The sequence below is a fragment of the Strigops habroptila genome, chromosome 8 (assembly GCF_004027225.2).
Source record: "Strigops habroptila isolate Jane chromosome 8, bStrHab1.2.pri, whole genome shotgun sequence".
In the NCBI taxonomy this organism is placed as follows: Eukaryota; Metazoa; Chordata; class Aves; order Psittaciformes; family Psittacidae; genus Strigops; species Strigops habroptila.
Genome location: NC_044284.2, coordinates 34,847,383 through 34,915,726, shown reverse-complemented (window position 1 = coordinate 34,915,726; position 68,344 = coordinate 34,847,383). Strand labels below are relative to the sequence as shown.

The following is a 68,344-nucleotide window of genomic DNA, read 5'->3' as shown; positions in this document are numbered from 1 at the left end:
AAGCCCCGGGGCAGGGTCCTGTCCCCGCTGCCGCCGCCCGGGAAAGGGCTGACCCCCATGGAGTCACCCAGGGAAGGCGTCCTGGGAGGTCCGGCATGGCTGGGGGGGGAGCAGAGCCAGGACCCACCGCAGCCACCCCAGGTGCTGGAGCTGGCGGGGGGGGGGATACAGGGGCATCCCCGCACAGCGCATTCGCACACACAGACACACACATATACACACCTCTATACGCAGCACTGACATCCCACACACTCACAGACACAAACACACACTTCTCCGTGTGCTCAGACACACACAGATGGGCTCGCATGCACGCACATACCTCTGTGTTTGCACACGTGCACATACACGTACATGCATACAGCTATACATGTACACAAACACATGCAGATATGCACATCAGCAGACATGCAAGTGTGCACTCTTACCCTTGAGCACTTGCATACACACATGCAATCCCCTATGAGCACACACACACAAATCCACAGTCACACACATATGTGTACATGCTGCACACTCACCCCTGTGTGTGCACACACACGTGTGGTCCTGTGCACCCCTATCTGTGCACACGCACAGACATGGACTCGGACGCCCAGTCCTGCCCGAGGTGCCGGCGGGTGTTCCCCACTTAGCCGCTGCCCCCCCGGCCGCGCTCCGCAGTTTAGGAGTGAGGAGGAATTTTAAATGCATTGACCCCTGACCCGGCCCTGCCTGCGAGGGGAAGCCAGACCCCGGGCTGCCCCCAGCCCAGCCGGATGGGCCGTGGGGGGCCGCAGGGGATGGTGAGCCCTCGAGGTGGCCAAGGCGAGCACCCTGCTTCACCCCCCTTTTCCTGCACCCCCTGTGCCTGCCGCCTCGGGAAGCACCAACAAGGATCACCCCAGCACCTTGCTGCCTGCTGGGCATTCCGCAGCTGGATGCCCCACACCACGGGGGTTCTGTGGCGACTTGATGCCCCAACCATGCCCTCTGCAAAGGGTCCCGGGCCCCCTACCCTGCTCCTGGCCGGCTCCCGGCATCCCTGCCTCCTGAACGGAGGGGCTGCGGTGATGACGGTGTAATTAAAAACGCAATTAAGCGCTGCCACTTAGCAGAAAAGTCATACAGTTTGGGGATAATTACCTGACAATATAACAAGTTGCCCAACATTAATCAGCCTCTGATCTGCTCCAGCAGCTGCGCTCCCTGCTCCGGCCGCTTCCTTAATGGCATCCTTCAGGCGGCAGCAATCAATCAGGCCCTTGCGGGAGCCCCGGGGGCACCACGCTGTCCCCTGCCTGCTCCCTGCCTGCACTTGGGGGTTTTTTGGGTGCCAAAGCAGCACCCTCCCCACCCAGCCCCGGGTTGTTTCTCTCCTCCTGCGGGTGCCGAGAGCCACCCGGGGCTGTGGGGCTGGTCCCAGGGGTTCAGCCCTCACCCCAACTGGGGGGTGCGGGTGGGGCATCCCTCAAAGGAGACCCGCTGAGGGAGATGCCCCTTCTCTGCCGAGGGGCAGCAGCACCCCCTGGCCTCCCCGGGGATGGGGCTGGCAAAGAGTCCCCAGGTGGCTGGGGGACACAGGGTGAGGTGTGGGCACACCGGCTCTCTAGCCCAATAGTGATGTGGGGAATTAATGGGTACTTATGGTTTGTATTTGCCAGTGTTATAAAGTCTTTGTGCTGGAACAATATTGACTCTGAAGCAGAGGAGGGTCCTCCCGCTGTGTCCCCCCTGCATCGCCCAAGGACCATCCTCATGCCAGGCAGCCCCAGCCATTGCCCTTCTAGTGCTGTGCCCTGGCCTGGATGCTGAAGGGTGCTATGCCAGTGGGACTCCTCGGTGCCACATCTGCCTGGCCTGGAGATGGGCCCTTTTTCCCCCCTTCCCCAGATTAGCCCCATGGCCAATGTGTTGACACAACTTGCTCGGTGCCGGTTCCTTCCATGCTCCTTTTTTGCAGCCCCAGGCTCTGCCCATCCTTGTCCCCTTCCCTGTCCCAGCCTGCCAGTTTCAGAGAGGGGCGGACACAGCCCTGTGCAGCTCCAACTTCTAAGGGCCGGAGATAAAAGCAGAGCTCGTTGCCTTTGTTCTGGCTCCGGCCGGCGTGGGCCGGGTAGGGGGAACCCGCCAGAAAGAAACCAGCAGCTTAACACGTTCACTTCGCCCCTAATTTGCCGGTTCTGCCACAAAATCCCATTACAAAGGGCTTAGCGGCTGCGCCCAGGAAGAGGTCACCGCCGGGGGCCCCGAGGAGATTTACTGGCCACAAAAAGCACGAGAAAAGAGCAACCCCGGTTCCCTCAGGCGCTCCATGGCACAGTGAGGGATAGGCACCGTGCCCTGGGGTCCCACTGTCCCATGCCTGTCCCCTCCACCCTGTACCTGGCAGTGGGGGAGAGCGGTTAAGTTAAGTCACCTTTACAGCTCCAAAAGCAAATAACACGGGGCTTGGCATTGATCTGCAGGTGTTGAGCAGGGCCATAAAACACCGGTGCTAGCCAACAGGCACTGCCTGAGAGCCAGCTGGGCCACATGAGGCTGGGTCCCTGCGATTCCGTGGGAGATGTGGCTGCGGCGGCCTCCCAGAATGCGTCAGAGGGATGGGGTGACCCCATAGCTGGATACACAGGGAGGGTGCTGGGAGCTGTGGGGAGCCCAGAGCCACTTGTGGTGTCCCTGTGCCATGGGGACTGGCTGTGCCAGGCTGGGCAGAACCCCCTGCCAGCCCAGGGCACCCTGCTCAGCTGGGATGGGGGGACTTGGGAGAGCTGGAGGGCAGGGAATGTGCATGGGGGTGCAAAAAAGGGGGGTGCACATGGCTGGAGTTGGCCATGGGTTGGTGTGTGCACATGAGTGGGTGCACCCATGCAGGAAGTGTGTTCTCGGCCACACACCTCTGAGTGTGGCAGCCTCTGCATAAGTCTATGGAGATCCTTGTTGGGCTTCGGAGGGACCAGGACAGACCAGCTCAGCAGCTACCATGTGCGGCAGCGGCACACACAATGGCACGGCATGCCGGCGGTGCAGGTGTGAGCCCGGAATGGGAACTGTGCTGGTCTGGGGCACAGCTGTGTGCTTGGCATCGCTTCCGCCAGGCTCCGGCATGCCGGCGGAGCGAGGAGCGAAGCCTGGCGGCGCTGAAAGGAGCGGGGCGAGCGCCTGGGCAGGATGGAAATGAGCCCCTGGGGGTCCACCAAGCACAAAGGCTCCCGCTGGGGTGGGCTGAGACCTTCCCAGCCCCTCGCCACAATGTTTGCAAATACTGGAGGCCACTTGCGGTGGGGCCGCGGCGGGGAGGGCGAGGGGGGCTCCCAGCATCCCCCTCCGGCCGGGGCTCCCCGAGCACCGCAGCTTGCAGGGAAGCAGCGCTGGGTACAGAGCCCAGTGCTGGGGCTGGCAGTGCCCCACAGATGCCCCATGGTGCCCCAGATGGCAGGGCCGAGGCAGGCAGGGGCTGCCCATCGCCTTTGTCGGCAGCCCCGGCTTGGGAGCCAGGGAAGCAGGGAGCAGTGGGTAGGAATGTCCCTTCTCAATGCCCACCATGCCGGGGCTGACAGCCCTGAAATTGGGCTGTCACATCCCGTCTGGGCAGCCCTTCACCTCCATTTGTGGGGGCCTTGTTCTGCTCCCACTGCATTCAGCCAACACAAACACAGCACTTAACCCTCTGGCTCCCACCGTCCCGGGGTGCAGGGCTGGCTGGCCCCAGGCAATGCACTGGGCACCGGGATGTGCCATACCACCACCATCCTGCTGTAGCATCCACAGGGGTGAGGTGAGATGCCCCATAGTGCCAGGCTCTTTGGAAAGGGTGTTATAGCGTCCCCAGGACCCCCTACCCTCACCCCATGGCAATAATCGATGCCCCGAGCTAGGACCTGCTGCCTGCCCTGGGATGGGGAGCCTCACGCCAACCCCTGTGACACCCTTCCACCACCACCTCCCTCCAGACCCCACGACCACACCGAGACCCCTTCCCACCCCCCCGGGGACACCCACCCCAGCCGTTGATGAAAGCGGGAGCCTTTGCTTTGACACAATTAAGCAGCCCAAGGTCCCAGGGCCTCGCCTCGCCGCAGTGTGTTAAATTAATGTAGCAGAAAAAATCATTATGCGGGGACACAGATGGAAGTGACCAAGCAGAAAATGCGATGTGCAGCGGCAGAGGACCCCTCTTACCCATGTAAACACCACGGGAAGGGCAGGTTTCCCAGCTCCCAGGCGAGGAGGTGACCGCAGCCCACCGCAGGGGCTCCCCCCGACATTGCTGCCAGGGCAGACCCCAGATGGAGCCGGATGCGGGGGTCCGCGGGTGGGAGAGGGGAGCTGATGGTGGGACCCCCCGGGCAGTGGCTAACCCTGGTGCGGTGAGGGCTGGCCTGCGAGCCGGGCAGTGCGTGTGGCCGGGCCTCCGCTCGCAATTACCATGTCATTATGTGCCGGCACAGCCCTGGCTAACCGAGCGGAAAAGCTCAGCACCGCAGGGAATGGGGTGAGGGGGCTCTGGGGAGCCCAGCTACATGTGAGCATGCACCCATACATGCACCCAACACATCCCCTCAGGTGAGCACTTGTTCCCTGAGCACCACCAGTACTGGGGATCTCTCCCTGGGTGCACACCCTGGTCTCTCCTGCCTCTGTGGCCCCAGGGGACCTGCACCCACCCTGGGCACCCCAAGGGAGCTACCCCAGAGAGGGTTTCTTCTCCTCAGGGAGATAAACCCAGAGCAGACAAGGCCCCAGGGCTCCATTCTAAGCCATTCAGCAAACACTGAGGGCTGCAGGGCTGTTCACTGGGACCCTGCACACTGGTAATCCCAAAAGCAGGCTGGAGGGCCCCCACATTGAGGCCTGGCATGGGGCACAACTGGATACAGAGTGGATGGAGGGGTGCTGAGCATGTGGGAAACGTGGGATCTGATGCCACCAAGGCAAACTCCCCCCACTCCCACCAGGTCCTACCTGCTGCTCAGACAGAAGCTGCAGCCACCCAGCTTGAACCCATGGGTGCTTCAGGGGGCTGAGGGCGTGGGCTGGGGCTGCCCTTAGCACAGGAGTGGTGGGGGAAGCTCCCACAATCCACAGGGGGGGGGCCAGGCAGCCCAGCTCCCCTCCTGGCTGGGCTGATCTTATACCCCAATGCCTCCTTCAGGCTGATTTCACCCCAGCTGGCACTCTGTGCCAAATGAGGGCTAATTATACGCTTGCCCTCGTTTGCTGAGAGCTCTCAGATGTTGGCGTTTGGGTGCTTCCTGTGCCACCTCCCGCTTGGGCTCAGGGTGCTGCGACATGTGGATGAATGGGTGGCCAAGGGATGGCTGGAGGCTGCTGTCTGCCCCAGTGCTGGCATGGGTTATCACACTGGGGTGATTGGGATGATAACCAGAGCTCCCTCCTGTCGGCACTGTGGGGTGTGAGAGCGGGATGGGGACAGGGACGGTCCCAAACTCCTGTCCCCTGCCTCGAGGACGCCTTGGGATGGTGGGGTGCCTGCTTCCCGCTGTGTCCCGGCCATCTTTGTTTCCACAGGGCTGTGTTCCCACCCGCCCAATATTCATGTGGGCCCCTTCCCTCCCTGGGGGGCTGCTAATCCCCCCCGAAACGGGCCGGGGGATTGTTGACCGAGCTGCCATATCCCTTGAACAAGCAAACCTGGGCCCCGCAGCTGCCGCCGGATTAAGAGACACTCTTTCGCTGCCATAGCCCCCACGCCCAAGCACCCGGCCCCCCCAGCATGGTGCTCGGGGGGGGGGGCGCCGGCAGGAGGCCAAGGAAATGGTCACTTGGGGCACTCTCGCAGTGAAAGCTGACAGGTTTAGCGTGGCTCCCCCAGCACCCAGATCTGCTGTGTCTGGTGTGTGTTGGTGGTGCCTGGGTTGGGGGGGCCAGGAGCGTTCCATGGTGCAGGGCTGAGCCCAGGGAGGGAATGTCTGCAGGGTGGCACCAGCACCGGCAGCAGTGTCTCCCCGGTCCATCCCCTCTCTGCTGCCACCAGCCATGGCATGGGCAGAGCTGTGCATGGCAATGGCAGAGGGTGAGGAGCAGCTCTCACGCTCCAGAATTGTGGGTCATCGGAATTACATTAATTAGTGTGTGCTAATGGCAGCTAATTAGCACCTGGCCATGCTGATGCAGAGCTTGCTAAGCCGGGCACCTGCCCCTTGCCCTGCTGCCTCAGTTTACCCACCTGCAGCATGGATGAGCCCAGCACCCGGCTCTCCATGATGCCAAGAGACACCAAACCAACAGTGAATACTGTGACAGGGAGAGGGGACCAGCTGCTGTCTCATTATCGGCGCTGGCCCCGCCAAGTGCCCCTGGCCGGGGCAGCCTCCGGCTATCTTGTTATCTCAAGAGCTCGTTCTGGGTCAGGGTGGACATGTCCACACACAGAAGCAGGTGTTGCTGGATGCCCAAGTCACCCTGCCCTGGGCACAGGCATGTCTTGGGGGATGAATAACTAAGGGTGGGAAGGGCAGAGCACTGTGGTTCTGCACTGCTCCTGCTGTGGGGAGGGACAATGGGGAAGCCCTTCATAGGGGGAGGCAAGCACCCATGGGTGCTATTTATACCTGGAGAGGTTACAAAACACCTTTTGGCTCCATTGACAAGCTGCCAAAGCCCCACAGCAGCATTCATCCTGGTTAAGTGGACAGGGCAGATAAAGGGCCCTCAAGAGTCCCCAAGGAGCTGGCTGAGACACTCGCTGTCTCCAGAGTGTGTTTGGGGGGCAAACACCCAGTCCCTCCCTCACAGGGAGCCCCTGAGACCCAGGGCAGCCTCAGCAGTGGGATGTTAAAAGGAAAAGCCCTTTCCCCACACTGTGCCCATCCCAGCTGCCCCTTGAGAGCCTCTGCCTCTAGGTGACAAATGGCTTTTGCTGAGGACACTAGCTCCCAAAGCAGTGGACTCAATGAGTACCATTTGTCAGTGGATGGGCTTGATCCCCTGTGCTGCAAGGCATGTCCTGGGGGCTGCAGCCAGCAGCTGGTCCCAGCTCTATGGGACATGGAGGATTCCCAGTGTTGGCATTTTGGAGCATCTTGGGACATTCTGGGGCCAACCTCATGTGGGCAAGGGGGTGGCACACAGAGAAAGGCTACTTCAGAAATTGCAAACGCCATCACAAGCTGTCCTGCCTTCAGCTCAAGCAGCGAGTGTGAAGTTAAGAGATAAAGAGGGAATTAGGAGATAAAGTCTGCGTAATCCCAGTTGCTCTATGCAATTAAAATGAGCTTCACCCCACTGTAATTGGATGGAAGCTGCCTGCCAGCGTCAGCTCGACCGGGAGCACTGGGCGAGCTGGAGCGGAGGATTCACCGCGCCGAGCACAGAGACTTATCTCCCCACCAGAAGAACCGAGAGGGCAGCGGCACAGAGAGCGGGAGTTAATGAGATGAAAGTGGAAAGCCTGGCACAAAGGATTAGCTCCCGGCTGGCTCTGCTGCTGAAATCCCAATGTTCTCTGTGAAGACTTTCCTTGCACCATGGCTGCATCCTGCCTGGGTCCGCTTGGCGGAGGAGGGATGTACCTGGAGCAGCAAAATTTGGCTCTTCTTCACTGGTGTGACCCCTCAATGGAGACTGGACAGTCCCAGCCACCAGCTCCCCTGCTCCATTCCATCCCTGTCCTGGTGCCTTGTCCCCATCCGGAGGGTCCCTGCACGAGACCATCCCTAACAGCATTTACAGCTGCTGGTATTAAGCAGAAATAAAAAACTCCAAGCACAGATTAAAAGGACACTGATGGAATGTCAGGAGAAGAATTACGGCCCTAATAAACCACTGCCTTCTGCTGGGGGTGGGCGACGGGGGTTTACGAGGCCATTTAAACTTCACTGTCAGAAAGGTGTATTAAAGCCATAAAGGCCCTGTCACCTCTCCTGTCCTATGGATGCCAGAGCACGGCTGTAGTCATAAATCCACCTGCTCGCAGCCCAGGGCGAGGGGCCTGAAGCCCCCTGTCCCTGGGAAAAACCATGCGGAGCAGCGAGGCCTCCTTGGCTGGGGTCTTGGGGGTGACGTCAGCCCTGGCGCGAGATAAATGCCGGCCGTGGGCCGGCGGTGCTGGCAGGGATGGGATTATCTCGGAGCGGAGGCTGGGACATGCCTCGTCCATCACCCACCACCCGCTCACTGGGAGCATGTGAATGGGAGCCCGCGCCTCCGGTGCACCCTGTGCCCTGCCTGCTGCCTGGGCCCAAGGGGACAAGGGGACATGGCTGCCATCACGCTGCCAGGGACAGCCCTGCTCCATACCAGCCCGCAGATGTGCTGTGCTGTGGCTCCATCACCGAGGTCCTTGACCCACAGAGCTGGGGCTGGCAAAGGATGGGCTCTCCCCATCCCTCTGCCTGGCTCTCCACTATCCCTGCGTGGTCCCAGAGGTTGGTTTGCACAGGGCTGACGACACTAGCTCAAACACCTTGGTGCTACTTCCCTGGGCTTGGCTCATCCTCCTGCTCCCCTTCCTGCAAGGCTTGGCTATGGACAGAAACACTCACTACCTCCCTGGAGCTTTTCACCTCCCTCCTCTCTGTCAGTGGCTCCCATGGGGCCTTTCTGTGCTGTGGCATTGCAGGGGTTGGGGATAGTGTTGGAAGGTGCTTTCCAGCACAAAGCACCTGGCACAGCCTGACTCACCACCCGTGGGATGGGTCATGGTTTCAGCTTCATCTTCCTGGGGTGCAGTCCTGGCTCCCTGCCTGGGTGATGATGGGGACAGTGGGATGGGGGAAACCTGTGCTGAGGGAGGTGGCAGATGTTGAGCCACTGCAGGGGGTTGGGGCAGGGGCCACCCTTTTCTTGGGCACCAGCATGGGGTTGATGAGTGGTGGGGATGTGCTGGGGGTCAGTGGGGATGGCTGGGGAGCCCCAAGAGCTGGCAGGACCCAATGAGGGACCAGGGTGGGTGGTGGGTACCTCCCTCCCCCCATATGCTGTGCTAGAAGGAGCTGCTCAGCCCTCTGCTGCCCCAGTTTGGGGGCCCTCGGCCCCTGCTGCTTCCCACACTGGCTCGTTGGGGAGCTCAGAGTGAGTAAACCCGTTAATGGCACAAAATGACTGCAGGCTGCGGGGAGCACGTGGGGAGCTGAGCGCAAACCCTCGTGCGGACCCGGGACTGCTGCTTTTTCCTTTCCCTTTGAACTCCCCCAGCCGCCCGGAGCTGCGGTTCCCCTCAGCGCGGACGGGGGCAGCTGGGGCGGCAGGGCACAGCAGGGTGCAGCACCCGTACATCCCACTGCGCCGAACCCCCCCCGCCTCAGCCCACCCACCCCAGCCCCAGGGCAGCGCCCGGGTTCAGGGCACCACACCGGAGCATCTGGCTCTTGCAGCAGGATGGGTCATCGGAGTTTTGGTTTTGCCGGGCTCCCGGTTATGCCATCCCCAAGGGAAGGGGTGTGGAGGGGATGCTGCCAGCGCCCGGCGAGCACCAGGCCGGAGGGCGAAGCCAGCGTGCGGGGAGGTGGCCCGCATACCCCGCGGTGACTCAGCGCGCCCCGGCGGAGGCAGAGGTGGGGTGGTGATACCGGAGCTAAAAAAAACCTGGCCCAGCGCCGGGGAGAGGAAATTTATCATTAGCCAGAAATGTGAGGCTGAACCTGTCTGACACCCGGGGTGGCCCCCAGCCCCCGGCAGCGATACTGTCCCCTGCTTCCTTCGAGGGAGATCAAAGCAGCATCAGGGCCGAGCGCTGACCCAGGAGAAGCCAGGTTTGGGTGGCAGGAGAGGCTGGGCGGCAGCGGCGTGGGGTGCGGGTGATGCTGCCGTGCAGGACGTGGGCAACGATACCTGCTACAAGGATGGTCCACACCGACCAGCCACCCACGGATGGGCAGCAAAACCTGGGCGAGACAAGCTGGTAGGGACCAGGGCATCTCCACCTATTGCTCCCGGCTGTGCAGCAGCCCCTGTGCTCTGCTCATTTCCAAAGGAGCCAGCGTTTCCAGCTGAAGTGGCCCATTGGGGGAGCGATGCAGCCCCGGCCCTACCAGCAAGGCCACTGCGGCTTTCACTCTGATTTCTCCCTGCAGCCCCAGCCTTTCCCCAACACCAGACCACCACCTTGGTCTTGTTTAATAACCAAAAGCTGCTTTTCTCCTCCTGGTCCGGCATCAGGTCAGATTCTGCTCCTCAATCAAGGCAGGCAGGCGCGGGGTGATTAATTCGGCGGGCGCGTTCACTCACTGGCTGTGTGTTGCCAAAGACGATGTCAGCTCCCAGGCATCCAGGGGAGAGCTGCCTCCTTCTCCCAAGGCAGCCCCCTCAGCCCTAGGATCCCCTTTCTGTGGGCATCCTGGGCTGGCTGGCAGTTCCTGGTGCAGGGATGCTGGGCACCATTTGTGGGGTCTTGTCCCCCATGGCCCCCCTGTGGGGACACTCAGCTCTGCTTGTGGGGGCAAGGACGCAGCCCCGGCAGTGGTGGGCAGGGAGGATGGGCTGCAGTGGCAGCCGAGGCGCTGCACCATGTGCAAGCCCCCCGCTAGCTACCAAAGGAGCCTGGAAGGAAGGAGTGGGAAGAAAATGATTAAAACAATTTCTTTCCCTTTTTTTTTTTTTTTTTTTGTTAATAAAGGAAAAAAAGCCCTGGGAAAAAGCTGTGTAGGGTCCTGGCACGTGAACAGAGTCTGTAAGTGGTCTTAAAAATTACCAATAAATAATCTTAACGGGAAACAGAAGGAGCAGAGCCGGGGCTCTCGTGGGTGTCTCGCAGCTCCCTGTGAGCATGGGAAAACTCGCCGAGTCCCGTCCCTCGGGTTGTGGGGACAGCCCCTTCCCGGGCCGCAGCGTATCCCCTCGGCTCCAGCCATGAGGCAACGGCCCGCCCGGCCGGCATCCGTCCTGCCCCTGGCGGAGCGCGGCGGCGGGACGCGGCCCCGGCACGACCGCGCTGGCGGTTCCCGTGGGCGCAGGGTGGCAGCTGCGGACGAGGCGCGGTGGGGGCGATGGGGGTGCCCGTGCCCCGCTGCCCCGTGCCCCGGGCTGGCCTGCCGGGTCGCGGCCGCGCTGTGCCGAGCCGTGCCGAGCCGTGATCCCTTCCAGCTGCGCCGGCCCCAGGCGGCTGACAGGGCTGCGGGATCCTCTCCCTGCCAAGTCGTCGAGGTGTCAGCCAAGAGTTAGCAGGGAAAACGCCAAGCAGCCGGCGAGCCGGCCAACCCATCATCCACAGCCTTCCTCCTCCTCCTGCTCTGCTGCGGAGAGCCTCCCACCCTCCCGCCGGAGCCCTGAGACCCCAGCCCACCCCAGCGGGGTCCCCCCTTAGCGCCGCTGTGCCTTCGCCCCAGCCGTGCCCCCGGGGGGACCCCCCTTCACTGTTCCCTGGGTGTCTCCACCTGGGGCGCATATCCGCCTCCTCTGGGCCTGTCTGGAAAGGGACGATCCCCCCTCCCCGAACTTTCCAGCTCTCTGCAGAGCGGGAACAATCGTAGCCTTTGTCTTCCCTTAATCTCCTGGTTAGGAATTAAAAGGGGGGAAAAAAACCCAGCAGCACAAAAGGCTCTTTTGCGCGGGCTGGAGGGGGGAAGCGGAGGGTGCAGGCAGTGCATACGCAGGGTGCAGCCTTCCCTCCCATCCCAGCCTGGTCACCATGCTCCCCAAGGGCCACCCCATGCTGTCCCCATCCCCACTGCCCCAGGATCCCTGCAGTGGCACCCGAGGGCTCTCCTCAGCCCCCAGTGGTTGAAAAGGCGGGGGGGGGGGCGGTTTTCACCCTCATGGGGCTAAGTGCCTCCTGCTCGCTGCCACGGAGCTGCTTTTACACACGCAAGTGCACAAACATGCCTGCACCCCCCCCCAGCGCAGGGGTCCCTGCAACCCAGAGTCCCCCAAGAACCACGCAGGCACCGCAGACCTCCATAAAATTCCTTAAATAATTTAATTGAAAAAAAGTCTTTCCATTAAAAAATATTTTTACAAACGCACGCTCGCATTAATTTCCCTTGCTGCTGTTTTTTTGCTGTTGCTTTTCCTTCACCATCGAACACAGCTTTCCCTCTGTAGGTATCTGTGAGGAAAGGGAGGCGGCAGGCACAGCACGTGAGGAGCCGCTGGGTGCAGCCCTGGGTGCAAACCGGGCAGCACGGGCGCCGAGCCTGGGGGAAAACTCGGGGCTGGCTGCAGGGACCCCGAGTCCTGCCCCACAGGAGCAGGGTGTGCATGGAGAAGGCTGGGAGAAGGGGTTTTTGTGGGTTTGATGCTTAAAATGAGCAGACCCCCCTTCTTCCAAAGCAAAGGCAGGCTGGGATGGAGGAGGGTTGAGGTAAGGATGTTTGAGATGCATTGGGGCTAGTGGGACCCCAAACCTTGCAGCAGCAGGGGGTTAGGGGAGCAAGGGCGGCAGGGCCAGCCCCTGAGCCCTGTGGTGCTTCCAGCCAGGGAGGCTGGAGGAAGTTAGCAAGACTGAAATGGGCTCTGACATCTATTTCACCATTTGCCCTTAAAAGCCTCCCAATGCCAGGTTGCTTCGCCTGACCTGGGAGAAGGGCAAAGTCCACCCAATGCTGCCATTTGGGGTCCCACTGTAGCGGGGGCTGGGGAGCAGGAGGATGGGGAGTGACCTGGGGGAGGCAGGGCTAGGAAACCTCAGGGAAACGGATCTGCGGTGTCCCCAGCTGCCAGCATCCCTGGCACATCCCTCAGAGGAGGGATGGTGGGATGCAGGGAGCCCATTCCCTGGCCCATTCCCAGCCACCCTCCTGGCCTTGTTTACTGTTCCCTGGGGAACAGGACGGGGTTAACGAGAAACCCAAGGGCAGGCGAGTTTCAAGGAAAGGGGAAAAATAGCACCTGCCTGGTCAGCCTGGGTAAAGAGGAGGGGTTGGGCAAAGAGGGAGCACAGGGGTGTACCCCTCATTTTGGGGAGCACCCACTTGCTCCTCTGCACCGCCAGCAGAGCAGCCTGTAGCCAGTGAGATGTACATCAGCCAAGAGGTGTTAGGACCTGAAGCCCGCCAGCATGAGCAGCTGGGGGAACCATTAGCTACTAAGGAGCAATTCACCCTGGGCTGAGGGCACAGGAACCCGGGACCCTGCTCTGCCAGGGATGGCAGCCCCGGAGGGAAGGGGTTACCCTGCTGCCCACGGCCGGGCCGGCTGCCTTGGCGTGCTCCTACCTGGCTCAGCAGCTGCCATTTCGTGGACAGGAGGAGCGAGGCTGGTGATTCAGAGGTGCTGGTGGCTGTTGCAACACTCCTGCCCACGGCTGGACTGCCTGGGGAGAGCAGAGGAATGGAAAGGGCTCTGGGGAGAGGCCCGAGGGCTGCAGGGACCCTCCAGCTCTGGGACAGGCAGCAAGCACGGCTGCTCCCTGCTCGTTTTTCACACACTGGGCTTAGTTCCCACAGTTCCAGCTTGACTTGAGGAGGGGACAGTGGGCAAAAACCATAAGCATTGAATGCATAAGATGGAACTTCACCGCCAGCTCTGCCTTGGGACTCACAGCCTGTGTACCTCCATGGGGGAGCACACTGGGTTCCCAGACACCGCAGGGTGGGTTCAGCATCACTGCCAGGCCTGACCCTGTGGGACCACCCATATACATGACAGGAAGAGCAGGGGGGTGCAGAAAGGGGCACAGAGCCTGCCTGAGGCTGGCCAGAAGGAGAAGGATCCTGGTGGGCAGCGAAGCCGCAGGCAGCCAGGCCCATCCAGCAAGGGCGCGATTGAGCAAAGGAAACTCCGGTAAAATTCTTATTGCCTTTATTCTGCCCATTGCCTCACACAGTCCTGCCGGCCAGCACACACGCACGCACGCATGCACACACTCACGCACACTCAGGCACGCTGGGAGTCTCTCCCTCGGCTTGGAGGAACCGGGCTGCAGTGAATCCTCAGGGAAAGGTGAGTGAGTCTTTTGGCAGCAATCACAGCGTGTGTCAGGAGCGGGGCGGCCGCGCTGGCGGCTCCCGCTCCTTCTGCATAAAAGAGGAGGCTGGGGGAGGCCGGGCCTCGGCCCCCGGCGCAGCCCCCGCCCCAGCCCCGCTCTGCGGCCCCTCGGGGGGAGCGCGGCTGCCGTTGGTCGGTCCCGGGGCAGAGGGTCCCTGTGCAAACGTGCTGACGGCCTCGCTCTGGAGTCCAGAGCCGGCCAGGAGAACCAAGAGGGTAAGAGATGCGGAGCTGGGCGCCTGGTCCCCTCCCTCCCCTTTCTGCTCCCTCTTTTTTTTTTTTTTTTAATATATCTCTTTTTTTTTTTTTTTTTTTCTATTTTTTTTGCCTAACTCCCTGCATAGTAAATCGGGTTCGGGTTCTGGCGTGCAAAGCCAAGAAAGGGAGTGAAGCCTTCCCTTTGGACATGTTCCAGTGCAGACCCTCGGGTGGAGGGGCCGCCAGGGCTGGAGGAGAGGAGTGATTGTCTGGGGCAAATTGCCCCGGCCCTGTTTCCGGCTCGGCCTCCCCCAGCTGCTTCCACACGGGGACCAGAGTTAGGGAAGGCTTCGGACGTGTCTGACGGACTCAGCGGACAGGTCAACAGTCTGTGGCCTCAGGGAGGGAAGGGAAGTGAGGACTTGGGGGGGAAAACAGGGTGAAAAGAAATCCAAGAAGCAGAACAACTCTTCAAACTGATGAGCACCGAGACAGGGTGGGAAGCGGCATGTGCCATCTCTGTCCCATAATCCATCTTCAATATGAAGATGCGTTGCTGCCTCGCCGCTCCAGGACACGAGACGAAAAGCTGGGCTCCCTCTCGGCACAAGTGCCTCCGATCCAGGGAAGGACGGCCCGTCCCGTCCTGTCCCAGGCGACCGTCCGAGGCAGAGGAGTGCCATGTGAAGGGGGAAACGGGAAGCCGGGCTGCACCGCAAACTGAACCTGGTTGGCAGGTTCCCTCGGTCCGTTCCAATGCAGAGTCCCCTGTGGTCAAACCTGCACCGGGAGTGTCTGGTTCATCTGCAGCCTCATGTCCTGAATGCTGCTCAGGATCTTCTTCTGGTGCCCTGCTAGTGTCACCCCTATCCTCAGCAGGTCTCTGCAAGGAGAAGGTGAAGACTCAGCTCCTGCCAGCAGCAATACCAGCACGTGGCCCTGCCCCATTTAGCTACTGCCAAGGGATTCCCATCCATCTTCATTACAGCCCTCTGCCAAGCTCCACTGTCCCTCTAAACCACAGGGGACTGCACTCTGAATCCCAGAGCTTCCCTCACTTGGGAAAACTCCATGCACAACTCAGCCCTCCACATGCTCAGGCTGGAGGAGCTGACTGCTGGCGAGGCGAGGGACAAAGCAGCCCCAACCCCAGCCTCCTCCCTCCTCCGCAACCAGGGACTTACTCTGCAGTCATCTGGGCCACCAGGTCGAAGGAGGCAAAGCCAGCGTTGACAAAGTTCTCCTTGTACCGTCCCATTTTGATGGCATCCAGCCAGTCTCCCACAGTGGTGAAGGTGGTGTAATCTGGGACGGTGCGGTCCAGGAGCGGCTGGGAGATGCTAAAGGGCAAGAGAGCCACAGGTCACAGGCAGCAGGAGACAGAGAGGTGTAACTGGGGGGAAGATTTCTTATCCCTGCCTTCCCACATCTCTAGTCTCAACCCCTCCACCTTTCCCCAGGCTTGGGGAAAGTCCTGGCTGGAGGCAGGGACGCCACTGACCCAGACTGGATGCTGGCAATGACTTTCAGGCTGGCAGCATTGCGGATGAGCTTGTCCAGCGTGTTGACAATCTGTGCAAACTTGGGCCGCAGGTTGCGGTCCCGCACCCAGCAGTCCAGCATCAGCTGATGCAGCGCTGTGGGGCAGTCCATGGGGGGTGGCAGGCGGTAATCCTGCTCCACTGCGTTGATCACCTGCGGAGAAACATGCAGAGGCAGGCTGTGAGCTACCTGGGCTCCCATGGGCAGCCCACAGCTCCCTGCTTCCCAGGGAGCACTTACGTCCTGGTTGGACATGTCCCAGTAGGGTCGTTCCCCGTAGGACATCACTTCCCACATGACGATGCCATAGCTCCACACGTCGCTGGCTGAAGTGAATTTGCGGTAGGCAATGGCCTCAGGAGCCGTCCATCTAATTGGGATCTTGCCTCCCTGCATGGATACACAACTCCATTATTTAGCACACACCTGAGGTGTCTCCTCCCACCCCCAGATTGGTGGATCCCCATGAGTGTCCCATACCAGGGAGCTGGTGTAGGTGGGATCAGACGGATCATCCTCCAGGAAGCGAGAGAGCCCAAAGTCGGACACTTTGCAGACCAAGTTGCTGTTGACCAGGATGTTGCGGGCAGCCAGATCCCGGTGCACGTAGTTCATCTCCGAAAGGTACTTCATGCCGGCGGCAATGCCTCGCAGCATTCCCACCAGCTGGATGACTGTGAACTGCCCGTCGTTCAACTGCCATAGGAGAGATCAGAGGGGTTTGCAACACCCCAAATGGACTGGGGAAGGATGCCGATGTGCTACCGTCACCTTCATCCTTCCTAGAGCCCCCCCTATTCCCCATGCCATGATGTCTATGCACAACTCAGCCCTGGGGATGCCAGCATGACAATGCAGAGGGATGGAGAAAGAGGGCTCGGAGCTGCAGCTCCCAGCTGGGGCAGAAGGGCATGGATGCTCACCCGGAGGAAGGAGTCGAGTGCGCAGTTCTCCATGAACTCCGTGATGATCATGACAGGGCGGCTCTTGGTCACCACACCCTCCAGGTGGATGATGTTGGGATGGTCGAACTGCCCCATGATGCTGGCCTCACTCAGGAAGTCCCGCCGCTGCCGCTCCGTGTAGCCCACCTTCAGTGTCTTGATGGCCACAAAGATCTCGCGGCGGCCAGGCAGCTTCAGGCGCCCGCGGCACACCTCGCCGAACTCCCCTGCAGTGGGGAGGGAGAGAAGGGGGTTGCACAGTGAGCCATGTGGCAGGGTGAGGCAGCAGTGTCAGCACTGCTGTGCCCAGCCCCGGGACTTACCTGCTCCAATGACCTCCTCAATTTTGACACAGGAGATGTCAATCTCTTTGGCGAATTCCCGGACGGCTTCATTGGGGTCCTCGTAGGTGAAGGGGTCGATGTAGACCTTCATCCCAGGGGTGACTGCAAGGGCAGAGGAGTCATCACCAGGAGGGACACAACATGGGTGACAGATGCCAAGCCAGCTTGGCTGGCTGTCAGCCCATCCCTCCCAGGCCCTGGCTAGCGAAGCCTGCTCCTTCGCTTGTGCATGGGGCAGGAATTGGGAGGGAGCAGGATTTGGGAGAGGGCAGGCAGAGCCCACTTGCTGGGCTCACACACTCACCGTATTGCTGCAGCTTTTCTGTGTACTCAGGGTCTGTGCTGTTGCGTTGCTTCCTGCCCAAAGGAGACGAGAGGAGGTGTTCAGTAACCATCCCTTTCCTGATGGGGCAAAGACATTCACTACCAGCTTGCAAATCCCAGCACAGACAGCTTATGCCAGAGAGCTTCCCCTCTGACAGCCTGTGAGCAGAGCCATCCCTCCACTTGAGGTGCAATGGGAGAAGATGGCCTAGTTGTGCTGAGTGAGGATGGCAGGAGCTGCTGGGGAAGCAGTGATGCACAATCCTCCCACAGGACCTCAGCTCTGGTACCCACATGCGACAGGTCCAGTCCTTCATTCTCAGCCTGGAGCTGCCAAAGCTCTACCCACAGGCAAGGGGGAAAGCTCTGGGGTAGACATAAGCAACCCCGAAATCCAGCTCTGAACTCCCTCCTCCCTGCAAAGCCGGTACCTGAAGCAGACGATAGCGATGATCACCACAACGATGACGAATAACAGCCCCGCAGTGGCTGAACCCACAATCAGAGGCAGCTCCTGGAAAGTCTTGCTGGTGGAGCCTGACAGAGGGAGAGGCAGGAATCAAAGTCAAGCTGGGGAAGGAGCATGCATAGTAGGGCTGGGGGAGAGAGGCAGCCCAGTCCTGGTACCTACCGTCCTCTGCAGTTGTCTGAAACTCCGTGGGGAGGCTGTAGCGGCCGTATCCAGCCACTGTACGTGCCCGGACCTGCACCATGTACCGAGCATTGGCCTTCAGCCCGTCCAGCCGCACTGAGTTCTTCTGGCTGGTGACTGTGTTGGCAATGCCATCACTCTGGCCTTGCTGTAGGGGAGACATGTGGATGTCACCTCTATGAAGCAATCCCCCTTTTGCTGGCTCCCACATACCCCACGCACTACCTCTGCAGGGACTGCTTTTGCCACAGTGCTGATGGCCAGCCAGAAGGGCTGGAGGAGGGAAAAGGCTGCTCTGTCTCCTGCTTTACCTTCTCTGAGTACTTGATCTCATAGTCAAGAATGATGCCGTTGGGTCTCTCTGGGGGAGTCCACGACAGTGTCATGCTGTTCCCGGTGCTGCTGTGCAGGTGCATCGTAGGCACGGCAGATGGGGCTAGGAAAGAGGGCAGAGGAGGAATGAGCCACCTGTGCTAGGCTACCCGCCTCCACCATCCCACAGTGTCACGGGTGACTCTCTGCCTGGGACCTGCTCAGATAACCTTGGTGGAAAGGCATGGAAAAGCTTTGAGACTGGCCTCCCACAAGTCTCTGTAGAGAGCTGTGATATCAACATCTTGCACACCTAAGGTGATAAGGGACCAAGGGGAGCCTCAGAATTAGCACAGAGGTAACACTTCACCCCACGCCTAGCTGCAAACTGGTCTTGGGAAGCGAGCGCAAACTGGGGCTCCCTCACCTCCTCCACTTGCCAGGAGCTCCACACTCCACCCCACCGACGAGACCCGTGAAATCAGATCAGAGCGCGGCAGCTGGAGATTACCAGCATGCTGGAGCTGGGCCAGAGCGGGAGGAAAGAGGGAACGGCAGAGCACTTGGCTGGCTGCAAAGGTTTGGGCTGGTGCTGAGCCTTCCCAGGCCCACAGGGGAGAAATCTCATTTCCTTCCTCCTCCCTTCGCAGCAGGCACAACATCTCTGGGGTAGGTCTAGGAGATCCAGAGCTCTCCGGAGCATCTGCCAACCCTGCCCTTCTCTGCTTGCATGCATTCTGATTTCATCTCCTCCAGGGACACGCGTTAAACGGAGAGGACAATTTACGCAGGGGATTAGATGCAGGCGCGGAGAGCCAGTAACACGGCAGCACAAAGGACTGCAGCCTCCAAGGCTGTCAGCAAGAAATCCCTGCTCTGCTCTGCGGCAGAGAGCCAGCCCCCACTCTCCAGCAGCAACACTGACCTGCCTGGTTGGTGGTGATGTTGACAGAGGCGAAATGGGGAAGGTAGGGGGTCTTGCTGGAGATGCCATTCACGGCCTGGATCTCGAAGGTGTACTGGGTGTGGGCCATCAGGTTGCTGATGTAGATGCGATGCTCGGTGAGGCCGAGCTGGCGTGGCATGAACTCCACGTTGTCGTCACAGCGGGTGCACAGGTGCCGCTCCACGCTGCACTTCTTGCAGATGACATTGTAGAGCAGGTCATCCCGCCCGCCCGTGTCCTGCGGCTCGCTCCACTCCAGCACCAGCGACGTTTCGTTCACGTTGGAGATGACGTTGCGGGGGGCAGAGGGGACGCCTGTAGGGAGAATGTGGGGGTCAGGAATGGCGCAGCCCTGTGCCCTGCTCGCCTCTGGCGCGAGCACAGCACACTTCCCGCACACCAGCTGTGGACCCCCGTCACCTCCACAGCTGCCCTCGCCTCCCCTCCTCGCCCAGGGCAGGACTCACTGGTGCAGGCGCTGTCTGCGGGGTCTGCGTCTGCCCGGAAAAAGCCGTTTCGACAAGTGCAGACCGTTGCTGCACCGGAGGTGGTCCGGCTGTTGGGAGGGCAGGGAGAGCAGGGACCTTCCCCCTGCTTGGACTTGAAGGTTCCTGGGCCACAGGCTGGAGGAAGGGAAAATAGACTCGAGTTATAAAATGCACCCAGAAAACATTCCTCACCTTCCTTCCCAAGGCTAGGCAGACCCTTCCTCACTGCCCTGCCAAATCTCTGATCAGAGGCTTGAGGTACACAGGCCACCTACAAGCCTTTCCAATGCCATCAGCCATGCCCAGGGATGCAGGGTCCCTGGCTGGGCCAAGTGGGTGAGAGCAGGCTGCTGACACAAGGCAGGGGCACCCACCAGCACAGGCACAGCTCTTCCCTGCAGGTGCTGTGCTCCAACACCAGACCCAGGGCAGTTGGAGATGTGAAGAGCTGGCTGACACCAGCAGTACGGGGGTCAGGGCAGGTCCTGCCAGGAGAGCACATCCTCAGTTTTGTTTCTTCACTGCACTTTCCCTGCTGGTTCCCAGACCCAGCACCCTCCATAGGGTCAGTGATCTGTGGAAATATGGCTGGGAAGGAAAGGACCCCTCAGCCCTGCCTGTAGCAGCCCCTGCGAGAGGCCTCTACGGCCCAAAATGCAGCCACTCAGCCCCAAACTTTCTGCCTCGGGCTCTTCAGCCACTTCTGAGCCCCGAGGCAGTGGCACCTCCTGAGGCCTGCTCAAGTGGAGCACTGAGTGAGATTAAAACATTCCTGCAGGTCCTTGGCTAAAGAGCTGCTTCAGCATCACTGCCACCTCCTACCCCCGCTTCCGATCAGGGTCCTTCAGGAGCCACAAGTCCTGGGATCCGTCCCGGTTGGCACCAGGGGGTGTTTGGTTGTAATGAGGGGCACGTGAAAGGATTAACAGCACTTGAGCCGAGAAGCAGAGTGGGCTCAGGAACCCAATGCATGCCTCGAAACAGCCTGACTTATTGCACTGCTGCCTCTGAAGCGGGTCCTGTGCTCTGAGTTTGCAGTCGGATGAAGCGGCAAGAGACCTGCTGGTGCTGGCTCTGCTTCGGCATCACTCTGTGCCACAGGCGGGGCAGCATCAGCACTGATGGCCCCAAAGGAAGGAGTATCCTCCTCGCTCTGCTGGGGTTAAGGCAGCTCCTCAGGGCGCGTAACCCTCCCGGCAGCCCAATCCCACCTCCCATGCCTGTCCCACATCACCCTGTAAACAGGGAGAGATTTCCTGGTGCTTCACCAGGCTGTGGCAAACGGAAGTTTCCTGCTATGAGGCATCTCCTGACACCCTCTGTGGAAGTTTTCTTGCTGGTTGCAGCCCCACGTGTGGGGTGTGGAGTGCTGCTGAGTCACATGCTGCTGGGCCAGCCCCACAGGGACCTGCACACAGCTCTGGGGTGCCAGGGGACATGTGAGCAGCCCCGTCATGGGGGGAGGCACCCCACTGCTGAGCAGGGGACCTGCGGACCCTGTGCTCTCCAGCTCCCCTGCTTGGATGGGCAGCAGGAGCCGCTTCCAGCTTCCAGGGTGCGAGCCCCCCACCAAGGAGTCTCCGCTTTGTTCAAAACAGGACCAACCACACAGCTCGACTCACTCCGGCTCCTTCACCCGAGTTCACCCAGCCTCTGGGCCTTCCCTTTGGAAATGAAAGCTTAGCCCATCTCAGCTGCGCAGGCTGGAGGGCAAAGGAGTGCACAGACCTGCTCCTCCCGGAGCAATGGAAGCTCCCGACCAGCCCGTCCAGGGCTCCCGTCCCTCAGCCCAGGCTACCCTCACCACCACAAAATGCAAAGATGTGGACAGCAGATGCCCAGAGGTAGCGGAGCAGCCTCAGCACAGGCAGACGCACCCCAGCCGGAGTCCCAGGCGGTTCAAACTGGGTGGATGCAGATTCACACATAAGGAACCAGATTGCTGAGGAATGAGAGATGACTGAAACCTCTTGGACAGGAACGTTCTGGGCTCAGAAAGCTGCCAAACATGCTTCGGTTATGGACAGGAGCCCAGATCCATCAGGGACAAAACCCCCTGAAATAACAGCCTTGTTGGGGGGGGAGAGCGAAGCTGGAGCCACCAGAGCATGTGTGAAGCCAACAGCCCAAGCATGGCATGGCAGCTGGGGACAGCGAGGTGCCCTGCAAACGATGCAGGATGGATGATGGCACTCGGTGCCCAGTGCCAGCTTGTGCCTGGTGGGTTAGGGGCATGGAGGGGACAGTGACCTCCTGTGCAGGGAGGAAGGGACAGGCAGAGCCGTCCTTGGGCAGCTCTTTGCCATCGCACAGGAGTGCCCAGTGCAGACACAAGGAGTGAAGGTCATTTCTTCACACTCTCATGTCACTGTGGCAGGAGGGGGATGACACATGCCTCAGCCCTGTTAAGCAGGAAAAGAGCAGGAGAGGGACCGAGGCCCAAATGCACTCTGGTGTTGAAGTTTCCAACTCCGCTTAATAAATCAGAGCATAAAGACCTTGGTGGCAGCGTGACAGCTATCAGCCGCCACATTTGAAGGCTGTAACCGAGCTGAAAGCTGATCCCAGGTCCCCAGTGGATAAGCCGCTGTGTCATCTCTTCTCTGCAAGAAACTGCCTGTACAACAACCACTGTCTTGGCCAGCATGCCGGGGAATGAGCCTGGGAGCTCCAGAGCGGGAACGTGACTCCATCCAGCAGGAGCCGGGGAGCCAGGCTCCCCTCTCCCTACTGAGAGGTTTGCATAAGCACTTTTCCTGCTGAAGTGTCCTCAAATAAAATAACAACCCTGAATCTCAGCACACAGATCACATCTCCTGGTGCCGGGCTGCAGTCACCTCTGGGGAGAACATGGCAGTCACTGACAGCCACAGGATAACAGGTCAGGGAACCAAAGCGGAGCTCCCTGGCCTGAGGAGGAGCTGCTGGTTTGACAGGAGGGAGATGTAGCCTGGCCTGACAGTGGGGATTGGCTGCGGGGGGGATTTGTGCGGCATGTGGGAGGGAAAGGGACAGTAATGCAGCTCTGGGGCTGCTGCAAAACTGCCCCTACAGCCTCTACAGAGCATCACGCACCCAGCATGGCACGGCACCCACCACTGGCCATCCAGCTGCTTCTGCCTACCTCCAGGGCCTGATCCTGCCTCATAGAACTGCAGCACAGGGCTGGAGGAAGACGAGGGCACTCTTCCCAAAACAGTCTCCACCCCGGTGAATAAAGTCCAAGGGAGGGAGCCGAAAAAACCACCGAAATAAAACCCTCCTGGCAGCAGCAGTGAGCAATGACTCATCCCGCAGGAAGCCTCCATCATTGCATGGGATGCGGGCAAGCAGCAATGAACCCTGCATGCATCCCCAAAATTTCAGACTGCCCTCCCTTGGGAAAGGGAGGAAGCGAGGGATAGCCCACAGCACATGGGGAAATACCGGCCCCAAACTACCCTGTTTCAGGTCTCGGCTGCTTTCCCATCCACATGACGCTATTCCAGCTCAGGCAGCATCCTTCCAGCTATTTCTCTCCTTGTAGGACCGAAGCAGAATGCCTCGCTTGAGCCTAGATAAATTAAACTGATCACATCCCTTTGTCCAGCAACCCTGTAATTTCTTTAAAGGCAGCAATTGAGTTTGCCTGGGACGGTCTGTGCTTTATGAACCTGCATGGCTCGCTCCCTTCCCGCTTTCGTAAGTGGCTGCAGATGGATTAGAGCTGTGGAAGCAACAGCCTGGCTACAACCGAGGTGGTAACTCTGGTTTTAAGTCTCTCTTAAAAGGCACTTGATTTAGAAAAAAAATAAAAATAATAATAATAAAAAAATCACCCTTTGGGTGGAAATATTTCACACTAGCGCAGTCCAAAAGTGAATGGAATAAATCTGAAGGGGAGAGAAGGGAAAGAGCCCCCGGAGGGTTGAACAGTGGCATCCAAAGAACAGGCGGGAAACCACTTTTTTTAAAAAAAAAAAAGGAAAAGAAAAAAAATTCAATAAGCAAAAGCTGCCTCTGGAGCCACAGCAGGTCACAGGCGGGACGGCGGGGGCATATTTCCTCGACTGTGTTACAAGTAACCCATTGTGGAGCTGCCTGGCTGTAAACCGGCAGCTCTCCCCTGCCTGTGCTGCTGAGCTGCCTTTGATCTGGGAGCCGGGGCAATTAATAGCAGGCAGTTTCACTTCCTGGGTTTCATGCAGCAAGCCCGTGTTGCAATGCAAAGCTGCAAACAGTTGGCAAGTGCAATGCTTGCTTGGCACTTTTTTTTTTTTTAATACAGGGTGATGTTTCCATTAGTCACTGATTGCACGGGAAATTTATTTCTGCAAAAATTCAGGTTTTGGCCTCAGCATGACCTGCTATCACCTACTGACAGCACCCAAACACGCAGTGCCTGGTGCCATCAGAAAACGGACGTCAAAAAGGCTGACAAATAAGTCCGAGGAGACAGTCTCAGTCCCCATCCCGAGCGGGGTGTAGGCTCTGGGGGCACGGTGGCCCCTCTACAGAACCCCCCATGGGACTGACTGCCATGCAAGGAGGGGGCTCACTGCTAGCACTGGCATGGAAGCCAGCCAGACCCCAAACCTTTCTGTCTTTGTGTGAAGCCCGCAACATGAGGGGTGCAAACCCTGGAGAACTCGGCATGGGGAGCACATGCCCGGGAGCATTTTCGGGGAGGTGCTGCATACTGAGTTGCTCCGTGTTGGGAGCCCCGCACTACTCAAAGGAAACTCCCACCACCTACCTGTGCAACATAGGGAGCACCTTGACACCAAATCCCCCCAGTGGTTTGGGTGCTTGCAAACCAAAAGGAGGGGAGATTGGGCTGCAGAAAGGCTGAACCCCGGGAGCTACAGGGGGTGAAAGCAGGGCACCCCTGCCTGCGGAGGCATGAGGGAGCCTTCATCCCCCTCCCTGCTCAGCAGCTCCTCTTCGTCCTGCAAGAGCCGCCTCTGCAGCTCTGCGTGGCAGGGAGCCTGTGGGAAGCAGCACAACCCCCAGAAGGGCCGTGTGCTAATTAAATAAAGATAATGAGGCTGAGAATGAGATGCCAAATCAATGCTGTGGCAACTCAGGACTAGAGCGCCAGATACCAGCCCGGCGTATCGCATTACAAAGCATGCCAAAGAAACTGCCTTCAGCCGGGCGGGATGAGCCCTCGGCTCCCGAGGGACCGGGATACAAGCTGCATTGTAACAGGTCTGAATGCAAGGCCTAATCCTGGCTCTGGATGGAGATAAAGAGGAGGAGGAGGAGGAGAAGATCTTCAAAGGCCACTCAAAGTCTTGGGAAAGCGAGAGATTTACAACAAGGCTTATCCCATCTAAGCAGTAACTGGGTATTGTTATTTATTAAAATGCCATCTGGCACTCCAAAGTGCTCCTCGCCTGCGTGGTGAAGCCTTGGCGGGCTCCCTGGCGCAGAGTGCTGAAACCCCAGCTCCACGGGGCTGCATCCGCACTGCTCCCCACGCCGTGGGGGCTGAGCGCCTTCTCGGCGGTGCTGGGCTGCCAACGCGGGGTAAGGGAACTTCCAACCGAGAGAAGAAAAGGGAGCTGCAGCTCCAGCTTCTCCCAGCCCTTCTTCAGCTGTTTCCACTTAAAACACACGATCACATGGCGGAAAATCTGATCCTACAAGCGCAGCGCAACTTTCCCAGGGAAACGTGAGGACACCACCGCTTCTGCCCAGCGAGAAGGCAGGCTGCCGGATGGAGACGTGCCCACAGCTCAGTGTGGCTTCCCTGCACACCGGAGAAGAAGCTGGGGCCTGGCGATATCAAGGATATCAAAGGCGCTGGGAGAGCTGCCATATGGGTGTCTGCTCCTCTGAGGACATGTGGATAGGGGACGTCATTCCGGGCCGCAGCGATGCCCCGAGCCCAACACAAGCTCTCTGTCCTGCCTTGGGATGACCCTGCTCGGCACAGACTGGATGCTCGCTGGAAACTGTGCCACCTTGTGCTCAAACCCTCCCACACCCTGTATGGTCTAAGGTCACCCAGTCCAAGCAAGAAGGATAACAGCTCCCCAGGAGTATAGACCCCAGCACACACTTTTAAGCATGGGCTCTTCACCCAGCGATGAATGCCTGGCACTGGTGTCCATCTGCCCCAGAAAGTGCCAGATAGGCTGCTCACAAGACTGATGCAGGGGGCCAGGGCACTCAACCTGGGGCTGTGCTGGCACTGACGGTGCTGGAGGCTCTGGTCCCTCAGGCTGAGCTCTCCCCAGCCAACCACAACGGCATGGCCGATAGCTACACTGCTCCCAAAGCGAATGGAGAGGCCAGCCTGGCCTGAGACCCACGTCACAGGCCGTCCCAAATTGCATCGCCCCTGCCAAGAGCAAAGGGCTGGCGCCAAGCATCCCGTCATCAGCAAGCACAAGGCATCCAACACTGGGGGCCAAGCCAGCGTCCAGCTCCCTGTGCAATGCCTCCAGCCAAGGGGAGCAGTGACCTTTCTGCCCTAAACCCCAGCCACCCCAGGGCAGGGTCCTGCGTACCAGAGACTGCTTCCAAGGACAGAATCATCCCAAGGGAGAGCAACATCTACATGGGCAGATTTTTCCTTACCAACACACTCAACCTGGGGTGAAACAGCAACACGAAAGCCACCATGGGAGAGCACGGCAGCTGCAGTACCTGCACAGGACTATCCTGCTGCCCAAGATGACTCTACATCCCAAATACCTCCACATGCAGGCTGCTTTTCTCTCCCCTCTGAGCAGGGACAGGGAGCTTTGGCCCCCCTGTCTTTGTGCCACTCACCATCCTCCCCACAGCAAGCCCTCAGTGCTGGCAGGAGAACATGCATCCGCATGGCTTCTCCCGCAGCCAGCGCAGCGGGGCCCTGCTCACCACCGGCATTTCTGAGCGCCTCCGCACAAGCAGCATGAAATCATGCTTGCCAGGAACAATCACTTGCCCCAGCCACGAGCGCCACAGGAAGGAGAGAGGGGAGACACTGGGCACATCAGCAGGGGTGAGAGGGGGCTTTCGGTAATGCTCAGGGGCTGGATCCCTGCTTGGACCACACCTTGAGCCACAACTCCTGGTGAGGAGATACATCCCTCAGAGGACAGCACTGGGGGATGCTAAGCAGTGTGTCACAGCACACACAAAGCCAGTCCAGACCACGAAGGCTTTAAGGCTTCCACATGCTGAGTCAAACTGCAGACCAGTCCTCTGAGATACCACCCCGCTCTCTCCTCAGGGAGCCTGTCCAGCTCCCAAGCCTCTGAAAACAGACTGAGCTCAACACAAAACCGCCTCTTCCGCATCAACATATCCGCAGGGACAAGAGCCATGGTGACTCTGCCACACACATACCTTGGCACTGGGTATCCTTCATGGTCGGCTCATATCCAGCAGCACACGTACACGCTCCCACGGGTACCATCCACTCGCCGTCGCCGTTGCAGTACAGCTTCAGGGGTACAGACACCTCCACCGCGTTGGGGATGCAGGTGCCCGGTGCGATGACCAGAGAAGTGGGCTCGGCTCCCGTTAAAGTCTCCGGGAAGATAGCAAAGCCAGCAATGGTGTTGGAGCATTTCTTGTAGAAAGCCCGGACGGAGATGAGGGACATGCAGGCTCCCAGGTCTTGGAAGGCAAGGTAAAAGCCATTCTTGGAGAGAGGGCCAAAACTGCGCACCTTGGTGTTCACACGGCCAGACTCCAGCTTGGAGAAGCTCTCATCTGGGGCAATTGTATCCACTTTGATATAGGGGTTCTCCATCCAGAAAGGGCTGTTTGCAGATGCAGAATCTGTATCCGATTCATAATAGAAGAGGTTGAAGGTCTCTTTGCAAGAGCCGGGGATGTTGGGGATGCTGTTGCAGTCCCGCACGGTGAACTTTAGCTCCACGTAGACACGCTGGACGTCCTGGCGCTGGATGAACTTGGTGCGAAGCCAGTTGTTCTGGTTGGCCTCCCGCACATTGCAGACCTGGTACGTGCGGATGGGGTTCATGGCCTCGTCGTAACCGCTGACTTCTTCCCACTGCGAGTGAGAGGGGAGTGGGTTAGACCTACAGCTGGGGAGATCAGTGCCATGGACACACTGCAAACGGCGTGGGGGTGGGAGGAACAGGCAACAGGTAGCAGGGAAGAGCGGTGGCTGCACCTCCACCCGTCCCAACCCTCCTGGTCATCAAGGTGACAAAGAGCAACCCGGACCAGGGACCACAGTGCTCCCACTCTGCCAGCACAGAGTCAGAGGAGATGGTTTCATGAGATGAGAGAATAAGCACGGCAGGGAAGGGGGAAGATGCAGCCAGCTCTGCAAAGGCGCTGTTGAGCTGCCCTGATTCCTGTGAGGCTAGGTCCAGCCGTGCCCCTTAGAGGTCAGGACTGGGCCTGGCTTACCAGGTCAGACTGAGGTCAGACTTACCCCTGTCTCCGGATGAGTTGTCCATGCCAACTCAGAGGTCACCCACTTCGTGTCCATCAGGGTCTCTGGAGAGAGAGGGAGGAGAGAAAGAAGTAATTGGAGATGAAAGCCAAAATTAGATGGGAAAAAAACCCAGGAGGAGTGGGGGAGAGGAGAGGCGAGCCTGACATTTCTGCGAAAAACAGCAACTTGGGGGGTGAGACGTGGTGGGAGGAGGGGGAGCAGCACAGACAGACTCCAGATTTTTCTTCTCCTGTCAGGAGAACAGGAAGAGCAAGGCGTCCCTGGAGAGCTGCGCCGGAGCAGCGAGGCAGCATGACGAGAAGCTGGCCAGGTGGGGACAGGGACGGGGTGCCATTCCGGCCACCAGCGCAGCGCCATGCCTCCTGGCCAGCGTGGGGGGATGAGACCTGACGCCCCCATCCACGCCCTCCCCCTCTGCTTTGGCAGGGCCTGTATTTACTGTGGCTGGGGTTGAAAGGGCCCGTTCCCATGACAGGGCGGTGCGGGCCAGGCAGGTTTATCCAGAGGAGGAGGTACTGGCAGGCTGCTCTCCCAGAGACGCCCCACATCACTCATTTTACAAGAGGGGAGAAGAATTTGACCGTCTGGCCAACATTCCTGGAGCAGACTACAAGACAAACCACCCCAGCAGCATTCCCCAAACAGCCCCAGCCCCAGCCTTGGGGGAGCGAGACGCTTGTCTGGGAAGAGCTGCAATTGCAGGCAGCTGTCGCTAATCCCGGGCAGAGCCACGCGGCTCCGCGCAAGCACCGCGCACAAAACCGGGAGTGAAATGCAAGGATCAAGGACAACGATGTGCTCCGGTGCCAAAGGTCCCTCTGTGGGCTGCTGGTTCTGTGACCCCTCCTCTGGGCATGGCCCTATAGGCTGTTTAGAGGGGAGCAGGCACCCCTGGGGTTCTCTGGACCCTCTCCTGCCTAGGGGGCTTTTGGGGTAAGGGGATGTAAATGGCAGAGCTGGGAAACAGCCCCCTGGAGACCTCAATGTGCTCAGAGGGACTTCGGTGTCTGCCCCAAGCAGGGCCCAAGACCAGCTCCAAACTGCCTCCCTGCTGAAGGCATCCCCCTCCTGGGCTGCAGGGATGGCCCCGTCCCAGACTCTGAACAGCTCAAGGGCTGTCCATCAGTCCATCCCTCAGCCCACCCAATCCCGAGATGCAGGGTAGGCAGCCATGGCTCTTCAGCGGCTGGGAGCCGCTCCATCTCCATACCTGGGGCACAGGACGTGCTGGGGCAGCTCAGCTGTGCCAGGCACCACGGCTCAGCCCGAGGAGCGAGAGGCAGTTTCAGCTTCTTTCCTTCCACCCCAGGAAAACCACAGGCTGACCCAGCCAGGGAGGAAGCACGGGGGAGGAAGGAAATATGGGTTTTGGATGAAGCCTGGCTGGAGATAAACACCTTCCTCCCTTGTCCCAGCCCGGGGAGACCCACCAGCAGCTCCCGTGCCAGCACCCACAGCCGGGCCAGGAGCACGAGCTGCGAGTGTCACCGCAGGACAGATAAACAAGCACATCTGGGGACACGTGGGCTCCCCGACCTGCCTCGCTGTTTGCCAGGATCCCAGCCTGGCTGGCGAGTCTGCCTCTCGCCCAGGCTCTTCGCCTGGAGCAAACACAAACGCAGTCACATTGCAGGCTGGTGGCACTGGCAGCAGACACGGCACTGTGGACAGTGAGGAAAACCCCTCACGGTGGCAGGTGCTAAGCCAGGAGAGGGTCAGGGAGGCATAATAGGAAGGACAAACCAACACCAGCTATTGTTTGCAGATAGGAGGAGTGCAGAGGTGGTTACTGGACAGTGGTTATTGGCTGTTTCTCAAGAACACAAACCAGGGGTATCCAGCAAAAACAAAGGGAGAGAAGGAAGGAGCCCTCTGCCAAGCAGGTAACGCAGAGGCACTTGCAACAAGGACACCGAGAGCCAGGGCACAGGATGAGCGGGACAGCACTGGGCACCCACAGGGCAGCCTCTGCCCGGTCCCAAAATACTGCCTGTCCAGGGGATGCAGCAAACCGCTATCCCTCTCCTCTCCGCTTCCACACAGCATTAACTACTGACTGCTGTCAGGGGCCCGCACAGCCATAAGATCTCCCCGAGATGCTGCTGTGCTCCCCAGACCCCAGCACCAGGGTGACTACCAGGGAAAGCAGCCAGTGCTGGACCATAGGGGAGCAGGTTGTGGAGCAGGACCACCCTCACCTCTCTGAGGGACAGGCACGGCCCCAGCTGCCCTAATAAGGGCACAGTGGTGCCGTGCAGGGCCCCGGCACGCCGCGCTGGCGGCGGAGCAGAGCCAAGCGCGTGCTCAGCGCTCACAGCACGCCGGGCTGCCAAGTCCCGCACAGAGACCCTGCACGGGTCCCGCTCCTGGCGCAGGCTGCAGCAGGGCTGGACCTAGCAGGAGGAGCAGGGAAGGGATGTGCTGTGTGCTCAGTGCTGCTGTGGATGAGTGGCTGTGGCAGTGAGTCAGGCCAGGGACACGGGGATCTGGGTGGCAGGGTGTGCCCATGAGCAGGGCAACACAAGGATCCCGTGGCCAGCTGCAGCAAAGTTGGGCTGGACCTGATCACATGGGGAGCTTTGCTCCCCAAACCTGCCCAGGGTGTGTGGGAACTCCCTGCACTCCAGCAGGCCCCATGAAGGCAGGCCTTGACATACTGGCCCAGCCCCAGGACAGGACACATGGGCAGCTGTGCCCTCCGGCAGCTCCCTTCCCCACCAGTGCCGGCCCAGGGCAGAGACACAGCTTGGACAGGAGGCTTGCTGCCTGCATCCTAATTTGGCAGCATCTACCATCTGACCAGCAGTGGAGGGAAAAAACCTGACAGAGCCAAGCTGACTGCTGGCGCAAGAGCCACGTAAACCACACAGAGAGAGCGGGGACGGGAAATCATAAAAATAAAATCACTGAGCAATTCAGCTAAAGGAAACGGCTGAGCACAGAGGGCACAGGGGTTTCCTGCAGCCTCGGGAGCAAGTGGGGCCAGGTGGGGTCAGCAGAGCTCCCCAGCCCCTCACAGCCCGTCGCTGTGAAGGTCATGGGCGGACAGCCCTGCGGGCTGCGGTGCTGCGTGATCCCGTGGCCCGCAGCAGCATGCTGAGCTGAGCCACAGAAACCGCTCTCTGCCCTTAAGCTGCCGCAGAGACCTCACGACAGCCTAGCACCGAACCCGCGTCCTTTCTCCAGCAAACACTAAGGCACGCTAAGTGCTGGCCCCCCATGAAAAGGCATGGGGAGATGGGCAAGCACTGGGTTGCAGTGGTTCAGCAGCACCCAGCTGCTCTTTGCCTCTGGCACACGGTGCCAGAGCTGGGCTTAGAGGCTGTACTGGTGGTTTCCCAGCTCAGGTCAGGTTTGCAGGTGCTTCAGAGGGACGTGAACAGTGTCAGGGCTGGCTGAGCAGTGAGTCAAAGCCACCTCAATCCTGTGCGCCACAGCAAGATCCCGGTCCCATTAGTCAATGGGAAATTGACTCCCAATTTCGCCAGCTTGGGGAAGTCACCCTAAGGCTTGCTTTATCACTGTCTGCAGCGCTGGGGACTTGTCCTCTCCTTACCTTCAGCTGGGCAAAGGCAAGGGATGCAGTCAGCAAGTACAGCACGCCATGGTCAACCCCATACAGAAGCAGGATTTCCATGGCAGAGTGGGATCCCAGGGCAGGGAAAAAGCCTCATTCCTCGGGCAGAGCTGTGTGCATCGCTCTGTCTCCTTCCTCCCTGCCCTGCAAAATCTCCTCCCAGGCACACCCTGAACTGCAAAGACGAGGGGTCCCCCACCAGCAGTCCTCCCATCACCTCTACAGAGTCCCCAGCAGTTCACTGGGTGTTTGAAGCCCTGGCGGGGACCCATCTGGAGCTGGGGACCTCTTCCTCCCCATGCAGGGGCTCAGGAATGCGGCATGCGCAGTCTCAGGCCAGCGAAAACGTTTGAACTCCCCCACTAAGAGGCCCAGAGAGCCCGTCTCGCGCTGCTGAGCGGCAGACGTGCGCAGCAGTGATGGCTGAGCCAGAAAAGAGACGGGGGGAAGAAAAAAATCAAAATTCTTTTAAGATGAAGCCACTGGGGAAGACTCAATCATCTCCACCAACTGGCTCCGATTTGAATGCTCTCGCCTTTGAACATGGGGACTGCCGGCTTTTATCAGGATGCGCTGGCAATGTAGGACGCCAGCTCCTTGCCCCGACGAGGAGAAGGCAGCTCGCGCAAGTCCAGAGCATCCTGGAAGAAGGCAAGGGAGGAAAGTTAGCAAAGACACCCACGCAACCCTGCCGCAAACAGAGTAACCTGTTCTGCAACGTGCCCATGCTCTCCGGGAGCGATGCACCCATGGCACCATGTCTGCAGGAGCTCAGCACGGGGTGAGTGGCACGGCCCGGCCATACGGGCCGCTCGCCCCACACTGGGCTCCTGTAGGCAGCATCGATGGCTGGGCCATTTTCCCCAGGACATGGCTTGTCTTCTGCTGTGGTGGCTGCTCACAGCAGTGCTGGATGCCTCTCCCCCTTGCTGCTGTGCTGTGCTCCTCTGGAAGGAAAGGCAGCTTGTTTAGGGATGCACTTTGAATCCTGGTGACTGCCTGCTAGTCAAAAAGCCACCAAAAGGGGCATCTCCCCACATATTTTAATTTCCTCCTCAGTTTTGAAGATAATTACAGCAGGAGCGAGCGGCCTTGCGCACTCTCCATTCAAGCACCTATCGGTACAATTAATCCCAGCACCGTTCTGAGCAGCGGCACAAAGGGCCTTTGGTGTAAGGTCCTTTATCTGGGAACAAAGAGCTGCCTGTGGGAGAGAACCTGAGGTTGCACTTTTCCCGCTGACGAGTGTTTCCCGTACACAAAAGCTGAGCCACACAGGGCACCCCGCGGGCACGTCAGGCCTGGGAGACCCTGCAACATATTTTTCCGGAGCGTGCCGTGCACCCGGATCCCTCCTCCTCCAGGAGGTACCTTCCCCCTCTGACCCCATCTAAACCCCAGGCAGCGGATAGCCTGGCTCCAAGGCCAGGGGGCTCTGCAGGCTGCCTGCAAGGGGAAAGCACTCCCATCCCACTCAGCTCACAGCAGCGCATGTGCTCTGTGATGGGGCACCCCGCAGATGGCAGCTTTGGAGCTGTTGTGTGTACGGGAGGTGACATGCTAGGAGATTTCGGCACTCGGCAGCCCCTCATGCCCAAACTGCACTGCAGGGAGGCTCTTGCTGATGCAGCCGAGAGCCAGGAAGAGCAGTGAAGAAGACTGCAGCCAGGGAGGGAGGCAACATCCAGGGTGAGCCGGGGTACCCATGGCGGAGGTGCTAAGCACGGGATTTGAGAGCCTGGCAAAGGTGCCGGCAGACGCTGTCTGCCAGCTCCCTCTGCAGGGACGGGGCTGGCAGCACTGCCGGCATTCCGCACAGCCCACGCGCCCTCGTCCTGCCCGGTGAATCCCGGCTTTCCTGGGGAGCCCTCCTGCACACGGGGCTGCCTCAGCGGCCGGTGCAAGGCCGGGGGCCGCGGGTCCCACCGTCGCGGCTGTCGGAGCAGGCAGCGCGGCTCAGCCCCAGGGAAGGGCTGAGCGCTCCCTATTGCTGCCCACGCTGGGAACCCGTTCTCGCTCTGTGCGGGGTGCCTGCTGCTCCCCATCGCCGAGGGGTGGATGCCGGCCCCCCACCCCGTCCTCTCCAGGGGCATGCGGAGCTTGGGCCACCCATGCCCACCAACACGCCCTGGCCCCAGGTGTGGGGTGAGCCGGCGGCTTGCCAGTGAACTGGGAACAAAGGGAAAAGAGGAGGGGAGGAAGAAGGAGGAAAAAAAAAAAAGGGGCCTGTATCACAGCTGTGGCCCTTCATGCCAAGGGCGTCTGGCCCATCATCAAAGGGGATTGGATTTGCTGAGGCAAATGATGACACATCCACTTCAAGCGGGGCAGGTTCTGCCTGCTGCTGGAGGCGAGCCACCAGAGCGAAGAAGTACTGTGGGCACTTAATAATAGACTCATTATTTCTGCATTATGGCAGGGCCCAGAGGCCCCAGCTGAGATTAAGGCCCCTTCACACACACCACACATGCACGCACAGGGCAGGCCCCAGAGAGCCTGGCCAAGGATGGACAGCACCACCAGTCCCAGTACCACGGCCCATCCTGGTCTGGCTGGCACCACAGTAAGCTCCCTGCACAGCTAGAGATGCCAATTCCAATGATGCTCCAACGATGCATCCTCCATTTCCCAATCCCACTCCCGCGTATAACAACCTCACACGGGAAGATAGCCCCATAGCTCTGAGCCATCAGTTGGCCGCATCTTGCCCACAGTCTCCCCATCTGACCCCAATGCCCTGTGCTTTCTGATGGGCCAGATCCAGCCCCCAGATGAGCCGGAGCTGCCTGGCATGTGGGACTGAGTGGGACAGGAGCACTCCCCCTCCATCCAGCCCTGCCCCGTCGCCCACCCGCCGGCTGCTAACTGGCTGAAGAGGGTTTTCCGGCCGCGTGCTCCTCACCAGGAGCTGTTTCCTGATGGCCGCGAGACAGACTGAAGCATGTGAGAGAGGACAGGTGCCAGCTCTGCAAAAAGCAGATCAAGTGGCAGCGCCTGGGATGCGGGGAGGGACAGGCGCTCATGTCCTCCAGTCATGCACCAGGTTGAGCTGGGGAGGACAGATTTCTGCCATTCTGCAAGCAGGGCCATGCCAAGCCAGGCTCCAGCACCCGTGGGCACCCACGCTCTGCGCACTCCCCTCCAAAGCACGGTACTTGGGGCCTGGGGCTTTTGCAGGACGGCAGGCTCCTGCCTTGCAATTGCATGCCAAGGACACGTGCAGCCCGCTGCCCGAGCCCTGCCAGGTCCCGCTCTCGCAGAAAGGCCGCACTGATGCTAGGAGAGGACGCGAGCCAGCTGCCCGAGTCCAGCCCTCCACTGCAATTACTGTTCTATTAATACTGCGGGGATTTCGGATGTCAGAGCCCAGTGTGCCACACCAGGGTCAGCTGGGCCAGGGAAGAGCTGCCATCCCTGGCCATGTGGTAGATGCACCCTGGTGCTCGCTGCTTCAGCTCGCCCAGGGGAAAAGGCCGCATTCGCTCTGCCAGGCTGCGGGCAAGGGGAATGGACAGACCCCACGGACAGCCTCTCAGCCCTGCCTGCTGCCGGACACACTGCCAGCCTTAGAACAACTGCTGCCCACTCGGGATGGGCATGTCCCTGCCTGGCCCATGGGAAGGGGCAGGCAGGAGCATTATGGCCAGCAGGCAGGAGAGATTTATAGGTCACCATCCCCAACAGGAATGGCCACGCAGCCGCCCTCCGCTGCCACAGAAATAACTCATCTGATTGAGAGATGACAGACCTGTTTGAGCTGCGAATGCCATCAACCAGGACGTAGGCAGCAAACTGTCCCACAAAGCCACCTTTGTTTCCAGGCCCTGCTATGATGGGGACGCTCCTGCCACCTTCCTCCACAGCCCCATTGCCTTGTGGCTGTGGTTTCATGGGGCAGGTGTCCCCACAGGGCCACCAGGCTGAGCTGGGGTGGCATGGGTGGATGGAGAACCCCGAAGTCGCTGCGGGAAGGATGGGAACGCAGTTGGTGCTGCAGGCCTGCCTCCGCAGGGCAACCGTTTGCAGCAGGCTGACGTCCAAAGGGCCCCTCTCTCCCCGCTCCAGCTCCATTTTTTTTCCAGGTTGTACTTTGGGAAAGAGCCCAGGCAAGGAGTAATGATATTTAAAAAAGAAAAAGACGCCACCCCCTCCCCAAAAAAGGTTACTCGCTGCACATCCAAAGGTTCGCCCCACAGACAGCGTGGCTCGGCTGCCAAGCTCCATCCCATGCCGGCAGCGCGGAGCAAGACTTTCTGCCAAGATCTCCCTCCTCTCTCCTGCCTGGGGCAGTTACCCAAATCTCCGTGCTGCGCTACGCTCGCTTCCTCGGCTCTCCTCGAGCACCAAGCCCATCTGGAACTGCTTAAACCCAAATATCCCCCCCTCCTTCTCCACCTCCCCCACCCCCAAAGTCAGATTCTTCCAGAGTTAAAACAAGCACAGAGTCAGGAGGGGGTGCCGGGCCGGGCTGACTCGCTCCTTCATTTCAGTTTAATTTCTGGGGAACTAGAATAAATCTGTTCCTGGCGATCGTTCAAGCCCTGCACATTTTTCTCATTAATAAAAAAAGACCTTGGATAGCACGCCGCGTGTGCGTGCGCGCCCGCCGAACACCCCCCTCCCCACGGGGTCCCTCCCGCGCCCCAGCCCTCACCGGGCAGGCGGCTGAGCACCCAAGGGACAAGCAGGACTGGTTCTGTGTGTGTGTGGGGCGGGGACAGGGACACCGGCATCCCCTCCCCGGGACAGGGACGGGTTTCAGCAGCCCTGCGCAAACAGCCACACCTCAGAGAGGCACAGGGAGGCCCAAATCCCCCTGCAGCTGCCATGGGGCAGGAAAGCTCCGTGGGAGGGCTCCCCTGGGAGGGGCGAGGGACCCATGGAGGGGTGTCCCTGCTGCCCCCCCTCCGGCACCGCAGCCCCCGCGGGGCCCCCGGGCATTCCTGGGGAGGGGGCTGGGAAACAGGTGTTTGTCAACAGCTCCCGCCACATGCATGAGAAACGCCAGGCCCCGGCAGCGCAGAGCTTAGCGACGGGCAAAAATAAAATACAAGGGCCCCCACGGCAACCACACCACACACCCCCTCCCCGGGATCCCGGCGGCACGGAGAGCGGCCATGGGGCCCGCACTCGGCGCGGCTGCTGCGCTCCTGCCTCTTCCCAAGATGGCTCCCTTCCCTCTTCAGAGGGGCAGCCATGCGAAGCCGGCCCTGGGCTCGCTCCCTCCCACCTTGGGGCGCACGGGCTGGAGGGCTCAGCTGCACTGAGGGAAAGCAGGCGCTGGGGAGGGCTGCAGCACCTCTGAAAATGGCAGCCCTGTGGGAAGGGGATGCGTTACCGCTCTAAAGCTCAGCCCCACGAGGCCTCCACAGCCATGCCAAGGGCGGGTGATGCCGAAGCCCAAGCATGGGAGACTGAGGCCTCACCAAGCACCATGGCTAGCCCTCCACAGGCAGGCTGCCCACCCGCCCTGCTGCATGGCTCCTGTTGGGCTCCACACGGAGTCTGCGTGGGGCTCAGCTCCGCCGGGGGATGGCCCATGCCCGGCCACCAGCTCCGCCCCAGCCCGAGCAACAACAACAAAAATGCAACAAAACACCGAAACATGGAATCAAACAGGACTGTCCCTGCCAGGTGGGACTGCCGCTGCAACAGGCCTTCAAGATAGCAGCCTGGCCCCATGCTCCTGCAAGGAGCTTCTTGGTCATGGAGAGGCACCCCCATCCCCACTGTCTCCCAAATGCTTTGCTTGGGAACATGCCTGTTCCAGACGAGGCACCAACTTGTTATGGCTTCAACCCCAAAGCAGCTCGGGGCGATGGTGGCCACGGGCTCCACTGCAGCCCCACGGGGGTAGTCCCCCTTTCCAGGGTTCTCCTCAGGGGGAGGCTGGCACCCACCCCACTGCCTCTGCCAGCCAGGAATGGGGATCCCGACCCCAGGGCCGCCCCGGCACCCTTCCCCCAGCACGGCTCCCAGGCGGAGACGCTGGATCCCGACAAACCAGTTTGACTCAGCACAACAGGAACAGCTACAATTTTAAAAACATGCAAGTCTGTGATTCATATTGCTCGGGCTGTTTTAATTAAACGCCAAGCTCCCCTGCTCCAGTGGCAGCAGCAAACGGCTCACGGAAAGAAAATGCAACAAACTGGTTTCCCCAAATATCTCTTGCAGTAAGTCATCACAACAAAACAAGGAGTTTCGGTTCATTCCTTAAAAACCAGAGGCCGCTATTCCCAATTGCGATGGCTGGACAGGCACAGCCCCGCAGCCTTGCCGGCTGAGCTGTATACTTGGTGAGAAACACAGGCCTGCAAACAGACCCCAATGCTGCAAGTTTTCTGTCTTCCCCGGCTCTCCGCATGCTCGCTTGACACAAAGGAAAGCCCTTCCTCTCCCCGCCTCAGGAGCATGGACGGGGCGGGCTTCGTCAAGCAGAGCTTTTAGCGAGGAACAGGAGATTTAATGAATCCAGAGAGCACTGTGGAGCCCCAGGACCCGCTTTCCCTCACAGCCCTACCCCAAGCATCAATAAAACAGCAGGGCTAACTTCCCCCCATCACCCCACCGAGAAACATGCCATTTCAGTGAAAAGTAATTAAACGGAAAGCAAATCTCCTGCCAAGAAAATACCTGGCAGTTCCAGTACAGGGGTCAATTAAGCAGGGGCTTGCTGGTGCAAAGAAGAGCGTGGTCAGCCTGCATAACGCCTGGCTGGGGTTTGGAAGCTGCCAACAGGAGAGGCCAGAGGAGGAAAATCCCCCCTAGAAATCCTCCTGCTTTGGGGGAGTTTGGCTATTTCACTATAACCCAAGTTGGCTCGGGGCTACATGCAACAATGCACTGCCTCTGCACGGTGTTTGTGGGGGAGCACATGGGAAACCCAAGCTTTAAATGGAGTCCCGTGCCCAGAGAGGCTGCTCAGGGCAGGAGCTGCCTGGGAGAGCAGCTCCTGGGGAGAGCAGGTCCCCATCCCAGCCCACCTGCACCCATGTGGCAACGGGCAGATCAAGACTGTGGCCATCCACACTCCCTCAGGCGGATGTTTTGAAGCCTGGGGTTTTATCCCAGGACGGTTGGCAAGGGCCTTGTACACAGCACATTCCCCACGCCGTTTCATCGTGTCTGCTCCCCACAGGGCCTCTGCTCCCACAGCCCCACTGGGACAAACTCCTTGTCTCCAACCCCTGCGCTGGAGAAAGGATCCGCTGTTGCCCCTGGACAGAGCATTCCTTCTGCAGCCAGCCTGGGGACTGCTGAACCGGAGAAGAAAAACACATTGTGACTTCAAACAGACCCAGCGCACTTACAGGATCTGGAGAGAAACCATTTTCTCCTCGGCAGCACAAAGCCCTCACTGAGCTGCTGCCGAGTGCGGCTTTTCCCCTCCACCCTCGTGGGGCCTTGTAAAGAAACCCAACTCCCCGCCAAACCCTTGGGAATGGGCAGTGCTGTCCAACCCCAAAGCCCACAGCCCTTTCAGCCAGGCACTGACCACAAGCCAGGCCCACTGCCCCCTTGGAGGGAACGGTAAGGTGGTTGGATCTGGGGACCGCTCGCTGCTGTTGTTGTCTGCAGGACACACGTGCGGATTTATGGCCATGCCAGGTTTATGATCAGCACTAAAATATCTGAACAAACGTGCATGCTAGATTTACAGTAACCGCTTGAACATACCGGTCTCCGTCAGGAAGCAGCGTCGCGAGTGGCCAGAAATGCCCAGCGCAGCAGAAGCACAGGAGCTCGCTGATCCTAACGCGAGCAACGGCTTCCTAAAGCTGGCCAAGGCATAAACCTCTCCCGGCCCAGCTGCAACTTTGCCTCCAGCTCAGAGAAGGGTGAAGGGAAAAGGAGAGGGGGGGAGGGGGGGGAAAGAAGGAAAGAAAGAAAAAGAAGAAAATCCCAAGGGAATCAGGGTCAGCCCCAAAAATGCTGGGTGGCTGCCAGCCAGCCCTGAAGCGGTCCCATCGGGCTGGCACCCAGCTGGGCTCTGACCTCCTCGGGCAGCATGTTCGGCCCCTGACCCCTCTGCACGCTCAGAAAGCTGAGAAAACCCAGCGACTCCTCAGCAGGAGCTGTTTATTTACTCTTCATCCAGCTCTTCACACCGCTCCATCCCCAGACGGCAGCAGGGGACAGGCCAGGGCTCCCTGCCTCCCCAGGGACTGGCGGGACAGTCCCTGAGTGATGCCCACTGGTGCTGCCAGCCGCCATGCCGGCTTTCCTTCCCTGGTTCCCAACCCGCTGACGGGAAGGGGCGAGGGGCTGCCCAGCAGGCGTGGGGCCCCGCCAAGCTCCCTGCCCACAACTTCATCCTCCTGCACCTCTCCGGCAGGCAGGGAGGGCTCCCAGGGCTCTGCCCGGTGCAGTGGTCCCCAGGACCTCCATCCTGAGAGGGCTGGCTGCAGACAGGCTTCTCCCTTCCCCTCCTGCCGCTGGGCTCCCGCTCAGCCCGGAGCTCACGGACCGAGCAGGCCCACAGCTCTGTTTCCTATGGCGTACAAAGGAGAACTATCTTTTCATTATTTTCTTTTCCCCTTTAAAAGACTTAAAAAAAAAAAAATTCGCAGGGAGGGAGAACGAACAGAAACGCGGGCAACAAACACCCCCCCAAACTTTCTACAAAGCCCAAAGCCGAAGGAACCGTGTCCACCAAACCGCAGCGGGGAAGGGCTCCTTCCCACGGCCACCCCCGGTGCCGCAGCCCAAACCCCGCACCGCCGGGCGACGGCGGCGGAAGCCCGAGCCCAAAACTGCCGCCGAGCAAGCGAGATCCCGTGCCGCCCGGGCGGGGGCACCGGCAGCTCCTCTCCGCCCGGGGTTTCTCCCTTTCCTCCCCAGCCCCTTCCCGCCGCTCCGGCGGTGGGTTCGGTTACCGGACACCGGAGCGTCGCCGCCCCCGGCCGGAGCCGCGCACACTTTGTGCCGAGACAAAAACCTGCCCGGGCCCCCGCCTCCTCCTCGGTGCGATCCGCCTCGCTCGCTCGGGGACCCCCCGATCCGGCAGCGGAGCCAAAACCCGCGTTGCTCGCTCAAAGCCGGGGGGCGACGGCGCTGCCCCGCGGTCCGGGATTCACCCTCCAAGGGGGGGGACGACACAATTAACCCTCCTTTTATCCTCGACTCCACTCGAGCGCGGGGGGGATCCCCTTCTTCCTACGTTCTCTCCCCGCCGGAGGGGGCGGCCGAGCCGCGGGGCTCGGGGATGGATGCGGCACGCGTGGCTGCTCGCCCCGGCGGTCACACGCCGGAGCTTCGGGGGTTAAGGCGGCGGGCGCGGCGAGCCCTACCGGGGCAGGGATGGAGCCGGACACGGCACACGGACACTCCTCCGGCGGCCCCGCCAGTTCTGGCACGCCGCGAGCTTCCACTGAAATAAATATTAATTTTCCAGCCCTCTCGGTCGTGGCGAAAAGCCTCGGAACGTGAACCGAGTATCCAACGAGGCGCCGCTCCCTGCCACCACCCACCGGCCGCGGCCGCCGCGCCTCGGACGCACCGGGCTCGGTTCCACGGGGCGTTGACTCTGAAACCTACTGAGGGCGGCTAAGCACTGGGAGCCGGGCTGGGGCGCGCTGCGGCGGCGAGCTCCCCGCGGGAACAACCGGGCGTCCGCGGCGCGACGAGTCGAGCTGAGCCAACGGCAGACGCCGAGGAGGCCCGGTGGGCCGGGGACACCCTGGAAGGTGCGTGCGTATGTGTGTGCGCGCGGTCGCACGGGCCCCGGTGCGGCGGCCGGGCACGCCCGCCCGGTACTTACCCTCGAGAGCGCGGCGGCCGCCGGGGAGCAGCAGGAGCAGCAGCAGGGGGAGCAACGGCGGCGGCGGGGGGGGGGGCCCCCTCGGTCGGGCCGCGGCCATGGCGGGGGGGCGGTGCGGGCGGCCCCGCCGGGCAGTCCCGAGCTCGGCGCCACGCGCGGCTCCTCTCGCCGCCGCGCCACGCTCGCGCTCTGGCGCCGCCGCCGCCGCTGCCGCCGCTGAGCCGAGCGGGGCGGCGCCCGCCCGCCAATCAGCCCGCCCCTGGCAACCCGGCGCCCCTGGCGACGGCGAGCGCGGCGCCCATTGGCCGGCGGTGCGGCGGGGGGCGGAGCCGCCGCGGAAAGATGAATTGGAGGGGGCGGGCACTGCCCGGCGCGCCCCCGGTGGCTCCGCCCCCCGGCGCGGGAGGCGCAGGGCGGGGAGCGCGCCCCACCCAGCGGTCGCCCGTGGAACTGGGCTCTTAAAGGGGCCGCGCTCCCGGCCTGCCCCGCAGCCCCAGGCCCGCCCTGCCTCCCCCCCACCGGGTGCGGTGAGTGCGTGAGCCTCTGAGTGTGTGAGCTGACGGACCCATGGGCGCTTCTGCGCCCCAGCACTGGCAGTCTGGTTTACCTGTGTCACCTGCTGCTCTCCCATCCTCTACAGTCCCATTCCATCCCATCGTCTCATGCATCCCACTCTTTGCCATCCCAACTCCCCTTATTCTGTGCCAGCTCAACCCATGCATCCCACTCCACTCATCTTATCCCATAGTACCACATCCCAACCCGTCCCCACCACACCATGAATCCCACCATGGTGACTGGGCTGAGTGCTGGGATCCTGGCCAGGGTGACACCATACAGAGAGCATCCTGCAGTGACCCCCCTCCAACACTCACTTTGCCCCCCCCCCCGGGGTGCCTTCCCCACCACACTCCTCGTGGGAGGTGGTGCCAGCTACTGTGCACACAGCCACGGCTTCCAAGCCTGTGGGTGTCTCAGTCCTCTTCCCCCTCTCTCCTGCCATTGCCACGGGGAAGGTTTTGGGCCCTGTGTGGGACAGATTCTGCTCTGTTGGGGCGTGTGCACACACACACTGTCCCTGTTGCCGGAGCCAGCGCTACTACATTCTTCAGGACAGATGTCCGTGCTGTGCCAGGCACGAGACATGGGCTGTGACCTGTCCTGCCACTCTGCACTGCGCGTCTCCTCGTCAGATGCCTGGGGAATCTGGGTTTGGGTTTAGCAAAATCCCACAAGTCCATGATTTTGGGGTGTGTTGATGCCCCTGGTCCCCAGGGTGGTCGGTAACTCTGGCAGGCCCAGGGGTAGTGGGATGCATGGCTGGGCGCAGCACCCCATGGCCTTGCTCCTGTGGCACAGCCATCTGGGCTGCCCTGCTGCGGCTGTCTGCCATCTGCAAGCAGCACCTTGCCACAGTGCTTCTGCCCCAGAAATTCCCTTACCATGTAGCTGCAGCCCCGGCCACACGCCAGTGCAGTCGGGTGGCCACGGGCTCACGCTCCCAGCCACCTTCTATGTGGCTGCCAGCAGGAGCAGGAATTCAGGATGTTATGAGGGCTGGCCGTGGTCAGCCTCTTTCCTCTGTGGATGGATGCAGAGTGTGTCCACATCATCTTCTCCTGCTACACAAACCGACCAGGGTTCTGGACAGGTGTTTTTCTTCCTTGTCCAAGAAGGATTCAGGTTGCCAGGCCCTGGCCAGAGATTGACATGGGCCTGGGCTGCCAAAAATTTGGACGTCACCAATTCCTGTTGCAGGAATGCTGGCATCCCCTGTGAGCTGCAGGGATCCTCAGCCAGGACACTGTGCCTGAGGGCTGCCACAGCCCTCCAGCACCACTGGGCACAGTTCTGGAAGGGAAAAGCCATGCTCGAGAGAGCCAATGTGCTAATTTAAGATGGGACATGACATGTGGCTGTGGTAACTCTCTGCAAGGCACGGGAGAAGCAGAAATCGGGGTGTTGTTCTCTCCAGGTAAAAGTAAGTGGTTGGGGAGCAAAGCAGCAGAAAGGGGGCTGTGCTGGTGAAAAATACCAAAGTTTGAGCAAAGAAGCAGAAGTTGTTGGTTTGGAGACGCTGTCACTCAAGATGAGCAACAGACAAGCGAGTGACAAAGCCGGCACTGTTAATGCATGTGCTGGGGTACGGTGTTTTGTCAGCAGGGAAGGACAGTGGTGGGGGCTGACAGAGATGCCGGGACAAGAAACTTAAGCAAGGGCCATACTCAGGGTGGGAAGGTTTGCTGTTTCCCCATGAAATCACTCCCAGGAAACCTTCCCTGCAGAGACACTGTACCAACCCCTGCAGCCGGAGCCTGCCGGCTTAGTGAGATGCAGAAACCTCGTTTATTCTGTGATTCCAGAGCCCTGAGTTACCCAAGCACAAAATTTCTGAACGAAGCACATGAGGAAATTGCTTATTCACACTTGAATAACTCAAAAATGGCCGAACCAATTTTACTTAAACTTTCCTCAAGAATTCCCCTTGGAGCCAAGCCATGCCTGGCAAATTTCAGCCCAAAAGGAATTTATTTCAGAAAAGGATGAGAAACTGGAGCAGGGAGCGGGGGGGGGGGGGGGGCATGGGCCAGGGGGAGGATGCTCTGTATAATCTGCCTCTCTCCCCAAGCACTGTCATTAATGAGCCCCCATTTGCTCCTGCCAGGCTGGTGTGGTGGTGGCCTCTCCGCAGGCCCTCATGCCCTGCACTGCAGCCCTGGCTGAGGGCTGAGGGTGTCCTGGGCAGGAGCAGTGCGGGTAGCTGGCCCGGGAGCCCCGGGTCACTGCCTGGGTGTCACAGCTGGCGGGCAGCCTGCGGAGCAGCACTGGCAGGACTCCGGCGCCTGCACAATAGGAAATAGCTATGGTAACTGTGTGGTATTTGCTGGCAGAGGCTGGCTCTCTAACACCAACCCACCTCCTTGTGCGAGGGCTCGGTGCTGAGGACGGCGCTGCTGCGGCCCCTGGGGAATGGGATGATGCTGTGGCTGGGGTGACACCCCTGCCCACAGAAACACGGGCATCTCCCAGCCCCACAATGTCCCTGCACACACACACACACCCAGCTCCAGTCCCCTCCACCAACACCTCCCCAGCACCTCGGGGTGATGGCTGGAGATGGACAGGGCTGCCACAGGGACTGTGTTGGCACGAAGTGGGCAGGGATGTGCCGAGAGGTGAAAGGCAGGGCTGTGGGGTATGCAGGAGAGCGTGTCCGCAGCACTGACCTGAGTTAGTGATGCTCTGTCTCAAAACAACCCTCCAGTTAGCACAGCAAAGCTGTGGTGCCCATGGTGTCCCCAGGAGGCATTCCTGTGCAGACCAGGAACGGCAGGACCTGCTAAAAGAGATAAAAGAAAACTCCTGAAAAGCAGTAATAGCCATGGATGTTCAGAGGACAAACCTCCTGGCCCGGCCCTCTCTCCCTGAGAAATTTCCCACCCAGAGGCCCCATCCCGCTGGAGCAAGCCTGATTTTCACTCCCTGCTTCCAAATGCAGCCCCAGCACACCCCAGTGATGGTTGTACATCACACTGGCACACGCACGGGGTGTATCAGGCCATGGCCATACTCATGGGTGTACCCACAAACTCTGCCCCTGCCCCCGCCCCTCCCCTCGTTTGTATGCAGCAAGCTCAGCTGCAACTTAATAAGGAGAAGGTGATTAGGGAACAATTATCCCTGTTTTCTCAGAAGATCTAAGGGGCATCAAATGAAATTACCCAGCAAGAGTTTTAAAACAAACAGAAGGGAGTGCATTCCTCACCAGGCAGCCAGCCCCCGGGGCGCATTGCTGTGAGATAGATACGGGACGTGTGTTTGAAGGGTGGCACCGAGTGCATGGGATAAAAAAGCCCTGCAAGAGGTCTCTGTTGCCTGCTCACCAGGAGCACAGCTGTGCCGGGGATGCGGGAAGCTGGGGTGGGGGATCCCCCCTGTTTCTGGGCTGGGTACCGCTGCAGTGGGGCCGCTGTGGCATCTCCATGTCCCCTGTCCAAAGGGCAGCACGCAGAGGGGCAACGCCTGGGCAGGCACCAGGGGCCATGCAGCTGATGGGGGTCCCTGTGCCACCGCGGCACAAGGGGGGCCCTGGGTGGCCCCATCGCCCCGTTCCCAGGGCAGGGAGCGCCGCTGCGTGCCAGCTCGCCCAGCCGGCGCATTTCCCGCCGGGTCAGCGCCGGCTCCAGCCTGTCTCCTTCCTAGGCTCCCTGGGCCCTCACCCCTCTGGGCACTCCTCCCCATGCTGCCGGGCGCTTGGTGCTGCCAGAGAGATTGGGGCGCCCGGCAGCGCCCGTGCCAGCCCGGCTGGGCCCCGGCAAGACGGCCACCTCCTGCCACTCCTTGGTCCCCACTTCAAAACCCGCTCCCGTCCCACCCACATCCACCACCCCTCACCTCTGGCAGCTTCAGGATGCAGTTAAACACTTCAGCACTTAAAATTTCAGGTGCTAATTGCTTAGTAATGAAAACTTTAATCACAGGGCAATTAAAACCTTAAGTAGCTGTGGGAGATCCATTCCACGTCAACAAAAAAAAGAGTGCCGTCACTGCTCGGGCACCACCCTGGCAGGGCACAGCACGGTGCAGCCGGGAGAACCCATCCTGCAGCCCCCATTGTCCCCTCTCCAGGGATCTGGGGAGCCCCCCTCTCCCACACCAAGCGGGAAGTGTCCGAGGAATCATTAGCTACCGCCGTAAAACTTAAAACTCAGCTAATTTCGGATTAAGTGCCATATGAAAGGGTTTTGTTATTTTAAATCTCCTACTTTCCAAATTCCCAGGATTAAAATTCTCTGCATTTATTTTAACCACATAACATTTGCAGACAAATCACTTCTCCCAGTGCAAAGTTTGAAGCAGGCTTAGGATATAAAACCCAGCCACAAGCTCCAGGGTGGAATCGCTGCGGCTGCCTGCCAGTGGCCGCCAGCCCCGTTTGCCGGTGCACGCTTGCAGGAGAGCTCAGCCACCATTTCTGCAGGGGGAAAGGGCCCAGCCGCCAGGTGTTGGAGCCCTGGGAGGCACTGTGGGGAAAGGGTGGCTGGAAACCTGGCTCCTGGGCTGATTCCTGCGCTGGGAATGAGCCCCCGGGAAAAATCCAGTGAGGTTTGTGTCTTTGCAGATCCAGCCCCACCCATCTGCCACAGGGTGCACGTTGCAACCGTGCTGATGCTGTCCAGGTGACACTGTCCACTTCTGAATTAGCCCTTTCTCATCAGATGCTGACAAATGCTACATAAAAAATAAGATAAAATAGAATCAGTGTTTCCGCCTTTCCCCCGCTGCTCCGCAGCCCACTGGGTCCAAAAGCGAAAGGAAGTGTCAGGCCTCTTGTGGCTCCAGCTCTGCCAGGACAGCACCAGCGGAGCAGGAGGCATAGGTTCTAGGGCTGGGGGCTGAGGCTCGGCCCCAGCTGCCGGGATGTGTGGGAAATGTGGGTGCCTGTGGGCAGCAAACTGTCCCTCACTCTTTATCAAAGGCAGCATCGGTATCTGGCAAATGTCACTCTCCTGCGTGCTTCCCAGCTGGGAGGTCCGTTTCCTCCTGCTGCCTCCCATCACCCCCTTCCCCTCGCTGCCTCCCAGCCCTGCATCAGCATGGGGCACAGTGGGATGGGGCACAGTGGGACAATCTTGTAAGTGGGTGGCCATGGGGCTGGTGGCCAAGGCAGGGATGTCAATTGGTGATGCCCCATGGTGGGGTCCACACCCAGCCCATCGCTAATTGCTGGCCAGGCAATTAGGAGCCTGGTCCCATTAGTGATATGACTGATGCTCAGACACTCTTGGCATGCCCGGCCCTGAGCTGGGGGCAGCCCAGTGCCTACCTTAGTCATGGGGAGCAGGTGCTTTCTAAACACAGAGGATTTAGAAGCTGAATCCTGCCCTGCACCTCAGCTTGACCCAACAAAGCCACTCCCAAGTGGGGGATAGTGACCCCCAAGTGGGGTGACAAGATATTTGGGGCTCATGCTCATATCTGAAGCATGCAGAGGTGCTCGTCAGACCCTCCTGGTTGCAAAAAGCCAAGAGGCCTCGCTTGGCACTTCATACTCTGCAGAGCTGGTTGCTCGCCTGGACTGAGCGTGCAAGCACTGACACTGCATCCCATCAGCGCTGCCTGGGAGCAGCTGGAGGTGACAGAGGCAGTGGGCACAGCAGCGCTGCAGCAGGACCAAAAGCAGAGTCTGGGCCCCACCAGCCTCCCCCTGCCCACCCTTCCAAGTGCTGTGGGCCAGGGCAGTCCTCAGAGTGGGGGAGCTTTCCTGGACCCTGAGCCAAGGGTTTGGGTTCCCCCACCTTTGGGGTTACCCCAGTCCTGCCTCCCACCCCACCTGGAGCATCCCTTCCCCAAAGCCAGCTCCGGATGCTGTGCCTCCTGTTGCCATGGAAACCCCCATCCTTGCCGGGTTGCCATGGCTCCCCGGCCCCCAGCCGCAGCCGCATCCTCAGCGTCTAGAGAATCCAGTGTTTTGGGTCCTCAGGGGCTCCCACCACCGGGAATGCCATGTGGGTCCTGGGAATGGAGGGGCAGGCCAGGGCTGGGAGGAGGGCTGACAGCATGCTGGCATCTCCACATCACCCTGGTGCCACGGGGGGACGGGCTCAGGGGCCACCTGGGACCTTGGGTGCTGGTAGGGATGGGGTCCCTGAAGAGCATCACTGATGGCAAGGAGGTGGCATCACTTCATGGGCCAGCCTCATGCTTTCCAAACTTGTCTCCTTCCCGCTGAGAGTTTCTCCACACGGCGCAGCAGCCCCGGCCCCGCAGGGCTGTGTTGGTGCGAAGGCATGCAGGTGCTGAAGCCCTTTGGTGTGGCTGCGTGCTGGTAACATGAACAGCACCAAGCACGCATGACCACCGCCCTATACCCTGTTGTCTGCTGCCCACTGTCCCCTTAAAACACTGTCCCACCCACTGCAAACACCCTGCCAGGCACTTGGGGAAACATCAGTGTGGGGCTCCAGTCGCTGAACTTGCCACGCCGGGGTTAAGGCTTTGCTCAGCAGCAGTGTGCAAGCCCGGCGGGCTCCAGGCTAGCCGTGCTAAATAAACACAGCCACCGTGAGAAACAGGCAGCCAGGAATAAATAGTCAAACAAAATAATAAACTGAAGGAATAAACAAAGCGGGGATGTGCCCAGGCATGGCACAAGTCTCCGACATACCGCTTCCAAGCTGGGCTCCAACCCAGCCCCAGTGCCTTGCGGGCAATGGAGCCCAGCCCGCTGCCAGCGCCCCGGCCGGCCGCGCTCCCCCATTCCTCCCAGCTGCAGGGATCCCCTCTCCCTGCCATGCCACATTCCTGGGGCGCCCAAGGACGAGGGCGTTTGGAGAGGTGCCAGGCAGTGTCCAGCCTGCCCAGGATTTGCATCCGCTGCCCCGGTGCTTGGCTCAGGAGGGATAAGCCCAGAGTCAGCTATTGCTTCTACCAGGGCTGGCTCCCATTTCCTAACCAGTTTTGTTCTTTCCCACACTAACTGGGGTCAAGGGAGCTGCGTGGCCTCCATCGCCTCTCTCCCCTCCAGTCCTTGGGAGCTTTCATGGTTTAAAAAGTTCACTGCAGAAGAGATGGTGGGAAAGGGGCAGCCCTGAGGGCAAGGGTCTGCAGTTGGGGGGATTGTCAGCAATCCCTAGGGATGTGGGGGACCTGCTGCCAGGGTGCAAAGCTGGGGTGCAGACCTGCAGCTGCCCCTTGGATGGGGGTTGGGTGGTGGTGTAAATGCCAGCTGAGAACCCGCAAACTCAGTGCTTCCCTGGGAAACCTGGGAAAGCGTGGGGCCTTGCCAGCAGCAAGGGAGAGGGCAGCTCGAAGGACTTGGGGTCTAACACACAATCCCCATCACCACAAACCTCCTTTAAAACTGTCCACAGGGCCCTGACACTTCACCTCCCTCCCTCTCCAGCTGGCATCCAGCAGTGCTGAGCTGGGTAACAAAGGAACACGGTTTAAAGTAGCCAGTTATTTTAAGAGCCTGCACTGGCAGTAACAGGCAAAAAATAGAAAGAAAACCAGAATAAGTGACAAAAGAGCATTCCCCGATACATACTTTCACAGCAGTGCTTCCAGGCATTCGGTGTAAAGTCTGTTGCAGGCAAAAAAACCTGAAATAAAAGGAAAACTGCTGTAAAGCCCATCTGAAAGTGGCACCTGAGTCTCCTGATGGGGCAGGATGCCGGCGACACAGCACTGCCAGCAGCTGGGTGCTCAGCTGACAGGATTTTGCATGTAAACTTCTCGTCTGCAGGTTTCCCCTGGCTTTTCCAGCCTGAAAGTGTGAATACAAAACAAATTGCTGGCACACCATGCTCCACTCCAGTGGCTGGGCAGACAGAGCTGCTGGGGCCCTGGTGCAGCCCAGCTTGCTCCAAGAGCCAGTGATGGCAGGGTTGCAGCTTTGGCTTGGCCCGGACATCCTTTGTGTCCTCTGGCAAAATTTTGCTGAGGTTTCCAAGTGAGCGTTGTTTGATCTTTGCCTCCACACGTCTGGAGGAGCAGCCCGGCTTCTCCCTGGCTATAGCGGGATGATTTCCCATGCCGCTTGGCAGTGAGGCTCCGGGGACTCGGCTTGTTGCAAAGAGATGAGCAACGTAAGACTTATCGCCTTGTGAGCACTATATTCCTAAAAAGAGCCTGCCATGGTGCAGCCTTCTCCCCTGTGCCTCGGCTGGGATGCTGTACCTGCCATCCTGGCTCCCCATCAGGATTATGCCCATCAGTATTCCCCAAAGCCAAAGCTAAAAGCCTTTGTATGCGGCTTTACATTGGGTAAAACCCGTGAGGAGGAGTAGAGGAATGCGGGATGTGTTGCTCCAGCAGCCTGTGGGTGCCAAGGCCAGTTTGGCGGGCCCGTGGCTGGGTGACCCTAGTGTGCCCCTGCCTGCCACCTCCACAGGAGCTTGGTGGCATAGAGAGGAGCAGGGTGGTGAGGGAGGACCTGCCTGCCCTACAGCAGCACAGAGGAGATGGCAGGGAAACTGATGGGCAGGGCGATGCATCTGGGGCTGTGCTAAGTGCCTGGGCAAACAAAGTCCCAAAATGCACCAGACAGAGAGCTGGTGGCCCTGGTGCAGGTGGGGACCTGCTGTCCTTTGGTGGATCTGGTCCCCTTGGCCATGGCACACAGCAGGGGAGGTTGCCACAGCTCTGCTGACACAGAGCTGGAGGCCATGTGTACTCCCCAAATCAACTGCACCCCATCAGAAAGCAGCAGCTCCTGACCGAGCCCGGTACTGCTTTGTCCCCTGCACTGGTTACCCAGGATGCTGTTGCACAATCCTGAAGCCCACAGGCTAGCACGTTTTTTAACTCCTAACTGCTTACCAGCCCCGGAACACTGTGGAAAGTGCCCCCCACTGAGCTGCTGGGATGCTGTCAAGGCTTGGCCAGCAGGAACATCCCTGCTTGCTCTGTGCTGGACTCCCAAACTGTCCCCACACTGTGATCTGCACCATCCTCACCTGCAGTAGGGATGGCAGCATGTGGGATGGAGCCATGGGGAACAGAGACAGGGACTGGGGATAGGACACTGACCCCCAACCTTCCCTCTTGGAATGCACAGAGACCCCTGAATGATGCCCTGAAGGCAAAGGCCAGGCCGGAGGGGTGCTAGGCGCAGCCCCCAGGACAAGCAGCACCCACTCAGCGTTTGGGGCAGGGACCCCTGGAATGCCAGGGACCTTCATGCAGGGGCTCAGCAGGTGCAGCTGTGGGTGCCCTGTGTCTTCGCCCTGGTTCCTGGCCTCCAGCAGAGCATTCGGGGGGAGGTCAAGCATTTTCTTCTTTCTCTCCCCCCTCCCTTTCCAAGATGAAGAATTTAATTTTAGTTTTTACAGCTCCTCCTAGGTGGATAAATCCCTTCCTGGCGAGTCCAAGCCCTGGAAAATCTTGTGAATCTAACGCTGGCCCTTCTGGCAGTCACTGCAGCAATTCCTGTTTCTCTCCAGCCGCACTCTGTAAAGTTTTATAGTTTCCTGGTTGTAGCTGCAAGGCCCCAGCCATGCCGAGGAGGGTGGCGGGGGGAGAGCCCAGCACTCAGGAAACTCAAGGCCAGGGAGGCAAAACGGGGAATTGCAGCCAGGTGGGATGTGCCGGGAAGCCTCTGGGCAGGGATGTCTTGTGTGCAGGGTGGCACTGTCCTGCACATGGGGACTCGGTCCATCATGGCTGTCATCCCATCCTGCACCAGCTCTGGGCCAGCTTTGCCTATGTGCTGTGGGGTGGTGCTGGGGAGATGCCATCCATCACCCGGCGTGGGGCATGTGCCTGGGGGAGCAGGCAGAGCTGCCGGTGTCACAACCCTGCTGGCTGTGAGCGGGGCCCCATGGTGAGACCTGGCACTCCTCCGAGACAGTTCTCTAATGAAAATCAGCTTTATATCTGCTTTGTATCAGCTCAGAGCTGCTCGGCCCCCAGGGCAATGAAGAACATGGATAGCAAGCACTGCCATGGCACCACCCATCACCTTTGCTCATCCCTATGGGCCACGTGTGTCCCTGGAGGGGTAACCTTTGCAGGTAGGAAAGTAAGACATGAAGGTGTTCTGTCTGGAACCAGCTTCGTCCTAGAGCATGACATGGTACTTTGCTGGCCAAGTGATGGGGGAGTCCTCTCCACTCACTCTCTGTGGCAATGGCAGCAGTGCTCCCCTGGCATTGGTATTGGTGGTATTGGGCTCCCCTGGGAGACGTGGTCAGGGTGGATGAAGCACCACATCACCAAATCTCTTGATTTTCATTCTGAGCCTTACCTGTATTTGGCAACTTCTGATGGAAAATTTGGTCCCTGCTGAGGCCAGGGTTGAGAGGATGGGTGTGGTGGCTGTGGGAGGCAGCGAGAAGCCCCTTTAACTGCAGTCATGGCTAAAAATCCTGGCTGATGCTAGGCTGTATCAGGGAAGCCGTGAGAGAGATGAGTGTCAATATTGTAATACCATCAGCTCTGTTAATGTTCTTGAATGCCAAAGTCACTGTGCTCAGCTCTGGCTGCTCCATCACCAAAAGGATACTGTAAAAATAGTCCAGAGAGAGGCAGGCAGTGTGATGGGCATGAAGGTGATTTCTGGAGGAAGAGAGGGGACTAGTGCAGAGAAGAGTGGAATGTAAGGGATGCGACAGCAGTACGCAGCCTCCTGTACCAGCCTGCACCCCACCACTGGGTCTCATGGGGCTGTGAGGCAATTGTAGGACCCAGGAGATTGTGACTGGGATGAGGCTGGCTGGGTGGGAAAAAGCATTTCCGCTGCTGACCCTGCACCGGGGCTTTCCCACATCCCAGCAACGAGGAATCATAGGATGCCTGTGGATGCTGGGGTGGGCTGTGGCATAAGGGGGACCCAGGGATGGAGATGCTCTTGGGCGAGTTCCACATGGGGAAATCTGCTCTTGTCTTCCTGTGGCAGCCAGGCTGGAATGTCCACATCCCCTCCGCCAATGCTGCATCGCTGGAGGACATCCTGGGTCACCGAGCACAGAGAGACCTGCCTCACCCTTTGCGGCCTTCCCAGAAACAAGGGGCCGGGGGAGGCAGTGAGGGGGGTTGTAAACTCTACATTACCACTAATTAAGCACTTGGCTGTCACCAAGGCTTCCCAACACGCCTTTTTCTCTGACACTTTTACTGTTTGGGGAAATGGTGTCTCAGGCCTTTGACGAACTCGCTATGAAGTTGAAAGGAGCTCGTGGCGCAGTGCCAGGGCCCGTTGCAATTGTCTCTCTGGCTGGGGATGGGAAATGACCCATTTATAAAAAGTGAAGTGATAAATTAGACCTAGGAAATGGGAGCCATTGACTCTGCGGATAAAAGGCAGGATGGGCCGGACCGGCCGCCGGGCAACCCTGCCTGCCCCCAGCCCCAGCGGGCACAGGTACAGCTGGGCTGGGGTGAACCCACAGGGGGGACAACCCTTGTCCTGTTGCCAGTGCCAGACCAGCACCTGGTCCCTGATGTGGTGGGGCATGAACTGGTGGGGAAGGTGGCACTGTGCAGAGGAGGGCTCCAGCAGGGTTATTTATAAGAGGGCATTTTGAAGTGAAGCAGATTCAAAAGCTGGAAATCCAGGGCAGACAAGGAGGAAAATGCCCCGCTCCTGGATTGCCAGGAGGAACAGCTGCAATTTGTGTCCTACCACAAAGCCGGCTCGTTGCTGATGCTGCAGCTCAGCCCCACGTGCTTTGCCTGAGGAACATACAGCTAAGGGAGCTATTGGACCCCCTATGTCGCCAAGACACAGGGACTGGCCGGGTGGACATGACAGTGAGTGCAGCCATACATCCCGTGTGGGGACCCCACCAGCATAGACCTTCCTGTTACAAGGGGCCAAGTCTGTCCATGGGGTCAGGGTGAGCCATGAGGGCCATCTACTGCTGGGTTGCAGAGAACCTACAAACTCATTTAATGCAGTGTGATCCAGGGCCATCAGGGACTCCCAGGCTGCCCATGTCCTGGGCAAGTGAAGGTGTGACCATGCTGAAGCCTGGGATCAGGAACCATCACCCACAGCTACACCACCAGCCACCTTCTAGGTGCTTTCTGCCCCCTGCGTCTGACTCTTGCCTCACCTCCATCTGGCCATGGGCTCAGCTCCAGGATGGAAAAGCAGCAGGGGGACTGCACCTTAGGATCACTCCAGGTTAGCTCAGGACAACTCCCAGGAAGGCAGTCAGCTCCCAACAGCTCCAATGCCCAAACCCATGGAGTTAGGGCTGCAGGAAGGCAGCAGCTGCCATCCCTATCCCTATCCCTATCCCCATCCCCATCCCCATCCCCATCCCCCAGGCTGGAGCAATGCTGGCTAGCTCCAGGACCTGGTGTGGGGCAGGGAGACACCAGCTCTCCTCTTGCAGCAGCCAGTTGCAATGATCTCTCCAGGACTGGCAAGACTGCAGGAAGGTTAATGACTGCCAATTAGCACTCCTCAGGCCTGGCTGGGGGGCCTGACGCAGCAGGTGATGGGCTTTGCTGTGCAGGTGGAGGGAAAGTCTCTGGATTTCACACATTCACACACTATGCAGCCACTTGTTAGCTTGCCGCGGATGGCCCAGCCTTTGTGTGTGCAAGAGGCTCAAGCCTGTACAGAAGCAGCAGCAGCAGTGCAGGGCTTGGAATGCTGCTGAGAGGCTGGGGAGGGTGGTTCTGTCAGGGCTGAAAAACCCCAGGACCCAGAGATGCTGTTTCTCACCCTTCCTTGGGCTTTGCCTCCCACCACAGCACAGGCACCAGCCAGGATCTCGCCCCTTCCCTGGGGTGACGCAGGAGCAGCCCTCAGCATTGCCCTCTCCTCAGAGGTGCAGCCCTGTACATCTCCAGGGAAGGAGTTGGGTGAGACACCTCTGCCTGCAGTGAGCTCCCAGACAGGCATCCTTGCTGCTGGACCCCAACAGCTCTGCTGGGCAGCCTGCTTAGGCCCTTCTCTTCACAGTAGACAACACCTGCATCCCATCCTCTATACCCCTCAACCCCCCCCATCTGCATTTTAGGATGTCCCTGTGCCCCTGCTGTTTGCCCCACATTTTCACGTCCGCCGTCCTGCGACACTCCCAATACATTTGAGCCTTAATTCTTTTTAACACTATATATATGTATGTGTGTAGGTATACCTATACATATATATTCATCTTATCCTCTCTGCATTGTATTTCTCATTAATTATTCACATCTCATGGAACAGGAATGAAAAGAGATTGCATGATGCTGGCTGGAGTCTTGCAGGAGGGAAATCAGCCCAAAGGTTTCCTGCGGCCACTGCTGGACTCAGGCATGAAACCCTTCACCCCAGGGCACAGGATGCCTGGTGTCAGGAACCCTGCTGAGCACCACAGCACCTGGGGAAAAGGACCCTGACTGTAAGGAGGCTGCAGGGAGCTACTCGGCTGTGCGGGGTGGGGGAAGGAGAGCTCTCCTGGTGAGTTCCTGCTTCAGTGTGAGACCTGGTCCAGCCCCCGGCTGCTGGGTTTCATTACATGTTTTTGACTGAAAGAAATCCCTTCCCCATGGAGGTACGTGCTGACTGCTATAGAGTCACATCCTAACCTCGCCTGCGATAGACTAAATAGGGTCCTGCCACAGCCTCCCACTCAAAAGCAGTTTCCCATATTTCTGAACTCTCTCCAATTTTTGCACGTCCTTTCTCAAGCCAGGATGCAGCATCTGGTCCTGCTCTCACCCACCATACGCAGAGCCAGGCACATCCTTCACCTCTTTCCACCTTCTCTCCTCAAGTATGCATACCCCGGCCAGTGCACAGGCGCTGTGCCCTAGAGTCACTGCTCCACATGGACAGGAATCACTGCTCCCCTCCACCCAAATAGCACTTGCTTTTTAAAATAGCTCAACCACGTCCTTGTTATTTACAAATCTGCTGTATATACTTGATCTCTTCTTTTTTTAAGAGGTTATCAGGAAGAAAGGGCTGAAGCAGGTCCCTCTTCGTGCCCTTCTAGCCTTTTGGCACATTGCCCTTTGCCCATCGTTCTTGCCCTCTGCTCCTCCATGTGCTGGCAGAGCCATGTTGATTTAAGCAGTGATACTGCAATATTTCCACTGCTTTGCTCCATACTCTCTGCCTATTGTAATCATTTCTTTGCTCTTTTGACCATCAGCATACATTGAATAAGAGCTCTTAATTGAGCTGTCTGCGTTGACATGTTGGGCTTGTACTTAGTGGCTGTAATTAATTTAGGACAATATATGTGAATTATCTTGATTAGTCTATCCAAGATGCATCATCTTGCATGGGCCCATGGTGAATGTCATATATCTTCATGCAATCCTTTCCCACAGCATCAGAGTCCTTCAGCCTTAACTAACCTAAATATGTCACGTTTTCGCTAACATGCTGCCTTCTCCACATCATTAATGAGTGTAATAAACCACACCGATGCTAACACTCAGCAGCCTGCCTGGCCCTCTGTTAGCCTCCTGTCACAGCGAATAGTGACTCTCTTCCCACAGCCTGAGGTAGAAACCAGGACCTGATTGAGGTGGAGGTGCCTGGATGCCCAGACAGACACTGGGATGGGGATGGCTTTGTGCAGTAGATGCCGCAAGGGCTTTCCCACCTCTCTGTTGAGTTAGCCAACAGAGAAACCAGCCTGTGAAAGGCTCAGCCAGGCCGCCTTGGTGGACTGCACTATGGTCAGTACAATGTCCTTGAGACGCAAGGCCATGTTTGCATGTCTTTAGTGTCTTTTTCTGAAGGGGAGGTGTCTCTGTCAGCTTTCCATGAATAAAGAAATGTGATGGTGCATCTGCTGAGCTCTCCTGCTCCTGTTGACTCCCCCACTCCCTCTGCCTCTCTACATCCACATTTTGGGCACGTCCTTCTGCATTCACCACTTACCTCCTGCAGAAAGCTCTTCCTGGGTCTCTCCTGGACGTGCTCAGTGATGTTGGAGCCTGTTTTCAGGCATGGCAGGTGATCCCCTGCTCCTGCAGGAATTATGGCATGACTCCAGAACCGCCACCGGTAGGACGGGTTATGCTTATGGGGACGTGTAGTGGCTCGACCTAGAGAAGGGCTGGTGCTGCCTCCAGGGCAGGCCCTTTTTTAGAAGCGGTGTGCATCACCAAGACCTCCTTTGATAGTTGTACTACCAACAAACACACAAACAAACCAACCAACCCTTCAGATATCACTCGGGCAGAAAAATACAATTACAGGGCTCAAGTTTCCAGCATCAACCTCACCCTGGCACTTTGGAGAGCCCTAAAACCAGCAACTGCTTAACTCTGCATCCATTTGCAGGTCTCTGAATTTCCCAAGTGCTGCAGAGGTATTTACCCAGTGCAACAGCGCACCGAGATGCAGGAAACTCAGTGGCCCTGGCGATGCCTGGTCTTAAGGCAGCAGGGAGGTGAGGCACACAAACCTCGGCACACCGGCAGCCTGACCTTGCGCAAACAACCGCATGCTGCAGGATCCTGTTTGGGACAGACAAGCAAGACGGGAGAGATGTTTAGGCTAAGTCCTTGGTATTTAGCCATTGGAATTTAACCCCGCTGGTTCTGATTATGGCTCAAGAAGTTCAGTTTCCATCCCAGACCACCGGTTTTGCCCACTTAAGAGCAGCCGGTATCACCTCTGACCCCCCGGTAAGCTTTATTGCTGCAGCCCACAAGGAAGCAGCCGCATCGGCTGCCTCGTAAACCCCAGGGCTGTGGAGGGTTGATCCCAGCAAATAAAACCCCTGCAGATGCCCTCAGCCCCCGTACGCTCCCTGGGGTGCCCCAGGGCCACCCAGCATCACACTGGGTGAGTGAGAGGAGAAGGGCCATGGGCAGCCAGAGAGATGCCACTTAGTAGTGTCATGACTGGTCCCTGGGGAAGGCTCCAGTGGACACACTCCTCACTGGCATGGGGCTGGGGTGGCATTTCCTTGCAGTGGCTTTGGTCCAGCCACGAGTTGGTACAGTGCCATTCCCTACCCTGAAAGCACTGTCATTGCAGCCGCGAGCAACCCTTCCTGTTTGTTATGCGACCACTGTGCGGGGAACCTCACGGTCCTCCTCATCTCCCCTGGCCCTTTGTTGAATTACTGACACCCAACAGAGACAGGAGGGGAGCTAACCTCTGAAGCAGCACACCCCTTCCCCGATTTGGGGGTCCCCCACCTCCTGGCCTTGCTTGCAGCCTTGCCAGGGGCACATGGACTATTGAAGGGAGCAGCCCCTTACATTGACTCTCTGTCCCCACTGCCTGGCAGGCTGGGGACCAGGAAGGTGGCCCCAAGTTGTTCCCATACCCACTGGGATCTCTTCCCATCCTGAGCCCTCACTTGCCTCCATGACAGCTCCTTCTCCCCTCAGAGCCTCTCCCTGGCACACGTGGTCCCTGAGGCTTCCCCTGCTCATGCAGGCTCTTGGCTCCACAGCCTGTCCCAGGGTGCTTGGCTCAGGGATTTCTCCAGCTGGCCTGGGACTTCCCTGAGGTCACCACAGCCGGCACCCACCCTGCTCCTGGCACATGAGCCAGCACGAGTCTCCCTGGCATGCCCCTGTGGCACCTCCTCTTCCACACCCAGATGTTCCCAGATGCATCTGCTCCTCCTGCCATGGCTTGCGAGTAGAAGCCTGGCACTGGTGGCACTTTGGCTGCTGTATTCCTCGCCCTGGCTGCAGTACTGCTGGGAATCCTCCTCCAGAGAAACTGAAGGAAAACCTCCTAGCCCTTTCCTGTTTCTGTGTGGCGAGCCAAGGCTTGGGATTTATTTTGGAAACTGTCCCAGGGGAGGCTTTTTGCTTGAATTTTTATTTCACCTTAGAAGGATGAGGTGTGCCCGGCTTGGGTGAAGCCCATGGGGACAAAACTGCATGCCCAGGCTGGCTCGCAGGTCCTCTCCAAGGTAACACAGTGCCATACATGGCTAGCATGCTCTAGGAGAGCTGAAACCCACATTGCTAACATGCACAGCAGGTAAACACATGGGCGTTTAAATTAAGAAAAGCTATTCTTCCAGGTTTCCTCCTGTCTTGTAAAGCACTACAGAAAGGGCATCCACCCTCTATTCCCCCTTTCCAGGAGATCCCTGGAGATGGTGGCTGGTGCCAGATCCCCAACCCACTGCAGCAGCCATTCCCACCTTGCTGAGCCAAGGAAGCTGTATCTCTCCTTGCATGACATACAGGGGATGGAGGCACCCTGGGGTGGTCAGGGGAGAAGGCAGACCTGGTGATACCCAAAGGGGCTCAGGGCCCCACAGTTCCCTCTGGATGCTGTTGATGCCAGGACTGTACCCTCCATCCTCATCTCATGGCTGTTCTGGCAGCAGAGACAGAAGGGGTAGCTTTTTAGGGGAGATAAGGAATGATTTAGGCTGAGCTGGAGCCCCCCCATCTCCAAACCTCTGTGTGCATGCAACAGGGATGCTCAGGGGCACAGCTGGCCCCAGGGATGCTCTCCCCAGAGACACAACGCCAACGCCGATGCTCAGACACTTCAAACGGTACCGGCCAAAGCCCCCAGGAGCAGACTGACGGCAGGGCTGCTGGCGCCGTCCCCAGACGGGCTCCTCCGGTCCGAGGAGGGCTGGGAGTGCGCGCCTCTCTATTTACATTACCAGGAATGCACAAAACAGGGGGGTGCAGGCTCGCGGGGGGGGGGGTGGGGGGGAGGTATTGGCTGATTGTTCCCAGGATCCCCTTGTCAGAAACCCTCCCTGCTCCGTTAGTGTCTCTTGATATATGGCTTGCATTAGGGGATGAAAGTGAGGCATAGCTTGGGGTTTTGGCATGACAAACCCCATTAAACTCTCTCTGGGAAAATGAGTCCAAAAAGCGTTTTGGGGGGTTGAGTCACTAACTGAGCTGTGAGCGGTATTTACCCGCACCTCCGCCAGCCCAGTCTGAAAACCCACCCAGGGCAGCCGAGGGTGCTGTGTGCTAGCAAGCAGTGACAGCATCCTGCTTCACTCACCAGCACCCATTGTCCTGCAGAGGACCTGGCAGCACTGGGCAGTTGGCCCCAGCTCTCCCAGGGGTTTTGGTCCCAAATCCAGGCACCCCTCTGCCACCTGGAAATTTGGAACTGGGTAGAGGAGTCACAGGGTTGGGCACCTCCCCTCCTCTCACGAAGCTGTTTTTGTGGACAGGACCCTTCCTCACCATGGCACCCTGACCAAAGGGTCACCCCAAGCTCTTTTCCCTGGGGTGCTCGATGGGTAGTGGGATGCACCCTCCCGGCACCACACATACCTGGGTGCCTTCATTTCACCAGGGACAGCAGGGCAAACCAGGGGGGACCCAGCTCAGCCCCACCTGTGAGTGCTGGGGGCCTTGGTCCTCTGTTGCTTGGAGGTCAGGAGGAGCAGAAGCCAGCCACTCTGGGGGAGGGTGGTGGGAGTGAGAGGCTGGGTGAACCCCCTTCTCCCTCCCCAGAGGCCAGGGAATCAAAGCCAGACAGGGAGCAGGGTCAGCGCAGCCCCAAGCCCCTCAGGCCCTCTGCCTGCCGCACCCAGGCCGGGGTGGGGGCAGGCAGCACAGCCACCTGCCTGCATCTCCCAGCCCCACAAAGGCCACTTTGCAGGTGATCTGCTCCAGGGCGAGGGGAGGGGGCTGCCGAAAGCTTTCCATTACCCAGTGAGACAGCAGGAAAATCCCACAGAGGCTGAGCCAGGAGTCACAGCAGCAGCAGCAGCGACCGCTGAGCACAGGGAACTGAAAACTGCTCCTGACCTGGAGAAGGCAATCCCCTCCAAACCCAGCCCCTCTCACTCTCTCCTCCGTGGCCACCAGCTGGGTTTGCTGCTCTCCGTGATGAGAAGACACTTGAATCTCAAAGTGCCAGTCGTGCAGCAGCTAGAACATGCCTGACCACAGATGCCAAGAGCAGTGCAATAGGAAGAATGGGAAGAGGGGTAGTGAGGACCCTGTTTGCTCATGTGCCCCCCTCTTCCCCACACTTGCTGTGCTGCACTCACCCCTGGTTTCACTACAGAGGGACCAGGAATTTGCTGGGGGCTGGGGACAATGAGCAAAGGCAGAGCGGGGCAGGAGGCAGAGCAGCAGCCGTGGTGGTGAGCATCACAAAAGCCTCTGGCTGCTGACCACGTTGGGCTCCCAAGGCCCCCTCCTGAGGGAGACGGTGAGGATCCTGGCCCTAGCCCTGTGGCACCTCTCATGGTCCACGGGTCCAGCGACCCAGAACAGGTGACGCAAAGGCATGTGGGGACTATGAGTGACACTCGGGTCACCATCCTGTGGGACATCAAATCCCAGCTTCCCTGGCCTGCCATCCCTGCCCGGTGCTGATGCCTGAGGCACCCTCAGCATCCCCCAGCAGGATGATGCCATGGGGGTGCTCAAGGCAGGCTGTGCCTGGGCCATGGAGGGGAGGGGGTGGCCGTCAGAAATGAGAAGCGGGGCCCTGGAAGATGTCCAGCTCTCTTTTAATTAACCTGAACAAGCCAGAGCTTAAGTTTCTGAGCCAAGCCGAAGTCTCCCTGTTAGGAAAAGCCTGCAGTACCTGGCAGTAATTTAATAACTCTCATTTCAGGCTCTCTAATAGCAGTGCTGTGGAACGGCTCCAAACCCGCTGGTCTCCCTGCCTTTCCGCAATCAAGTTACCTTTATTGCTTTATAGCAATATTAACAGAGATACCAGTGTTAATGCCTCACCTCAAATTCAGCTGGCAGGGACCTGGCACGGCCAAGAGGAAACCCGGCGGCGTGTGGTGGGACGGGGCCAGCTGCCTCCTGGCACACACCCCAGCACCCATCCCTCAGCACGGCGAACATGCTGCTCTGCTCCAGCCCCGGTTTTGAGCACACAGGGGTGACCTGTCACCCCCAGGATGGGAACCGGTTCTGTGGTACCCCAGAATGCCCATCCTCAGGAATATCTGGCTGGGTGGCACACACCATCACCCTGGGATCAGCACTTTTTGGGATCCAGCTATTTCTGGGGAGATGCTTGCATTGCTGCAGGGGTACGGGATCCAGCCCATTCCCAGCCACCACAGGAGCTGCCAGGATCCATGAGGGATGTGGCACCAGCCCCCCCTAGCACTGCCCCAGCAGGCTCACCCCTGCAGCATGGCAGAAGCTGGGGTGTCCTGTGTGGCAGGGACTCCCTGACTGCCCCTCACCCCTCTCGCAGAGATGCAATTAGCTTGATTGCACTCATCTAGAGGAGACATCCATGGCTTGAGGTGCTTCAGAAACACTCCTCTCTCCTCCCCCAGGAAGGGCAGGATGCCTTTCACCCTTCGAACCCACAAGTAGAAGGATAGGAGGATCAGATAGGCAATAAGTTCCTCCACAACCTTACTGCTCTGCAGAAAAACACCCATAACACAGGTGTGGGCATGTGAGCTGTTTATGGGAGCCCTCACCCCTCCATCACTTGCAGATGGGACTTTCCCTGGCTTTGGCCTCCCCCAACTGAACCCTGTGGCTAATGCTTTAAAGGGGTCCCCCCTAGCTCTGCCGCAGGTTTGTGATACAACCTGCATACTGCTCTGAGAGCAGTTTTGGAGGATGTGCTTCCTCTTCTCTGGCTGGGCATTGCAAGGAAAGCTTGTCCAAACCCAGCCTTGACCAGGGATCGTAGGCACGTGGGGGGGTTACCCTGCCCTCCCTGGTCTCCCCTGGGTTTGGGGGGGATCCTAGCTAGCCTGGGTGGCAAGGAGCAGATTTGTCACCGCTGCCATGAGCACCAGGCTGCAGGGAGGAGGAGGAAGCACCGAGGAAGCAGACAGTGTGCAGCATTTTGGCTCTGCAAACCTTTGCAGTGCCATGAGCAGAGTGTGGTACTGGTGTGGGGAGGGCACACACGACCCGGCCCCGTGTGTGGTGGTGGTGGCAGCACCATGTCCCCAGGGAGAGCAGACTGTGTAAAAGCCTGGCCACCGGTGTGGGAGCTGACAAAGCAGCACTGTTCCAGTTTATGGGATTGGAAACAGCTGTCCGTGCGACATGGACAACCTGACATGGCTGGGACAGGATGGGCTGCCTGGGGGGACAGGCTGACACAGAGCACACCCAAGCCCTGACGGTCCCTACTGCTTTTGGCTGGGATCTGGACTAGGGCAGTGGAGGCTCCCAGGACTGGACGTGGTTTCCTTGCGCATCTCTCAGCTCAGGTGGGAGGTTTCTCCCCGAGTCGGGAGAGCAGAGCGGAGTGTCAGCCTGCGTGCGGAGCTGCTGCTAATACCTTCTTTGCTATTTTTAGCTCAGCAGCCTCGTGCTGTTGGTTTCAGCGTATATTTTTTTCCTCCCAGTAAATTCCAAATCTTTTCCCTCTTTCACCTTCTATTCCGGGATGCTGCCTGCACCATTTGGCTTTGATCTGCACTGATGCCAAGTGTGTTTTGAAACTCTAAGTATAGCACATCCCTTGAATTTCTCTTATCTAGCAAAGCAGTAATATCCTCAAAGAGCTCCAGCAGGCTGGTTAAAAACCTGACATCGCACAGCTCAGTCCACACTGGCTACTCCTCAGCCTGGTTCCCAGGCATCCTTCACTCCAGAGTGCTCCATGGGCTTGTGACCCGGCCTGTGCTTTGCTGCTGGTGTCTCGAAGCTGCTGTCAATCTTATTTTACAGCTCAGAGACTGAAAAGGGCAGCTAGGAGCAAAGAGGGCCAATATTTCCCCTTTCTGCTTTTCTTTTTTTCCCTGAAGATGCTGAATGCAGCCTCAAATTCTGCGTTTGTAAAATGATTGCAGGTAAAAATAATAGTATTTAGGACTTCAGTATATCTGTTTTTCTAATGTAGGCAGGTAAACGGATGACTAAATGTAGTCATTTGCGACTCTCAGTGGATTGCAAGGGCAAAGATCTGAAGGCTGCTCTTAAATCTTGTTCCCAAAATGTCTAGTGCTCTGTACCCAAATACTGCAACAAATTATTGTCAGATGCTACACTGGGTACAATTAGACAGGATTTAGAGTAGCAGAGCCAGTAAATTGCTATGATTTACATGAAGCCCCTACCCAGAAGTCTGCACCCACCACTGGTTCATTGTCACTGAAAATTCATTCATCAGTGGGGATACACAGGGTGAGTTGCCTCCAAATTGGCTCAGTCCTTTAGGCCACTATCCTGTGGGGAAACCAGGTGCTGTGCACTGCTGGGCCCCAAATTTGGTCTCTGGATGGGGCACTGGTGCCCGCTCCTTGCAATGTGGGGTATTGGTGTGAAGCAGCAGTGCTGATAAACTCTACATAACCCATGAAAGAGACGTACAGCAGGCGGAGCGCTAGGAAGCACCAATCTCAGTAAACCTCTTTCCTCCTTTCTCCAACATACAGTATTAATTAAAATAAAAAAAAAAAAAAAAGAAAAAAATAAAAAAAAAAAAAAAAATAAAAAGCCCTCGTTCCCTAGTTCTCATTAAGAGATAAAACCGATCTGGCTTAACTAAGCCAAGCTCTGGCAGCAGCGGGCGCGTGAGCGGTGCAGGTCTGCTCCAAAGTGGAACCAGCTCCTGGCCCCACGCTTCAGGAAACGTCTCATCCAGCGAACCTCGTATTTTTCCCACAAACTCCCCTCGAGCTGTAAAGCACATCTGGATAATTTTAGGCAGAAAGGGATTTTCCCAGAAAGTTGGAGGGAGAGGGTGGGGGAGGCGAAGGGCTGGTTATATACGGAAACCTCTTTTAAGCACAGAGACCGTGTCGCGGCTGCAGCATGGTGGGGTGGTGCTAAGTGGTGCAGCAACGAGGATGGCTGTTGCACTGGCATGGAGAAATGTCTCTAGCAGCAATCTGTGGCCACGGGTTCAGGGTTTTGCTCCTCACAGCTGAATGTCGGGTTGTGCTGCTCCCTCGGCTGCCCAGGATGAAGTGGGGACGCGGTGAAACCCTCCGGAGATTTGGTTCATCGGCTCTGGGGCAGCTCCATATGTGGCATTGCTCAAAAGCAATGGAAAGGCAAAAAAAAGCCATTTTGAAAAGACAAAGTGCCCCAAAGGCCTCGGGGCCCAGCCAAGCGTTGCTCAGAGGGGCCAGCATTGAGGGTAAGAGGAGGCAGCTCATCAAGGCCTTATTAGCACAGGAACTGCTGAGTGCAAATTAACGTGCCAGACTCGGGCTTGTCCCAGCCGTACGGTGAGTGCCGTGTGCGCAGCCACGCTGAGCAGTTTAATCAACTCAGAAAGCAATTTGTTCTCTCCCTGTTTATAACCTTGACAAGCTAGCGGGTTATTTTTAAGCATACTGGCAAAGGCAAAGGCAATTCCCAGCCGTGGGGAAGCTGGCAGGCAAACCACCGTGCCAGGCAAATGAGCAGCACCCTGCCACAGAGTGGGCAAAACCCTTCCCCACGCTCCAACCCCTTCATCTCTGCATGCCCAGGTCACGGGCACGCTGCTGGAGGGCAGGGTCCATCGCCCTGGGGCAATGCGACGCCCTTATGCCATTGCCCGGGGGACATGTGCTCGTCCTGTTAGTTCTGTGTTGTGCTCCGGAGAAGGTCAGAGGAGCTGAGCCGGGCGCAGGGCTCCGTAACTGAGTAAGAAAAACTCAGGCACAGTGTTTCCCCAGAGGGCGGGAGAGTAATTGTGAACTGCGTCGTAGTGACATTGCTTGCCCTGCCTAATCCCTTCCTCCCGGAGAGGGCTGTCCCCAGGAGGGGAGGATGGAGGAGACAGTGCTGTGGGATGGCAAAGCCCCTCTCTGCAGCGCTGGCTCAGTCCCTGTGGATGCAGCCTGATGCCCAGGCCACTCCTTCACTTCTTACATCCAATCTCACAGTGAAGGAGGGTGCCAGGCATGGTGCCCACGGTGCGTGCAGCATGCCCAAGGTCAGCCAGGCACCAGTGTCAGGGCACCAGCCCAGTTCTCAGCCAGGGCAGTTCCCTCCTCCCTGCTGCAGCATCCCTCCTCTCGGCCGCAGTGCTGGCCAGGTTTGTCCTGCAGAGCCTCCTTCTTTCTGGATGCCAACTGGACTGCTGCAGTGGGAGGAGGGAGACCCTGGAAACCCGAGAGTAGGTGCAGCTGCCTCTGATGTGCTCCCTGTCTTCAGGGCGCTGGGCCGTGTTTGCTTTGGCCAGCCGCTGCCCCAGCAGCTGCTCAGATGTGCTGTGATAACATGATTAGTAGCTAATTGGTTAATGCTTTCCCAGAGAGCAGGATGCACAGGGTACTGAGGCCACATCCCTGCCACGACCACCCCGGCCCCCTCAACCCCAGAAATGCTGGGTGCTCTTGGGGATGATGCTCCCACACAGATCCCCCTTGGCTGGGAGCTGGAGAGAACATGGGGAGAAGGACTTCCTCCCCCATGACGGTATGGTTCAGTGCCTGCACTTCCAGCTGATTTAAAGCAATGCCCAAGTTTATGGAGAATTATCCAGACTACAGAACATTATTTTTCTTTATTAGGTTAAAGGGTAAGCAAATACAATCAATCTTGTCATGTATCACAAGATGTCAGCAACTTCCCACCTCAGCCAGAAAATTACCAGCTCCTAAGTGGATTGTGGAATTACATTCATAACCACAGAAAACAAATATATACATGTATATTTTAATGAAAACACTGAAGGTCACTATATCACATCGTCGTCACAAATAGGTTACTTCTGAGCTAATTTAATCAACAACCAAACCCAGGCTGTGGAGGAACTCCTACTTGGAGGAAGATACAGCCCACATAGGGAGAAAGTGGTGTTGGTGAAGGGATCTGTAAGGGACAGAGCTGGAAACACGATACCAAACCCCAGCCTGGGCTGGTGTCCACAGGGAGCTGCTGCTCCAGCCCCTAGCCCTGACCCAGCCAGGCACAGCCACATTGTGGTGCTCTGCCCTGGGTTTTTGTGGTGTGGCCATCCTGCATCGTCGCTGCTCCTGCTCAGTTTGGCTTCTTCATTTAACAGCTTCCTAATTCAATTGCTGTCATCCCCATCCTCTCCTCGCCACTGCTGGTGCAGATAACCTTGCTGAGCTCTTCTTGGAGATTTACCAGCAGGAGGGAGCCCATTAACTGATCTAAGCTTCAGAGTTGCTAATTGAAGCTAATGAATTAACCAAGCGGGTGTTGATTTCCAATCTGAACCTTTAAGGGGAGGGACAGGATCTCTTCTGTCCTCCGCCCCATCTCCTGCATCCCACCGTGGTCCCCTGCCCTGACAGCGCAGGATGTTCCCTGCTCCTCTCACCCTGCGCTGAGTCCCACCTGGCTTGGGGCCAGGCAGGAGCAAGGCGAGAGGAGAGCCCCTTCGAGCTGGAAAAACAAAAATAATCATTGTAACAAGGGCCAGTAAGACCTGAGCTGCCTGCCAAGAGCATGAGCTGCTCAGTGGTGAGGCTGAAAGGCAGCTGGCAACCACGGGGCTGCCTGTGGCGGTGGCGGGGCAGAGGGCAGGGGATGCAGGGAGGTGAGGAGGAGTGTGGGGCCGAGGGCTTTCCTGCCTAGCAGGATGAGGGATGTGGCCCAGCAGGGCCACAGTCTCACCAGCATGGCACTGTGCCATGAAGGAAGTTCTGTGTGTGCCGATTGTACTGCCTCTGCCCCATGTCTGACCTGGCTTTGACCCTGCTCTCCCCATGGTCTGTGCTGCAAGGGCGGCTGAGCGGTGGTTTACCCAGGACCAGGCTGTGTTGCTACACATAAACGGGTGCTATCCTCTCTCAGTTAAGGGACAGGACTGAATCACCCTCCTGGCAGCACCTGGCTGGATCTCTTTTGCAACTCCAGGGCCCCAGTTCCACTGTGTCCACACATCGGAGACAAATCCAAAAGCAGAAATGTTAGATGGTCCTCAGCAAGGTCTTCTGGACTGCAGGCAGCAACAGGAAGAGGGTGGCCCAGGCAAGCAAGGGGACATGGCAGGGTTGTTCAGTGCACCCTCTACCAGCCGGTGTGCGGGGCAGATGCTGTTCTGTGCCACTGTGACATCGTGGCTGAGCCAGCTGGTGCCTTGGTGGAGCAGGAGGGAGCCTTGCCCTGGAGATGCTCATGGGCAGGTGCTTTTGGCTGTGCATCCTTCCAGCAGATGATCTGCATACAGAGCTGGCAATGCCTATTGGCCCCAGTCAGGTTTCTGTCCATCCCTGTCCCACCTGCCTGCAGAGCTGTCCTGTGAGTTCTCTGTCACCCTGGCTGGCAGAGCCATCACCGCACTTCAAATCCTGACCAGTGCCCAGACTGTGGTGACAGGTACCATAAAACACATCAGCACAAGCAGATGCGTGGCAGTGTCAAGGACTGCCTTGCTGGCTGCCTGCCTCCTCTGGAGAGCATTTTCCCTGATTTGGAGGGCAACTGCAGTTGCCCTGCTTGCTCTGCGGTTGCCGGAGCTTTGGCGCAGCCCTGGTGAATTGCAGGGAAGTAGCAGCAGCTCGGAGCTGTGGAAACAGCACCACGTTACTGAGGTGGCACCACTTGCCTGGCTGATGCGGGCTGGCAGCTGCTGTGCACACACTGATGCTCACCAAGACCCACAGTGGGATGTTGTCTGTGCTCCCTGCCTGGCACATGCTTGCACCACACTCTGCCCGTCAGACACCGATGGCTCAAGCGTGCAAAACTCAGGGACA

The 68,344-nt window shown here is 58.8% G+C and overlaps 1 protein-coding gene across 3 annotated transcripts; it reads right to left on the bottom strand.

The window, feature by feature from the left end:
• Positions 1-13,663: 13,663 nt before the first annotated feature.
• EPHB3 (EPH receptor B3) lies at positions 13,664-41,551 on the bottom strand. Of its 3 annotated transcripts, XM_030495555.1 has the most exons (16): positions 41,367-41,551; positions 28,003-28,067; positions 26,940-27,612; positions 19,596-19,751; positions 19,108-19,443; positions 18,182-18,306; positions 17,850-18,018; positions 17,650-17,755; positions 17,199-17,251; positions 16,874-16,996; positions 16,530-16,777; positions 16,087-16,302; positions 15,847-15,996; positions 15,566-15,759; positions 15,249-15,404; positions 13,664-14,947 (listed from the first exon to the last, which is right to left on the bottom strand). In XM_030495555.1, exons 1-16 carry the CDS (start codon positions 41,464-41,466, stop codon positions 14,839-14,841), a joined length of 2,979 nt encoding a protein of 992 aa, XP_030351415.1. In that variant the 5' UTR covers positions 41,467-41,551; the 3' UTR covers positions 13,664-14,838. The 3 variants fall into 3 exon arrangements, with proteins under 3 accessions (XP_030351415.1, XP_030351413.1, XP_030351414.1); XM_030495553.1 differs by lacking the exon at positions 41,367-41,551 and having other exon boundaries at positions 17,199-17,296; positions 28,003-28,597; XM_030495554.1 differs by lacking the exon at positions 41,367-41,551 and having other exon boundaries at positions 28,003-28,597.
• Positions 41,552-68,344: the final 26,793 nt, after the last annotated feature.

Excerpts from the sequence above, each read along its gene's own strand:
- EPHB3 (XM_030495553.1), bottom strand. The coding sequence starts at position 28,425 with ATGGGGGCGTCAGGTCTCATCCCCCCACGCTGGCCAGGAGGCATGGCG. Across the intron at positions 27,613-28,002 it reads CAACTCATCCGGAGACAGGG|TGGGAAGAAGTCAGCGGTTA; the intron begins GTAAGTCTGACC and ends TCTCACTCGCAG. Across the intron at positions 15,997-16,086 it reads CCACCTACACCAGCTCCCTG|GGAGGCAAGATCCCAATTAG; the intron begins GTATGGGACACT and ends GTATCCATGCAG.